This window comes from Petromyzon marinus, unplaced genomic scaffold, assembly GCF_048934315.1.
Source record: "Petromyzon marinus isolate PM22_M1 ecotype Great Lakes invasive population unplaced genomic scaffold, UKy_Petmar_22M1.pri1.0 PM_G_Scaffold_32, whole genome shotgun sequence".
Classification (NCBI taxonomy): Eukaryota; Metazoa; Chordata; class Hyperoartia; order Petromyzontiformes; family Petromyzontidae; genus Petromyzon; species Petromyzon marinus.
In genome coordinates, this window is record NW_027422895.1 from 1699140 (window position 1) to 1770910 (window position 71771).

Here is a 71771-nt window from a genome sequence, read left to right on the forward strand (position 1 = left end):
TTACAAAAACGAGTCTTGGCGAACATGGGACCAAATGGTATTTGAGAAATATAAGTCGAAAGTATAAAGAGGTGCTCCCGACCACCTTTGTCTCTCCCGAAGAGCGCGAGAGAGGAATTTCACGCCAGGGCAAACAGATCGTTATCGCGGGCACCATCTGCCACACACGGGACTTAGTAGTGGCCCCCACCCCACCCTGCACACGGGCAGCAAAAGAGCGAGCGAGCTTTAAGTTAAACTGTCACACATTTATAAACACACAAAGTGACGAAAATTAATAAACTAAGTAAGAGCCAAGGTAACGGGGTGGATTAGGCTGGTAGAATGTGGAGTCGAAATGATATTTGCAAAGTATAGAGAGATGGGAAGATCCCGGCCACCTTTGTCTTTCCCTGCAGCACGTGATAAAATGCATACGCTCGGAAGAGCATCTTCACTTGGAAATAAATCAAATACTATGAATCACAAGCAGGATCATAACTGTGTATGATAAGATACCAACTGTGATGTGAAATGTTAAACTTAAAACAAAATCTTAACCATTTCTTTGTGCGTCGAAAACGTGTACGAAAAGGGGGGGGAACCCGCCCCTCTCTCTGTGTGGATGGAGTAGACAACCAGACGCCTTCAAGATGAATCGAAGTGTCTGTTGTCTTGATGTTTATGGCTTGAGGAAAGACCCGAACAGAACCGTGTCATAAATGACACACACACAAACATACACACTGACACACGAACCCCCCCCACCACCGACACACGAACTCCCCCACCGACATACGATCAGGTCAAAGATAGCTCCGCCTCGTGAGGGGGAGCCGAGAAGGAGAGAGATTTTTGGCATAAAAAGGAGCCGTTTCAGCATTGAAATCAGCTCATCAGCCCTCGGGGCCAGCTCAACAGAAGAAGACTCATCTCAACTCAGCTCAACAGAAGAAGACTCATCTCAACTCATCTCAGCAGAAGACCCGCTCAACTCATCTCAGCAGAAGACCAGCCATCACCGACGCCGGAGACGCCTCTACAACTCGCCGAATTGGCGAGTGTCGCCGATTGGCGTCCCGCTGCCGCTGTTAGCGGCCAGCGCAACCACGAGCGAATCGTGAGCCTGCAATCTACAACCGCCGACGACGGAGCACCAGCGTGCCAGCTGCTCGCAGACGCACTGCGCGCATTACCTACCGTCCGCGTACAACCGCGCCGCTGCGGGCGTGCTTCTAACGCCGTCTACCAGACGGTCATCGCAGCTACAACAGCGTATCTACTCATTCACCAACGTCCGTCGAGTCCGAACCAACTACTGAAAGAAGAATCAACTGATACGTATGATACACTGCCCCCCACTACACGACAAACCAGACGTCTGCTTGACGCAAAGAATCGATTCCGAACATTGGCCTACTCTTTCACCACTCATACCATTCAACACACACACACACACGGGTCATTAACAAAGCCTAAAATCTCAAGCCATTGAACCATCCGTGATTGTGGAAACATCGCAACGACCGAGTGAATAATCCATCGTTTTTAAGAGTGTTCATAATTTTCCTCTGTAATATTGTGCTGGGGCTGTACTTATAACCGCATAAATTACCAACTGACCCATTAACAAGGATTAATTCTTGGCACCTCACCACGGAGCGCCGCTCGCGGGGGTGAAGAGCGTGCTCAACCGGTTCCCTGTCAGGGATCTGGCCACAATTAATTAAAAGATTGGCCCGAGATAAGGATCTAAAAAGGAAACATCGCCACCCATTGAGTCGCGTTGAGAAGTCGATTAGAAATACTTGAGTCGTTCGTTAATATTTTTCTTTCTACATAATCTTGCTGGTATCCACGAATGAAATAACGAATTCAAAAGCATATTTGTGCCTCCAAGAATAATACTGGTTGGAGTGCCCTTTCAACGAGTAGCGTTGCATAATAATCAGTCATCCTATTGTTAACAGCATGACAATAATTGCATTAAGGGCCGCGCATGATCAATGACCGAATGCTGTGTTGTGTGACAATTCAAGTAACGAAGCATTGCGGCCATCGAGTGGTGTTGATAAGGTAATTAGAAGTATTTCAGTCGAACGCTTTAAATTCATAATCGTTATGAATCAATGAACGAACATCAACGTGGTACTGTGCTGACGATTTAAAGCATAATAACTTCGCATATCAGAATGTATTAAGGATTGGATACGAATCAAAGACCAAGTGCCGTGTTGTGTAACAATTCAAGTATACGAGTTTGCATATTATAAAGTTAAGGTTTGATAGAATAGTTCGCATGTTTTTAATCTCTCTCTCAACAACCGATCGATTGCGTTACGCGTCGGGAATTAACCACAGGTGCCGCTATCGAGGTGAAACAACGCAATCGTGATGTTATCATGTTAACGCTGTGTTGAAATTCCAAATCCCGAGATTGAGTTTTCATATTATCCAAAAATTAAAGTTAGCTAGAAATAAAATGCATTAAAGCAGAAGGTTTGTGTGTGATTCTTCCTGAAATCCTGCATAATATTGTTCTGCGTATGAGATCTGAATCCTGGGGACCTATCATAAGCACACTATCACCACACATAATCCATAACACACATAATTCATAATGTTCAATCGAGAGTAATCGTATCCTTATGCGTCACTGCATACGATTAATTGCGTTATTCCAATTCATAACACAATCCTTGTCACCGAGGCTCGACCTTATAATCCATAACGACCTGCATTATCATAACCACGCCCACTCGCATAAATTAAAACGATTATCTCTCGAATCAGTAGAATTTATTCGCATAATTACACCAATTAACATAATTTCGGATAAATTATGCAAATTTCAAATTTCATTTAATTTTCATTATTTTCATCAATTTTCATAACACCTATATATACAACAATGCCCGGCCAGAAAAATTGCAACCGCAACAACCCAATGGTCTTATGAACACCCAGGTGCAATAAACGCTCATGCGCCGCCCATACGGCCTTGCATCGCAAGGCGGATGGCACGACGATTTTATGTTGACACGAGTCAGCATCCCAATGCATCAACAAGCCGTGCTTCATGACAAATGAATTAAATTTGCCCTGTCTTGGAGTTGCATTATTCGCGTGGCGACGCAACCTCAATAACGACATGTCCTTGCTCTGGTGCCGACCCCATTCGGCCAAAGTTAGCCCCAGCAAATCGTCACTGGCCATTGGATCTGCATGATCCAACATCGGCGCTGAGGCGGCGGGAAGTGCGGCTGACACCGTTGTGAGAGGCGCGACCTGCGCAGGCAGTGGCGGCTTACAACGGCCCGAGCCCAAAAAACACGCACATTTTTGAGCCAGCGGGAGGCAAGACAACGCATCGGCATTCGTGTGTTGTGCACCCCTACGGTAAGTGATATTGAAATCGTAGTCCTGAAGGACTTTCGAGCCACCGAGAAAGCTGCCCGGACGGTTGTTCAACTCGCAGAGCGTACTGTAAAGCCGAATGATCAGATCGCACGGTAAAATGCTGACCATACAGGTACGGCCTGTATTGCTGAATAAAAAAAACAATGGCCAGCAGCTCACGTCTGGTCACACAGTATCTTTGTTCAGCAAGAGACAAGACTCTGCTACCATAGGCAACAACCCTTTCAATGCCATCAACTTTTTGGGACAGAACACCCCACTTCTGACACCAGTTGTAGTGTTGTAAGGACGAGCAGACTTCTTTAGGAGGCACACTCTGTTTATTGTATTATTTCCTTATACAACGCTTAACACACACAGAGGGATATTCGGTCCCCTCACCCGATACCCTAGGGAGGTACAGCCTCCGGACCTGGCGGGACTCACACATCTACCGCTAACCTCCTTGATACCTAAGGAGGTACAACCTCCTGACTTGGCGGGACTCACACGTCTACCGCTATCCTAGTCCTCCGGCTAGGACCTAGGGGAGGCTATCTGACCCACCGCTGGCCCGGTTGGTCCTGACCACTGGGTATGCCGAGCCTTAGCCCTTAGAAGGGCTGAAAGGCTGGTCCAGGGTCCTAGCTAGGCTTCAGCCCGGTCTTCTATCTTCGTGCAGGGAGAGAACTCCCCGAGGTCCGTTGGGTCACCTGTCTTATACTCCTTCGTGGCCAGGTAGAACCAATCATACATTCACACGTGGAACCGTCTGATTGGCTCGTACCAAACCCTGGCCACGATCCGTTTCACCTTGACTGACCCCAACCGTTGTACCCAGGGGTAATGCTGCACTGCCCTGGTGGCAATGCAGGTTACGCAACAGAGCGTAGTTAACACCTCTAAACATACATGGAAGCCATCTAGCACTGCTAAAGTGAGAACAATTAAATGTAATCTTTGGGGCCATCCCTTGACATGATGAGGCTGTCTCTTACAACTGCTGTTAACTTGTGTCCTAACAGACGAGGATGATGATGACAATGATGACGATGATTTTGATGAGTACGAGTGGGAAGATTGAGCTGGCGAGGCTGCTACCTACCCATGTCTCTCCGGACCCCTCCGCCTCTCCACGTTCCAGGATAACGTTAAATGTTATCCGTGCCCCTCTCACCTTCAAACCAAGATTCATCTCTCACCGGCTTAGCCTGTCTTTACCCTCATGCCTCCACCTGAGTGACACCAGCATGGGCATCGTGTGTCCACCATTGATGTGAGCACCACCAGGGCCTCTAGACCTGCATCAGAAACTTGCCCACGACAGGCCCCCTTAATCCTAGAGAAAGAAAAATAGAGATCAACGTTTTTCAAAAGTTAAGCGTTTTAGCGCAACGTGTGGTTGAGCCTTTCAGCTGCACACACTACTTGAGCATTTAACACTTTTTTTCGTTGGGGGTTCTTATCAGTATCGATTTCTCATGTAATTAAACATTCATTGAATCTAATATAAAATAATATATTTATTTGAATGTGTATGAAATGGGCTCAAGACCACTGCAACATTCACTGCAATGTTATAATTGTTTTAAATTGCGGCAATTCATCTAATCACGAGGTGTAACTAGTGGCACCATTGTTACACCTATATCAGAGAGCCACCTTGCATTTTTCGTTTCACTTAATTTTGATTCGACCAACTCTGAGAGTGAAATATAAGTAGCACATGTTAGATGACTGACACGCATTGAACTGCTCTAATGGAGCACAGGAATGTGCTGGTTAAGTGTGACCTCTTGAAGAGATGCCAGAAGATATTCTCGTGGTGTTTCTTGTGGCATCTTTCCTAATTAAGACATCGATCTGTTGCCAGTAGGAATTTCCCTGCCTTGTGTATTGGCTTCGATATTCCAATTCGGAGCATTAGTTATGCATGCAGAAAAATAGTAAAATAAAAAATACAACTGCACATTAAACATGTGCTCAGACACATTTGGCTAATCAGGGTGGAGTCTAAGGTGAAACTGGCTGTTTCCAACTGGAAAATTAATTAAGCAACTGCACTCTTTGTTTGACTGTAACCATTTCTGCGTAAAAAAAACAAATTGCATTGTCTAAGCGTATCAGCTTTCCCTGTTCCTTGGCTGTTTGCTCTGAGTCTGGCTTTTTTGTGCCTTTGCCCAAGGCCTTGCCATCTGCATGTCTCCATCACACCCGCGTTTTGAATGAGAGCTACACTTTTCCTTGCTATTGAAAAGGTCACCTGCATTATAACTTAATTTTGGTCTTGCTCTGGATCTAAATAATATAATTCCTAAGTTCTGTAACCAAGTAGGTTTGGTAAACAGGACTTATTGGCTACACAACTTCTGATGTGTTCTCTTTACATTTTGTATCTTGCTGATTGAGTATTCTGAGCCAAACTTGACGGGTCACCAAATGCTCAAATGTGGGTTTGGTGGTCCTTATCTCTGTTAGCACCTCCGAGCTAGTTGTGGAAACTCCATATTCCATTGGTGGGGCCATTCCTGTCTATAGCACCATCACAATTGAGCTTCTAGTAAGTGGAACTTGGTCAACTATGTATTTGGAGTCAAGCACTCTTATCCCCTGGCCAGTTAATGTTAAACATGATGGCATTCTGTGACACAAGATGTGTTCTTTTGATGATCAAAGCAGCCCCTTAATGCTTAGAGTTATTTGGTTTTAAAACTTTTGACTGTGACATTTTAAGCAAAGGTGTCCGACAAATAGCTAAAGTATGCCACACGATGAGTGTGGAAATTAACTGAAACATTCACAAATAAGATTGTTGTTTTGATTTAAAGCTGTCGTGACTGCAGGGATTCATATTCTTGTTTCCCTTCTGCGAGACTTTACCGGAAGAACCAAGAATATGAATCCCTGCGTTCACGAAAGCTTTAAATCAAAATGTATAAATAGTGTTATTCTTCTTGATTTGAAGCGTTCGTGACTGCAGGAATCCATACTCTTTGGTTCTTTTGGTAAAGTCATCAAGTAGTAGTTACAAAATAAAATAAATCACGACGTTTCGGGTGCAACACAACAAGCGACCGTCATTTTATTTGATACCTACGTGACTTTACCGAAATAACCAAAGAGTACGGTGTTATGTTGATTGCGTGCACAGTATAATAATAATAATACGCGAGTCTAGTGTCCTGTTTGTCAGTTAAGTTTATTTACATTTGAGCCGTGACATTGCCCCAACCATACAATCTACTGTCTTGTTTAAACAGAGTTGGCGTCGTTCCTAGTTCCGATTGCATCACGTGGCTGTTATGGTTAAATTAAGGACATTTGTTTGATCCCATGTATACGGAATTTAAGTTGTTGCATCTTCACTGGTGAGATGGAGTTGTCTTCTAATCGGAAAGTTAAAGATGTATGCTGGACTTGTTATTCTTGAAATGTTGGTATTTTTTTTCATTTGAACGAAGCTCAATTTTTATGAGAGGTTTATTTTTTTCTCAATTAAGCCAACTTGCAGATATCCAGAATGTGAAAACTGCATGGCAATAAATTACACTTCTAATGCTGCTGTGTGTAAATAGTTATTTGTGAAGCTAGTTCATTTTAACCACAGCTTGCAATATTCACAAGCAATAAGTCATTGTGCACCACTGCCAATGCAGTATCACCAAATATTTGCTTTAGGATTTTTTATCGACCACTTCAGCCCAATTTTAAAAGTGTAGTGACGCAGTTCGGAGACAGTAGTAATTGGAGGCACCTTGATTCCACACACAATGGGGACCACACGCACCCTACGTGGGTGTACACTGTGTATATATCTCAAACAGAACCGTCCATCGTCAGCGGCACTATCTAGCTAGAACAGTTGGCAGGCTGTCTTAGCTAGCGGCATCTGGCGATGGTGAAGACGGCTGCGACGATGGTGGCGAGACGACAGCACGGCGAGGGAAGCCGCTTCCGGCGACAGCCCCGAGCTCTCGCCCGGGGCTCCCTCTTATCCCCCCGCCGTGGCCTTGCTCCGTCCTGGCCACGCCCCCCCTTCTGGAAGCTAAGAGCAGTTCAGAATCAGAATCAGAAAGGGTTTTATTCGCCATGTAAGTTCACACCGACACGGAATTTACTTTGGCAGGATGGTGCATACATTCAACATATAGGAATCTAAAATCTTAAATAAGTTTTAAACAAGTCTTACTATAATAAGGGTTAAAAGTCTAACACCAAGGGGCTGAAGTATATAAAATTGAATAAATATCGAATATAAAATAGCTTTAAGATATAATTTAAAAATAAAAAATACAAATAGGTTAACATAGTTAATATCGGCAAGGTGTCATTATGTAGATAAAATGTTAAAAACAGTGTAAGCCCTTGGCCTTGTTTAACAGGCCAGCAGCAGATGGGAAGAAACTGTTTTTATGGCGTGAGGTTTTGGTCCTGATGGACCGAAGCCTTCTGCCGGAGGGGAGTAGCTGAAACAGAGAGTGTCCAGGGTGGGAGAAATCGGCCATAATCTTCCTCGCTCGCCTCATGGACCTTGTCGTGTGCAGGTCCTCGAGGGTTGGTAGATTGCAGGCAATTACCTTCTCAGCAGTGTGGATGATACGCTGCAGTCTGCTCTTGTCCTTGGCAGTGGCAGCAGCGTACCAGACGGTTATGGAGGAGGTGAGGATGGATTCAATGATCGCTGTATAGAATTGCACCATCATTGTCTTTGGCAGGTTGAATTTCTTCAGCTGCCGTAGAAAGTACATCCTCTGTTGAGCTTTCTTGGTGAGGGAGCTGATGTTCAGTTCCCACTTGAGGTCCCGGGAGAGAATAGTGCCCAGGAAGCGGAAGGACTCTACAATTTTGACTGGGGAGTCTAACAGGGTGATGGGGGTGAGTGGGGCTGTATTCTTCCTGAAGTCCACAACCATCTCAACTGTCTTTAGAGCATTTAGCTCTAAGTTGTTCTGGCTACACCAGGTCACCAGATTGTCAGCTTCCCACCTATAGTCAGACTCATCCCCACCAGAGATCAGCCCAATGAGGGTGGTGTCATCCGCAAACTTCAATAGTTTGACGGACAGATGATTGGAGGTGCAGCTGTTGGTATACAGGGAGAAGAGCAGAGGGGAAAGGACGCAGCCCTGAGGAGTTCCGGTGCTGATGGACCTGGAGTCAGAGACTTGTGTTCCCAGCTTAACGCACTGCTTCCTGTCAGACAGGAAGTCTGTGATCCATTTACAGGTGGTGTAGGGCACGTTCAGCTGGAAGAGCTTGTCCTGAAGCAGGGCAGGGATGATGGTGTTGAAGGCAGAGCTGAAGTCCACAAACAGGATCCTGGCGTAGGATGCTGGGGCATCCAGATGCTGTAGGGTGAAGTGGAGGGCCATGTTAACTGCGTCGTCCACAGACCTGTTGGCTCTGTAGGCAAACTGAAGGGGGTCCAGGAGAGGGTCTGTGATGGCTTTGAGGTGTGCCAGGACCAGGCGCTCAAAAGACTTCATTACCACAGATGTAAGGGCGACCGGTCTGTAATCATTTAGTCCTGTTGGCCTTAGCTTTTTGGGCACAGGGATGATGGTGGAGGACTTGAGACAGGCTGGTACATGGCATGTCTCCAGGGAGGTGTTAAAGATGTTGGTGAACACCGGAGACAGCTGGTCAGCGCAGTGCCTGAGGGTGGCTGGAGAGACAGAGTCCGGCCCGGCTGCTTTGCGTGGATTCTGCCTCTTGAAAAGTCTATTAACTTCTCCCTCCTGAAAGGAGATAGTCGTCTCTGTAGTATTGGTGGGGGATGGGGCCTCTTGGGTTGGAAGGGGTGGTTCAGGACAGTCCAATTGTCTTTCAAATCACAGTAAAACTCGTTCAGGTCGTTGGCTAGGCGGGAGTCGTTAGTGGTGTGGGGGGCTCTGGGTTTGTAGTTGGTGATCTGCCTGAGCCCTCTCCAGACAGAAGCAGCGTCGTTTGTAGAGAACTGGTGTTTTAGTCTCTCTGAGTACAGTCGTTTAGCCTCTCTCACCGCTTTGCTAAACCTGTTCTTCGACTCCTTGAATCTGTCTCTATCTCCACTCCTAAACGCTTCCTCCTTCTCCAACCTCAACCTTCTGAGCTTTGCTGAGAACCAGGGCTTATTGTTGTTAAAGTTCACCCTGGTACGTGTTGGGATACAGCAGTCCTCACAGAAGCTGATGTAGGACGTCACAGCCTCTGTGAGTTCATCCAGACTATTGGTAGCAGTCGTGAACATATCCCAGTCAGTACAGTCTAAGCACGCCCGCAAATCTTCCACAGCCTCACTGGTCCACTGTTTAGATGTCCTCACAGCAGGTTTACAGAGTTTTAGTTTCTGCCTGTATGCAGGAATCAGGTGGACCATGGCATGGTCAGAGTGTCCTAGTGCTGCTCGGGGGACGGCGTGGTAGGCTCTACTGACTGTAGTGTAGCAGTGATCCAGAGTGTTCCCTTCTCTGGTTGGGCATTTAATGAATTGTATGTATTTGGGGAGTTCGTGGCTGAGATTACCTTTGTTAAAGTCGCCAAGTACGATAACCAACGAATCTGGATTTGCTCGCTCCACACTCAGAATCTGATCGGCGAGCATGCGTTGGGCCTCTTTAACCTGAGGACAAGGCGGCAAATAAACTCCGACCAAAATGAGCGACGCGAACTCGCGAGGCGAGTAAAACGGTTTACAGGTTATAAAAATGGATTCAAGGAGTGGAGAACAATGTTGCAGAATCACTGTGACATCTACACACCAGCCACTATTAATGTAAAAACAAATACCACCGCCTTTCGTCTTGCCGGAGAGTGCTATGTCACGATCCGATCTTACAAGATGGAATCCTGCTAGTTGTAGCGAAGTGTCCGGAATCAAATCACACAGCCATGTTTCCGTGAAGCACAAAGAAGCTGAAAGAAAGTCTTTGTTTTTTACCATCAGTAGCTGAAGTTCATCCATTTTGTTGTACAGTGAACGTACGTTGGAGAGGAAAAAGCTCGGAAGCACTGTTCGGATCCCGCGTCTGCGTAGCCGTACTAGAGCCCCCGACCGTTTACCCCTTGGGCGGCGTTTCTCTGCTTGAGCAAAGCCTAGCGCGGCATTGACTAGAATGCCTACTAATTCTGCCGCTGGAAGCAGAAAAGTAGGAATTAAATCCACAGGAGTTGTTTCCCTGATATTTAAAAGTTCGTCTCTTGTTAGAGAACTCCGAAAATCTTGGCAAAACACTGAATTGACAGACAAAACAAGACAAAACAGGGCGCACCGACCGGCTGAGGCTACTATCATCGGCGCCATCTTCGCACCAGCACGGGTGTGCTGAACAGCAGGACTCTCTCACCAGCACTGGTGTGTTGAACAGTAGGCCCCTCTCACCAGCATGGGAGTGGTGAACAGCAGGCCCCTCTCACCAACACGGGTGTGATGAACAGTAGGCCTCTCTCACTAGCATGGGAGTGAACAGCAGGCCTCTCTCACCAGCACGGGTGTGTTGAACAGCAGGCCCCTCTCACCAGCACGGGTGTGCTGAACAGTAGGCCCCTCTCACCAGCACGGGTGTGCTGAACAGCAGGCCCCTCTCACCAGCACGGGTGTGTTGAACAGCAGGCCCCTCTCACCAGCACAGGTGTGTTGCACAGCAGGCCCCTCTCACCAGCACGGGTGTGTTGAACAGCAGGCCCCTCTCACCAGCACGGGTGTGCTGAACAGTAGGCCCCTCAACACGGGTGTGCTGAACAGCAGGCCTCTCTCACCAGCACGGGTGTGCTGAACAGCAGGCCCCTCAACAGCAGGCCCCTCTCACCAGCACGGGTGTGCTGAACAGCAGGCCCCTCAACACGGGTGTGCTGAACAGCAGGCCTCTCTCACCAGCACGGGTGTGCTGAACAGCAGGCCCCTCTCACCAACACGGATGTGATGAACAGCAGGCCCCTCTCACCAGCACGGGTGTGCTGAACAGCAGGCCCCTCAACAGCAGGCCTCTCTCACCAGCGCAGGTGTGCTGAACAGCAGGCCTCTCAACAGCAGGCCTCTCTCACCAGCAAGGGTGTGCTGAACAGCAGGCCCCTCAACACGGGTGTACTGAACAGCAGGCCTCTCTCACCAGCACGGGTGTGATGAACAGCAGGCCTCTCAACAGCAGGCCTCTCTCACCAGCACGGGTGTGATGAACAGCAGGCCTCTCTCACCAGCACGAGTGTGTTGAACAGCAAGCCCCTCTCAAGACAAAACTGGACAAAACAGGGCGCACCAACCGGCCGAGGCTGCCATCATCGGCGCCATGAACTCTGTCCTAGTGGTCTTCCCCCCATGTGTACTGTCGCCTGCTGACGTATGTACTGCCGTACACTGTATTTATCACTTTCAGTCAGCAGACGGCGCTATTACGCTACATTTGGAATGTGCTAACCCAGCGGCCCCCAACCGTATTTGTGGCGTCCATTACATTAAGACGGGCAAAGTGCGTGTAATTTGGAGACGGACAAAGGCATCTCGGGGATCACAGATAGCTTGGTGGTGATGGCTATGCTGTACGTAGCCTCTAATCCAGCACCGCAGAGGCAGTGAGGGTGGCTGGACCGCACACGTTTTGCGAAAATCCCTTCCCATGGACGTCGAGGAGGTGCCACTCCCCGGCACGCCGGAAGAAGGCAGTACAGCAAAGTGCAGACTAAATATTGTAGGTCCCTTCTGTATGCATGTATGTTGAACTTCTTTTGCATGGTACGGAGCCAATTGTGCTAATTGGAGGTATCAACACTCATTAACTTAATTTGCAGAGGACTGCAGAGCTTGGCTAATTGTTGGTGTTGGCTCACAGCCTGTATGCCTGAGGTTCCTCAGCGATGGTGAGATGCAATTTGCAATGAATGATGACGCGATATGAAACTAAACATGAGTATTATCAATAGGTGATGTTTTAGTGCGTTAAACGGTGGCTGGATCACACGCACTCAGAGGTTCTGATTTGTAATCATGTTGAAAAGCGTAGATGAAGGCGCTATTTTAGTCAGTATTGGCGATGTAATGCGGGTTAAAGCTTGCGCACCAATTGGAGGCTTTGGAAGATAAGCCTATAGAGGTGTTTCACGATAACATGCCATGTCACTTTCATGCAGTAGAGAAGCAGCAGCTCGCCTGCGTTTAAGTGACTCTGTACAATGGTGAGCACAATGCTTGATAAGTAGGGACGTGCTCACCCAGCCATGGATAGAACTAAATAATGAAGCAATTCTGCTGGAGCTTTTCTTTTGTTGGCGGCAGGTTACCTATCTGTAATACCCAATTCTGACGTGGCATTGTGCTTGCCACTCACCCCTTCATGTGCCATGCCGGCCTGTTAAGGCTATATGGGGGATCTTTGTATTTGTGGAGAGAGTGAAGAGTTTTCCATACCTGGGCAGTGTGCTCATGACCAGCTCCGGTTTGACAACAGAGGTCTCATTCCGAGTCAGTCAAGCGGCATTAACTGTCCATCAGTTGCGTAAAGCTACCTGGTCTGTCACTCCCTATGAAGCTTCGGATCTTCTCGGCCAGTCATGCCCTCCCTTCTCTACTCTTGCAAAATGTAAACCCCCCTAAAGGAAAATCTTCCCTGGTTAGAAACATTTAGGCTGGCCTGCCTACGATCCATCCTAGGTTTAACCAGGCTGGATTGTGTGAGGAGCTCACAGATCTTTGAAAGATCTGGACAAAATCCCATCGGTGAGCTCCTCTGGCAGGCAAGGTTGCATTAGTTGGGTCATGTAGCCCACATGCCTAAACAGCTTTTGTTCGGCCAGATAGAGGGGGCTAAATGAGCATGGCACGAGCTAGAGAAGAGATGGAGTGATGTGGTACAAGAGGATGTGGAGCTGAGTGGACTGGTACCAGTGGTGTCTAGATCGGCCTAATTGGAGGAGGCTCGTGAATGCTGCTGCTGGGCAGTTGGAGGCAGCTGCCCTCCAGCAACAACGTGCAGAGCGCCGGGTGGCTGAAGCACAGCAAGTTGGCACAGTACAGGGCACAGGTGGTGCATCGGCCATTCATTTCAGTCAGTGGACCCCTGGCACCTGGGTCTGCCCCATAACCTCCTACCAGCGGGCCTTCGACACTTCACGTGGTCTCAACATGCACATAGCCTGGCACAAGCGACGTGGTGAGGTCACCGCCACTTAGTGGCGAATGGCGGTTGTTGTGTCGACCTGCATGGGTGGTCTGTGTAATGTAAAGGAAGGGTTGTTGGCGGCCGCAAAGTCCTAAACTTTTTAATGAAAAACAAATGGAACAGGTTCCCTCCTGTGAACAGCACTTACTCCAACACAGCATCGAGAAACAACGCGCACCACGGTAACTCCCGGGTCGGCCGCAGCGAGATTCTAAACGGCACCACCCCTCTGTGCCGTCACGAGCGCCGCCACCACCGGCCTGTCCCCCATCCCCCGAACGCCAACGACGACACCCGGCAACCTACCCGCCAGAAAAAAATTCACGGTGCTCAAGCGGTAAATGTCGTGGGTTTACTCTCCAGCACGCAAAGCGGCGGGATCGAAAGCGGTCGCTCATCGGCCACGGTTTATAGCAGCAGCTGTCAGAGTCGGGATCGAACCCACGACCTCCTGTAGACCGGGCGAGGTAGTTAACATCTCATAGCCACTGTGGTGATAATGATGATGAGAGAGTGAGAGAGACGCAAGCTCCAAATATACGGCAGCAGCTGTCAGAATTGGGATCGCACCTACAACCTCCTGTAGGGCTGCACGGATTCCTCCAGTACAGACAAAAGTTTCTGATGGATGTGAAAGTGACGTAACCCTGTGAGCCCCACCCGGCACGGCCAATGGGAGACGTTTGTCACTTGAACGGAGTGCGGTCGTTTAGTTACTGCCGCTGGTGGTGATCACCAAGCGGGACGTCAAACTCCACTGTCAACGTTGTGGGTTTGCTCTCCCAGAACACAATTGGTGTGCGCTAAAGTAGTAATGAATTGAAACTATTAAACTCAACAATTTTTTTTTCATTTTACCAGGCGAGGACCCACCGGCCCACGCAGCTATTTTCATAAGCGACCTGGCCATCACAAACGATAGCTCAATGACGCGGCGTTATCGTCGTCGTCGTGCGTGAGAATCTCCAGCGAGCGGCTCTCCGAACACAACTGACGGGGGCGACGAGGCGCGCGCTCGCACGCGTGGACCCCGTGACGCTTGTGCACGACGTGGTTTTTTTTGTATGTTTGTCGCTGTAACGTTTTTACCCCGGGGCCCCCGACCAGAAGTCTGTGGGAAAAGAGCTTTACAGCTTGTCGGATTCCTACCTCCAGCGTAAATAAATATTTCCGATTCGGATTCCGTTTGCGCTCAGGAGGCAATCGACTGGCGGTAACGACGAGAGGCTCCTGCCAAGCGCCACAGGGAGTAAGCAGATGACCTGCGGGCAGCGTTAAGACCACAGGAATCTGATGCGCGGTGAGGCCAGTGGGTGAGGTCCTTTCTGCGTCGTTTTTTTTCCCCACGAGTTTTTTTTTTGGGGAACCATGCGACCGCATTGGAGGGCGGGAGGCGGGCGCGAAGGGAAGGAAGGACTCTCGCGTTGTTACCGGGGGGGAGGTCACTTCCTGGCTCCGGTCACCGCGGCTTTGGCGGGGAAGGGGAAGCGGAGGAAGCCATCGGAGTGCGGCGACCTGCCCGGGGGGCTGCCGTTGAAAAACAACGGCCTTGGCGCAAACTCCGTCTCCCCGGGGCGGCAGCGCGGAGGCGTTGTCATCATCCAGCTCCACGCGTTTCGCTCCGCGCCTTGCGACGTTCGCGGGGTTGACGTCTCTGCTACAGGGGGGGGGGGGGGGTGGGGGAAAAAAATGACATTACGTACAAAACGTCACCGTATGAACCTATCCCCATTTTCCCTGCTTGGTCGGTTCCTAACAAAGTTCAAATATATCATTATCAGAGTTGTTTCTTTTTGTTTGCATTTTTGACTGCTTGTGTTGTGGTTATTGCAAACATGATCCCTTGTATAAAGGTGTCAGTTTTTGTGCCAGCCAAAAGGGTAAAAACCTATTCCTATATCTTGTTACTGGCAAAGGAGGTCTCATAATGTAAAGGCTTACCCCGAGCCCTCAATACTCCCTGATGGTGCGCTGTTTTTGAGTTGTACGCCTTTTGGCGTCTTCTGGTCCAACACCAGTGGAGACTAGGCTCTAAGAAAAGCCGTCTCGGGTGTGGACCAATCAAATTCAAGGACAGTGCATATTATTATCAGAGTTGTCTCTTTTGTTTGCATTTTGACTGCTTGTGTTGTGGTTATTGCAAACATGATGCCTTGAATAAAGGTGTCAGTTTTTGTGCCAGCTAAAAGGGTAAAAACCTATTACTAAAGTTCAAACGGCCCTACCGAATCTCACTATGAATGGCGAGGACGCCGCGCCGTTCGGAGCCTCCTCCTCCTCAGCGCGTCTCCCCTCGTCGATAGTGGAGGATCGCAGGCGGAGGCGATCGTACGAGACCTGCAGTTTCTTCTGCTCCCGGTCCCTCTCCAGCAGTTTCTCGGCAGCCTCGTTGTACCTCTTCTTGAACTTGGCCAGCTCGCTCTTGGCAAGCGAGAACTGCCGCTTCAGAGTGGCGACCTCCGTGACCTTGTTCTGGATTTCCTGCTTGAAGCGGTCCTCAGACTGCACCCCGAGCCTCTTTGATTTCGCGGCCAAGTGTTCCTGATACAGTCTCTCCCGGTGCATCTGCGAGATGGAAAATTTGATGAAATGTATTTTTAATCGGTTAAAGAGCCGTACGCGCAAGGGGACTTACGTGTAGAAGAATAACTCGGTTAATGATGCCTCTGGGAACGACGAAGCTCCAAAAAAATATCGAAAGAATGAAAACAAATATTCATAATTTTCTATTTAAAGCTTTCGTGACTGCAGGGATTCATCTTCTGGGTTCTTTCGGTAAGGTCACGTAGAATGGAGATAAAATAATAATAACAGAATTTGTTCTGTAATAACAAAAAAATAACAGAATAAATTCTGTTATTTTTATTATGTTATCTCCATTCTACGTGACTTTGCTGAAAGAACCCAGAAGAAAAATATTCATAAATCACGCAAATTAATTCAAGAGTGACATCTTAAACGCTGTACATGTTCTAAGTAGTGCCGCCGATAATAGACGGACTAAATATTAACTGCGTCATTCCAATGGTGCTCACTAAATAAAGAAGTGCCTCCAAGTCTTTTTGTCTCCGAGTTAGTCACTACTTATGTTTGGAGTTTGCACGTTCTCCCAGTGGCCGTGTGGATTTTCTCCAGGTCCTCTGGTTTTTCCCTCCCAATGTTTAGAAACGACATCTAACGCGTTTTAGAGTATTTGACTGCTGTAAATTTACACGTGATGATAACAGCCGCTTGGGTTGGGCTATCATTCGTGATGGCCAGGTCGCTTCTGCAAAAAAAAGAGGTTACGTAGCTCAGTGGGACTTTATCCGCTAAAATATAAAACATTTCAGTTTGTTACTTTTTAAAAATATTTTTTATTTTTAAAAAGTCACCGATCCGTCGCCGATACCTGAAAGATCCAGAATGAAAGCGCCCGCGAACATATCTCCTGGATGACGTCCGGCCCTAGGCCCGCCAGCACCATGGACTTGTGCTCCTCGGGGGGGTTCAAGCAGACCCGCACCACGTCCAGGATGCCGCGCGGCAAGGCGCCGCACGCCGGGCAGGCGGCCGCCCCCATCTTGAACTCGCGTTCGCCGTCCTCGTCGCAAAAGAGGTGCGAGCAGGAGGTGACCCAGGCGAAGTCGCCAACAATGCGCCGGCACTTCCTCAAGTTGCACAGCAGAATTTCTTCGTGCGCCGACATTTCCTCCCCGCCTGACCACTGGCCCCGGGGGGGCCGCCAGTTCTTCTGTTCCCAGTCGCCGCCGTTCTGGTTGAGGGAAACGAATCGCGGGTGAAACACGTTTTCGCATGGAGCGCGCGAAATGCGTTCGCGTTTTTTTTTGCGAGCTCCTGCCGTTTACTGACCGGCTGAGAGCTCCAGAGAGAGCGCCGGGGTGCGTGCTCGTTCGTTAAGGGCGGCGAGAGATCTTGGTCAGCGTAATGACGGAAGCAAGTGAGGTAAAGTACGATGGCGAAGCAAACAGAAATCAGTTGGGAGAGCGACGGTTTTAGAGGCTAAATTGCTGAGCAGGGGGAGTGTTCTGACCTGCGGTTTGGTGAGTGGGTGGATGAGTTTGTGGGTGAGTGAGCGAACTTGTAAGTGGCTGATGGGCTGGGTGTATGCACGTTGAACTTATTTCACACCGTACAGAGCGAACCGTGCTAATCGGAGGTACGGGTAGAGGACAAGAAACTAAACACAAAGACCAGTGCAAAAGAAATTAGTTTTCAATCTAGATGATTTTAAAATGCACAGTTTCAGTGGATTCCTAATAGCGGAAGGAAAATGGTTCCAGACGGACGCAGAAGCGCATCTGAAAGTGCGCAACGCTTGCCCAAAAACCTCTGCGAGGGTGAGTGTGTTGTGACCTGCAGGGTGGTGGGGTGAGTGGATGGGTTTCTGGGTGAGTGAACTTGTCAGTGGCTGACTGGTTCAGTGAGTGTCTTGTTGTGCCTGCAGTTTGGTGAGTGGGTGGGTGAGTTAGTGGGTGAGTGAGCCTGTGAGTGGCCGACTGGCTTTAGTGTGCTGTCGTGACCTGCAATGTGGTGAGTGGGTAAGTGGATGCGTGCGTGGGTGAGTGAGTGAACTTGTCAGTGGCTGGTTGGCTCAGTGAGTGTCTTGTTGTGCTTGCAGTTTGGTGAGTGGGTGCAAGTGAATTAGTGGGTGAGTGAGCCTGTCAGTGGCTGGCTGACTTAGCGTGCTGTCGTAACCTTCAATGTGATGAGTGGGTGGTTGGATGAGTGAGTTAGTGGGTGAGGGAGCTTGCCAGTGGCTGACTAGCTGCGCGAATGTGCTGCTGTGACCTGCAGTGTGGTGGGTGAGTGAGTTAATGGGTGAGTGAGCTTGTCAGTGGCTGACTGGCTGTGTTGAGTCCTCACCACTTGAGATTGGGACGAATTGGGGAGGCTTTCGTTCCAGAAGTCGATTGACAATGGCAGAGGATAATGACTGCATGCCACACTCAATGTGCCGTCTGTATTCATCCGTATTGTTAATGTATGAATACGCCTGTTGCTCAGGAAAGCCCCACTGAGTCTCAACTCTTCTTCAGGAGGGGTCCTGCCAAGTTTGCACAAGAGGGGGCGATGTTGCTGTGATCCCCCCACTGAGTCATTTCCAGGTAATCTGTTAGCTTTGGGATGTGGTTCTGGCAAGTACCAGTTCCACTGTGTTTGTGGGTTTAGCTATGGGAGGGAAACTCGGAGGAAACCAATGGAGATCACACACATGCCACTCTGTAGTACAGAGAGTGATCACACAAACCATTGCCGGACAGCTGGGATCACTCCGTGTACAGTGCTGTACAGTATCTAAATGTGTAGGGGCCATCCCTTTTGTGCGTACGCAAAAATCTGTCAAAACCTGACCCCGTACGCACGCGGACTTTTTAAACACCCCCCCCACCTGCCTACGTACATTCGCCTGACGCATCACCCCCCCCACCCCCTAGAATCCTGTAGAACGGCCGATATGTAATCCATGCAGAAACGATCAATTATTAATATTAACGTGTTTAAGCAAACAGATAGTCCACCGCCGGCTGCATTATTATCGAGGCTTCAACCCCCCCCCCCCCCCCCATTTCCTATGCGTACATTGTGAGTAGACCCCCCCATATGCAAGCGTACGCATTTTGGGTATCCCCCTCCATGACAACGAACTAAATGGATGGCCCCGTATCGGGAAAAATCGGAGGACCCTGAGACAAATCCACGCAATCAACATGGGGAGAGAGACGCAGACTCCAAATATACAGCAGCAGGAGCAAGCGTGGTCAGGGCCTGGGCGCGAACCGACGATCTCCTGTAGGCCAGGCGAGGATGTTAACATCTAGTCACCGTGATGATAACAGGCGAGGTAGGTAACATCTCCTAGTCACCGTGATGATAACAGGCGAGGTAGTTAACATCTCCTAGTCACCTTGATGACAACAGGCGAGGTAGTTAACATCTCCTAGTCACCGTGATGATAACAGGCGAGGTAGTTAACATCTCCTAGTCACCGTGATGACAACAGGCGAGGTAGATAACATCTCCTAGTCACCATGATGATAACAGGCGAGGTAGTTAACATCTCCTAGTCACCGTGATGACAACAGGCGAGGTAGTTAACATCTCCTAGTCACCTTGATGACAACAGGCGAGGTAGTTAACATCTCCTAGTCACCGTGATGATAACAGGCGAGGTAGTTAACATCTCCTAGTCACCGTGATTATGACAGGTGAGGTAGTTAACATCTCCTAGTCACCGTGATGATGACAGGCGAGGTAGTTAACATCTCCTAGTCACCGTGATGATAACAGGCGAGGTAGTTAACATCTCTTAGTCACCGTGATTATGACAGGCGAGGTAGTTAACATCTCCTAGTCACCGTGATGATAACAGGCGTGGTAGTTAACATATCTTAGTCACCGTGATGATAACGGGCGAGGTAGTTAACATCTCCTAGTCACCGTGATGACAACAGGCGAGGTAGTTAACATCTCCTAGTCACCGTGATGATGACAGGCGAGGTAGTTAACATCTCCTAGTCACCGTGATGATGACAGGCGAGGTAGTTAACATCTCCTAGTCACCGTGATGATGACAGGCGAGGTAGTTAACATCTCCTAGTCACCGTGATGATAACAGGCGAGGTAGTTAACATCTCCTAGCACATTCCAAACCCTGCACAGCAATCGAATCGCTGGGGATGGGAGGGGGGGTGTAAAACGTCGTATTTCCAAGCAAAGTAAAATGTTGTGGACCCCATGAGGCTGATGAAAGTTTCGCCCTCACGAAAGCGATGCTGGGTCGTGGCTCACAGGGCGATACCAAATAAAAAATAAAATAAATGAATTAAATCCATCGCCTCACAACTTTTTGAGGGTTTCCCGCGCTTTTTTTATTGTTTGTGTTTAGTGAGACACCACGTCTGAGGGTAACCCTCAGACGTGGTGTCTCATCACTACTATGAGGCGACTTTTACTGGTAGGAAGGAAGATTGTAAACTGAGTGTACCAGCCTGCAATAGATTAATGTGTCCGTCCGTCCGTCCCCTTTCAATACTCTAACGAAGTGAAATCTCGTGTGACTGTCATCCTTTATTTAACCACGTGAGTGACGTCATTGAGAGTCACTCTCTTGTCACTGTCATCCTTTGTTTAACCACGTGAGTGACGTCATTGAGAGTCACTCTCTTGTCACTGACATCCTTTATACTGGTAGTAGCGAAGATTGTAAACTGAGTGTACCAGCCTGCAATAGATTAATGTGTCCGTCCATCCGTCCCCTTTCAATACTTTAACGAAGTGAAATCTCGTGCTGTTGGGGTGTAAAATCAGCAATAGACAGCGCAGAGACTTGACAAAATTCCAATGTTCCTACCAGCCCACCATGCAGGGACCTGTTAACCCCTCCCCCCCAGCGTGTAATATTGTTTTTGTAGTTTATAAACACTCGTATTCCCGCACTTTTTATCGCTTGTTTCGTGACCTTCAAGGGGTGAGAAAAAATTAAGAACAAAAAACCCCCCTCAGACGTAGCAACTCCGAAGTCTTAAAAAAAAAGACGTGTAAAATTGTATTTATAATCAAACTACTCGGCAACGTAAAATAACAGCCCTCTGCTTGATATGAACCCCGAAGTGTTTAATGTGAGATATAGAAAAAAATATATAGTTTTGTGTTGTTTTTACCTCACAGCAATCCACACGCTCGGTGACGTCACCCTGCAGCTGCGCTCGAGAGTGGTTGCGGGCGACCGTGTGACGTCACGGACCCCCCCCGCACCCCTCCCCTTCCGCGTGACGTCACCCCTCGCGCTCGTGACCTGAACAAGGCAGTTGTTTCGATTTAAAGCTTTCGTGACTGCAAGGATTGATCTTCTTTGGTTCTTTCGGTAAAGTCACCACCACGTAGAATGAGAATAAAATAATAAATTGATAAAATAACACAATAAAATACTCACGACGTTTCGGCCACAACACAAGCGGCCTTCATCAGGTGAAGGGACAAGACTGTCTGGAGGACAGCGCTGGAGCGAACACAGCCAAGCTCAGACCGCGACCTTTAAGCTGTGTGAGAAGAAACAGAGCGCCTTGACAAAGGAATTAGCATAGAATTGAGCATTGAAATAGCTGAGTGATTAGCTAAATTCAATGCTAATTCCTTTGTCAAGGGGTGCCTCTGCAGATGTGTATGCTTTAACTTTAACATAGCCATTTCTGTGACCAGTCACAAGCTAATCACTCAGCTATTTAAATGCTAAATTATATGCTAATTTCTTTGTCAAGGCGCTTTGTTTCTTCTCACACAGCTTAAAGGTCGTGATCTGAGCGTGGCTGTGTTTGCTCCAGCGCTGTCCTCCAGACAGTCTCGTCCCTTCACCTGATGAAGGCCGCTTGTGTTGTGGCCAAAACGTCGTGAGAATTTTATTGTGTTATTTTATTTTATCAAGCCTGTGTGTGTGAGAGATTGTCAGTCTGTGTGAGTGTGAGATTGTCAGACTGTGTGTGTGTGAGATTGTCTGCCTGTGTGTGTGAGATTGTCAGTCTGTGTGAGTGTGAGATTGTCAGCCTGTGTGTGTGAGAGATTGTCAGTCTGTGTGTGTGAGAGATTGTCAGTCTGTGTGTGTGAGAGATTGTCAGTCTGTGTGAGTGTGAGATTGTCAGTCTGTGTGTGTGTGAGATTGTCTGCCTGTGTGTGTGGGTGAGATTGTCTGCCTGTGTGTGTGTTTGAGATTGTCAGTCTGTGTGTGTGTGTTAGATTGTCAGCCTGTGTGTGGGTGAGATTGTCTGCCTGTGTGTGTGTGTGTGAGATTGTCAGTCTGTGTGTGTGTGTGTGAGATTGTCAGCATGTGTGTGTGTGAGATTGTCAGTGTGTGTGTGAGATTGTCAGTCTGTGTGTGTGAGATTGTCTGCCTGTGTGTGTGTGAAATTGTCTGCCTGTGTGTGTGAGATTGTCTGCCTGTGTGTGTGGGTGAGATTGTCTGCCTGTGTGTGTGTTTGAGATTGTCAGTGTGTGTGTGTGAGATTGTCAGTCTGTGTGAGTGTGAGATTGTCAGTCTGTGTGTGTGTGTGAGATTGTCAGCCTGTGTGTGTGGGTGAGATTGTCTGCCTGTGTGTGTGTTTGAGATTGTCAGTGTGTGTGTGTGTGTGAGATCATCTGTCTGTGTGTGTGTGAGAGATTGTCAGTCTGTGTGTGTGTGTGTTAGATTGTCAGCCTGTGTGTGGGTGAGATTGTCTGCCTGTGTGTGTGTGAGATTGTCAGTGTGTGTGTGTGAGATTGTCTGCCTGTGTGTGTGTGTGAGATTGTCAGTCTGTGTGTGTGTGAGATTGTCAGCATGTGTGTGTGTGTGAGATTGTCAGTGTGTGTGTGTGTGAGATTGTCAGTCTGTGTGTGTGAGATTGTCTGCCTGTGTGTGTGAGATTATCAGTCTGTGTGTGTGAGATTGTCTGCCTGTGTGTGTGAGATTGTCAGTCTGTGTGTGTGAGATTATCAGTCTGTGTGTGTGTGAGATTGTCTGCCTGTGTGTGTGTGTGAGATTGTCTGCCTGTGTGTGTGAGATTGTCTGCCTGTGTGTGTGGGTGAGATTGTCTGCCTGTGTGTGTGTTAGATTGTCAGTCTGTGTGTTTGTGTGAGATTGTCTGCCTGTGTGTGTGTGAGGTTGTCAGTGTGTGTGTGTGAGATTGTCTGCCTGTGTGTGTGTGAGATTGTCAGTGTGTGTGAGTGTGAGGTTGTCAGTTTGTGAGTGTGAGGTTGTCAGTGTGTGAGTGTGAGGTTGTCAGTATGTGAGTGTGAGGTTGTCAGTGTGTGAGTGTGAGGTTGTCAGTGTGTGAGTGTGAGATTGTCAGTGTGTGTGAGTGTGAGGTTGTCAGTGTGTGAGTGTGAGGTTGTCAGTGTGTGAGTGTGAGGTCAGTGTGTGAGTGTGAGATTGTCAGTGTGTGTGAGTGTGAGGTTGTCAGTGTGTGAGTGTGAGGTTGTCAGTGTGTGAGTGTGAGGTTGTCAGTGTGTGTGAGTGTGAGGTTGTCAGTGTGTGAGTGTGAGGTTGTCACAGTGTGTGTGAGGTTGTCACAGTGTGAGGTTGTCAGTGTGTGTGAGTGTGAGGTTGTCACAGTGTGTGTGTGTGAGGTTGTCACAGTGTGTGCGAGTGTGAGGTTGTCACAGTGTGTGTGAGTGTGAGGTTGTCAGTATGAGTGTGTGAGGTTGTCAGTGTGTGTGAGTGTGAGGTTGTCACTGTGTGTGTGTGAGTGTAAGGTTGTCAGTGTGAGTGTGAGGTTGTCCCAGTGTGTGTATGAGTGTGAGGTTGTCACTGACCCTGGTGAATCTTCGTCGTTGTCAAGGCCGCAGGCTTCACCTCCCTCACGACTCTCAAAATGGCGGCGAGCGAGGAGGGGGAGGAGCCAGAAAACTTCGCGTCACGTGGGAGGGGAGAAACTGAAACCTGATTGGCTCCAAGGCGGAGAGATTTTTATTTTTTTTACGGGAAAACTTTATTGTTTTTAACCGTACGATGAATTTACAAAACTCACCATCAACAATAAACACTCGCGTTGGCATTGGCGCGGTCTGAATAAATAAACACAAATTTTTATTGGTTATGTAAATATTTACAAAACGCGGTAATATCACCCAAATGATATTCTGTAGTTAAGATTCTTTCCCGACTCGATCCATCAGAATCGATCTGCGGCTTAATCCTCAAATCGATTCTCTCCATTCTTTCAATGCATTAACAAACGATTCTTAGATTCTATCGTCGATTCCAGCACACCTTTAGCTAAACAGTGTCTGAATCTGATCTCCTGTTGATGCCCCCACACCTGAAGATGACTGCTTTGTGTTGAGACTGGCACGTCGAGGTTTTTTATTCATTATTTTTAATTTATTAATTTTGAAACCCCCCGTTGACTTTACCGAAAGACTCAAAGAAAATGAATTCCTGCAGTCACGACAGCTTTTAAGTCAAGATTCAAACAAACCTCTATCATGGTTATATTTGGTTGTCAGATGGCTTCTCACATTTAGTTGGCACGCGTCAAACGAGAAATTGACAAGAATGCAGCAGGGACGTGGCCAGACTCCACCGAGAGACTTGCAAGACATCCATTCTGGTCAGCACCCACGGTGGCTAGGAGATGTTGACGACCTCGCCCGGTCTACAAGGAGGTCGTGGGTTCGATCCACGACCCTGACACTGCCTGCTGTTGCTACTGCTACTGCTGCTGTATATTTGGAGTTTGCGTGTTCCTCTCTCTGAGCGATATCACGGTACGCGAGCACTGGCCACCACCGAAAATCGCCACGTATGCCCGTACACGCCGCACAGTACTGTACACAGTTGCACGGGTGCGCGATCGCAACGCAGTCACACTGGTATGCGAGCGCTACGCGCTATTGTAAACAATCGTGCGGGTACGTAAACACCACACACTTCGTCCCGAGGTGAACAGCCGCGCATACACGTAGACACCCAGCACACTCTGCCCTCCACTTCACGCTCCCAAAAGACCACACAACACAGTTTAATCCCCCCACTAGCGAATTTGATTTACCTGAGCAACTCGTTTAACTACGCGTGTGTGTGTACGTCAGTGGCTGCCAGCCTACCCTCCCGGGGATTCTAGGCTGAACCTACTGTCTATCGCTCCGCTCTCTACTCCCGATTAACTGACTCCGGACTCACTTCTCTTACACACGCTTACTTCCCTTAAGCTGCGCTGAACGTTGTAGAAGGAGGTGATGGTAGGTCGGCCTCGTCGAGAGTGGAGCCTGGCTGCGTTGGAGTTCGTCACACGGACGTCCCGAACGGCTGACTCTGTTGCTCCGTAGACCGCTAAGATTTTGAAGAACTCACCTTGCTACCTGAATCCCCCTTCCTTTATCCCACCTACAACAAAGGAATTCCGCCGTTTCGCTCCCTTGGCCTCCCGTCCAATCAGGGGCTCGGATTTTCCCGCCCTTTCGATACCCGGATCCCAGCTCGGGTGACGTCGCCGCAGTGATCTCTCCGACGTCCGCTCTCTGTTCTCCCGCTACCAGTCCACTGACCCGTGCTTGTGCGTGTGTGGCTCCACTCGTGGTGGCTCGATGGCCCTTGCCGTGACCATGCAACTTTAATATTAGGTCGCGGCGCCGCAGTGCATGTCAGCTACAGGGGGAAGATCGCCCAATTTCCCGGCCGCAGGAAACCATGAAGTTCGATCCCATTAGGGACTTCTGGAAAAAAACCTATCGGCCGGGTGACCTCTCCTCTCGGCTCTACGTGGGGCGTGTGTGCGTTCATGTGGGGGGGGGGGGGAAAGGGGGGGGTTGCGAGGGTGCGCCGCGTCGGCATCCCCCGGTGGCGGCTTCACGGCGGCGGGCATGGCCTCGGCAGAGCGGCTCTGCTGCGGCGGCCTCGCGACTGTGCAGTGGGCAAAACGCGGACGTCTGAGAAGGCACCGGCCCCGGGAGAGTGGCGGGAAATCCAAGGCATCGGTGACAGTGTCGCGCCGGTGGGTACGGCTCCGCTGTGGCGGCACCACAGCTATACCAAATAAATGAAACTATGAAATGAAAACTATGCACTATAGACTCAGCACCAGATCTTATTTATTCACGATGTACTTACAAAAAAAATCCGCAGACTACCTACTGGATCTCCTCTCTTGTTTCAAAGAACAAATTTGACCTCAGGTCTTCGCTCAGCTACCAGCTTCACATTCCCTATTGCCGTACAAAAACCGGAGGAAGGGCCTTTGCTATTGATGCCCCCAGGGTCTGGAATGCTATTGCCAATAAACTGCAACTTGAATCACTACCTATGAGATCTTCACTCAAAACTGCTCTAGAGGAGTTGTACAACCCTAGCTGCCACTGCTATTCAGTGGCCTAAAATATGGCTCTAGATTTTGGTGTTATAATTTATTTACGTAGTTTATTGTAAAAAATGTGGTCACAGTCCCTATGATCACTGTTACATTGCATTTATGGCTTTTATTTTGGTGATTTCGAAAACGTTTTTTTGTTTTGGCCATTTTTTTGTTTATTGTAGTACGGAGTTAGACTGATGACCTTAATCTTAGTTGTCTTGTGGTTGTTGTTATTGTTTGACTTGCATCCCACTGGGATTTTTGCACACAGCGTTGGTGTATGGTGCTATTTCAGGAATATTTTGATTGTTTTTTCCTGGATTTTCTGTTTGCACAGTCACATAATCACTTTAAGATGTTTTCTTGTTCATGTTTTTGTTTGTTGAGGTTGCACCCGATTCAAGAGCCGAATGGCTCACAGGGCTATACCAAATAAATAAACTATGAACTACACCATAGACTCAACACTGCACCATAGACTCAGCACTGCACCATAGACTCAGCACTGCACCATAGACTCAACACTGCATCATAGACTCAACACTGCACCATAGACTCAGCACTGCCCCATAGACTCAGCACTGCACCATAGACTCAACACTGCATCATAGACTCAACACTGCACCATAGACTCAACACTGCCACCCATAGACTCAACACTGCACCATAGACTCAACACTGCACCATAGACTCAACACTGCCACCCATAGACTCAACACTGCACCATAGACTCAACACTGCCACCCATAGACTCAACACTGCACCATAGACTCAACACTGCACCATAGACTCAACACTGCCACCCATAGACTCAACACTGCACCTGCAAATCATCTGAAAATCACGGACTGGACGTTGGAGGGCATTATTTACCTCACAAGTGGAGAGACCTCGCACTCCGGGCCGATCGTCGTCAACTTATCAACTTATCAACACAACTCCATGGCCACTGCCTTCACCCCCGGCCCCCCTAAAATGGCGGCGGGCGAGGGGGAGGAGCCGAAAAGTTTTGGCGGGAAAAAAAACTTCGCGTCACGTGGGAGGGGAGACACCCAACCAGTGTGAGTCCAAGGCAGAGGCGACTTTGAGGAAATATTTTAAAGTATCGAATTGCAGAAAAAAACTCAACAATAAAACTCCCGTTGGCATTCGCGGAGATGTAAATTTAAAAAAAATTGCTTTATTGTTGAAGTACATTAAATAAACGCGGAAATATCAGAAGTAAATTTCAATACAAAATTTACTCAAACGTGATTCCGTAGTTTCGAATCCTTCCCGACTCCAGAATCGATCAAACGGCTTGATCACCAAATCGATTCTCTCCAGTCTGGGTATCCAATAACAAACGATGTATCGATTCGAGCATCGATTTTCAACGCCCCCTTTGATTTACAGTGGTTGAATCGTGTTGAGCTATGATTAAGAATCGAATCGGCTACAACGTGGTCTGCGTGGCTGAGCCAATAGAAGCGCACGCTGCTGGAAGGCGCCGTCCAATCGGAGGAGGCGATGGTGGCTCCAGGTGCACCTAGCATGGCACCAGCTCTGCTGCTTGGACCAATTGGTGAGCTTCAAGATGCTCCCCCTTACTCGGTCTCGTCGCGACTGCGGCTCTAGGTGCACTGAGCCTGGCACCAGCTCCACTGCTACATCACTACAGTAGCTGCACTGCGCCTGGCACCAGCTCCACTGCTACATCACTACAGTAGCTGCACTGCGCCTGGCACCAGCTCCTCTGATTCTTCACTACAGTAGCTGCACTGCGCCTGGCACCAGCTCCTCTGATACATCACTACAGTAGCTGCACTGCGCCTGGTACCAGCTCCACTGATTCTTCACTACAGTAGCTGCACTGCGCCTGGCACCAGCTCCTCTGATACATCACTACAGCCAATCAGTGAGGGTTGTCACGTCAACAGAACGTGCCAATTCGTGACTAGTACAGCACACCGATGATGGTGTGGCTTTGATCTCCAACACACCGGTGTGCTGTACTAGTACACTACACTATACACTACACCAAGGCCGTAATCTTCCTCTATATACAGTATATAAAAGGGAAATTTTTGATTGTGCCTGTTCAAAATGTTTAGCGTACTTCCCGACATGCACCAAACTTTATATTTGCCATGTGGGTACTTTCCAGACTGTACACCATGCAATAATTATAAAAATACACTTTTTTTGGGGGGGGGGGGGGGTGGGCGCAATAATGCATTTATTTTGCACGGTAAGTGAGCTGTCATGTGACAGATGTGACCCTATGCGGAAGCGTAACAGAGTATGCCTGCTGATGTCCCCCCACACCCTCCGCGGGTAAAGTGAAATACAAATGTGTTGCAGGTCTAAGTAGTAGTGTAGCGGTAAGCGCTACGAACCCGGCGACCCGAGTTCGATTCCCGCTCACGGCCAACCCCGTTGACGATTATTTGAACCGGTCCTGGGCCTCTTCTAGGTCGACTCAGCCCCAAACGAGTAACTGTTGTGGTGTGAACATCGCCACTGGGGAGACAAAGACGGCCGGGCGTGCTGAATCCAAGTCCCAGGCGAAGCTGGGTAGTACAGCTAGTTATAATATATTGGGGGGCACACATCCCCCCCCGATATTCAAATGTGCTCAAAATGTCCCCCCCAATATATTGCTATAAAAAATGTTTTAAAAGTAATAATTGCTATGCAATTTGCTAAATCTTGGCCACAACATCTGGACTTGTCTTCATATAAATCAATGCATAGATTTCTGTTTATATGATTGTGGTTATGGTTGTACTTTATTAATCCCTAATCTCAAACATTACATACAATGAAGCAAGAAATGGTAAAAAAGTAAAAACAGAGCAATGGAATACACTATTAGACATTATTGTAAATAAAAAGTCTATCCCATGTGTTGGTGAATTTTTAATATTTTAGGCAGGAAATGGCAGGAAATAATTTTTCAAATTGAGATATTTTTCTGGGGGGCGGGGGGGAGGGACCCCCAGACCCCTTGGAAGATCTGGTCCCCCCCAATGTTGACTCCATGGCTACGGCCTTGCACTACACTATACACTACACGATACCTTACCTCTAAAAGTCATTTTTTGTCTGTGTGTCTGCGTGTCTGTCTGCGTGTCTGTCTGCGTGGGTACCTTGTGACGTTTTTCACTTACAAACTGTGGGGTTTACGCATCGAAAAAGTACACAGATACCACGCCGTATGCCCTGGGACGAAAAATTGCTCTTCGTATTTCACGTCTGTCAAGTTTAAAGTAGTTAAGTGAACAATTTATTCCGTTTTATAAGCACGGAGTGGTGCCAGAGCACGCATCTGCGCATGTGCGAGAAAGTCGGCTCCGCGGTGGTGATTGCCCCTAGCAACGCACACACGCCATCGGGTTGGCGGAATTCTCGTTCGTGTTAAAAATGCAACAAAAATACCCAACGCTGAGGTCAATTCTTCAGTGTGATGTCTTCTCCCCAATTGTGCACTTACTACTATAGGGTCGGTAGATGCTACGATTATAGTGCTTGGATAATATTATTGTTGAGCGGGCGGGGGGATGGTGGGGGAGGGGGGTAGCAGCCCACCCCCAGCCTGCAAAGGTGCCACATCAGCCGGCTGGGCAATCTAGGAGAAACCGGGGACACTGCACCAGGACTGGGCCTCACCACTACACTCTGTGAAATTAGTACTATTATAGAGTCGATATATACTATTGTAGTGGGTATAAAACATGCGGAGACTTCTCTCTTCTGGAGGCAGCACGTAACAATAACACAAAGGGGTACGGCCCCTTCCGATAATTATGGAGAGATTCCTCCGGCTAGCCTACCTAACATTGGCTATGCTCTAGCACTGCCTCACCTACAAACAAAATGAGGGTACCCCCATGGGTTCTCCCTTATCACCAGTGATAGGCAATGTTTTCATGGAGAAATTTGAATCAGATGCCATCCAGACTTCCACTCTCAGACCTTCCCTGTGGAAGAGATATGTGGATGACACTTTCGTCATTTGGCCACATGGCCTCCCAGCTTTGAACCTTTTCCTACACCACATCAATTCCAGACATCCCGCCATCAAATTCACCATGGAAGTGGAGAAAGATGGCAAGCTACCATTCTTGGATGTTCTGTTTGAGAGGAGACCTGATGGCTCACTAGGGCATTCTGTCTACAGGAAACCCACCCACACAGATTCCTACTTGAAACCTGAATCCCACCACCACCCAGCTCAAAATAATTATCTCATCAAAACGTTATACCACAGGGCACATTGCATTTTGGACCAACACCACCTGACCAGTGAATTAAAACATATACACCTGGCCCTCAAGAGAAACGGATACTCTGACTGTACCATCCGCCAAGCTCTTTCTCCCTCCATACAGAAACATCCACTTGATACTCTGGTCAAAACCATCACACTACCATATATAGCAGGCATTACTAAAAAGATCTCCTAAATTCTAAACAAACACAAGATCCTGGTCCGGTTCAATACAGTACACAAAATCCGTGACCTGATCCCATCCGTGAAGGATGTCGTTCCTGACTTACAGTACCCCGGGGTTTACAAACTGAGCTGCACCTGTGGTGACTACTATATCGGGGAGACGAAACGACATGTCTCTGACCGAATTCGCGAGCACAAATCAGATTCGAAACACGGCAGAACGAATTCTTCTGCCGTAGCTGATCACTGTTACAACGCTGTGGATGATCACGATATAGTTTTCTCCGATACCAAGGTTCTCTGCAAACTCACGGGTTTTTATCAGATTTGTCCACGAGGCAATTCAGATTTACAAACACAGACACAATTTCAACCGAGAGAATGGTTTCAAATTAAGCAATCATTGGAAAGATGTTCTAAATCAAACCAAACATTAAACTAATTTTCAATGGTACAGTATATTTATTCAAGTAGTGGTATTCCAAACTTTCACAGCAGCTTATTTCCCTTCACACCAACATTATGTAAACTCCCCTCCACCGTGCCGGTCCAGTACATCATTGTATGCTAATTCCTTTGTCAAGGCGTTTTTTGTTTCCTCCCACACAGCTTAAAAGACGCGACCTGGGCTTGCTGTCTTCACTCCAACGCTGTCCTCTGGACAGTCCAATCCCTTCACCTGATGAAGGCCACTTGTGTTGTGGCCGAAACGTCGTGATTTTTTGTTATTTTATTTTTTACCTACGTGACTTTACCGAATAGAGCCAAAGAGTATGCTCTAGCCTCTTCACTGGTTAAGCTTTTGGTTCAGCCCTTTGGGCTCTTCGCTTCGGGTCTTCAAGGTTACAGCTCCAGGGTGGCTCTTGAGTTATTAAGATGTTATTAACCAAGTAAAATTTACCTGTTCAAAGTTGCTCCATCTTATTTGCCGGGTATTAGTCTATTTTACCTAGCAGTGTGGCTATTTTGCTTTGGATGTCATCATCTATCTTGGCAGAAATTATGTTGCCCTCATTACTCTCAGCGTCTCTGCTGTACTTGCAGCGTTCGCACTCCTCGCACCATTCACCCCCCCTAGCCTCCCCCTCTCTGACTTATTTAACTGCCCTAACCCTGGTCTCTCTCACACTTCAGTGAAAAATTCCTTGCTGTGGTTGTCACACCTGATGATGATTGCTTGTGTTGCAATCGTAACGTCGTGATTTATTTATTTCATTAATTTTTTTTCACCTACGTGACTTTACAGAAAGAACCAAAGAGTATGGCTCTTGAGTCTTCAGGTGAACGACGACTGCCGTACCCGTTCAGCGGACTGTCTTTTATACCGGATTCTGCCTCACCCGCCCCTGGCCACTCCTCCCTTCTGGAACCGTCTTCCTGGGGGTCTGGGGGTTTGTACTTGTGGTCCCGAGCTGCCTTAGGATTACCTTAGCTCAACGGCCAGACTCATCACCCTTAGACTCCCTTCTGCTCCCTGTTGACTCGAGGCCGTTATTACACGCTACAAGTAGTGGCAATCACGTACAGCGCTCAACGATGCCGCTACATTATAGCAGCCCAGCCCCAGCCTGCCAAGGCGCCAACTACACTATTATAGAGTCGGTATATACGACTATAGAGAGATACTACTGTAGAGTAGGTAGATACTACTGCAGAATATTTAGTTACTTCTACTGTAGAGTGGGCAGTGGGGGGGGGGGGGGGGGTATAGCAGCCCAGCCGCAGCCTGCTAAGGCACCACCTCGGCCAGCTGGGCAATCTAGGCAAGGCCGGGGGCTCTCCACGGGACTAGGCCTCACAACGACACTTTGTATACTTACTAGATACTATTATAGAGTCGGTAGATACGATTATAGAGTCAGTAGATACTACTGTAGAGTCGGTAGATACTACTGTAAAGTCGGGAGATACTACTGCAGAGTCGGTAGATGCTACTGTAGAGTCAGTAGATACTGCTATCGAGTGTGCAGATACTATACTCTTTGGGTCTTTTGGTAAAGTCACGTAGATAGAAAATAATAAAAACCATGACGTTTCGATCGCAAACGTCTTCAGGTGAAAAAAATACAGCAGGAGAAATATAGCGAGAGAGCTGCTGCATCAAGAGGTTATATAGGTTTGAGATGGGTGCAACCCAAGGGTAAGTGGGCAGGGCTAGAGATGGAATTTGCATGTAAATGTAAGATCGGAGAGCCTGATATACCTCACGACTACGGTGCTAAAGAGGCGCACGATTGTATTGCAGAAGATTAGCATGTCAATCTGTTAATGTAACCCCACGAATAGGGTGCTGAAGAGGCGGCTATTGTATTGCTAGAAATTATAGATTAGCATGTCAATGTGAGATGGCTCCCGCAGTAGCGGCTGTGTTAATGAGAAGATTGGCAAGTCAGTGTCAGAGAACCGGGCACAAAAGCCACCTCGTGCCCTGTTCTCTAACATGCCAATCTTCTCATTAGATATTGCTATAGAGTCAGCAGTTACTGCTATAGTTAGTTGATACTACTTTAGAGTCAATAGATATGACTATAGATTCAGTAGATACTACTATAGTCATTAGAAACTACTGTAGAGTTAGTATATACTATAGAGTTGGTTGATACTACTATAGTCAGCAGATACTATTGAGTCAGTAGAAACTACTGTCCTCAGTAGGTACCACTACGGTCAGTAAAGACTGCTATAGTCAGTAGATACTACTATACAGTCAGTAGATACTACTATGGTCAGTGGATACTACTATAGAGTCAGTAGATACTCATTGTTTTTTTCGGTAAAGTCACGTATGTAGAAATACAATAAAATTATATTAAAACAAAAAAATCACGACGTTTCAATCACAATGCAAGCGATCTTCATCAGGTGTCAAGAACAAATCACGGAGGTAAATACAACAAAAAGATGAGAGATGAGAATTCAACAAACCTGAAAAAACATTATGTGAAGCACATCCAGTCAGGCCAACAACACAGACACTTCCTGGCAGACCACGAATTTCAGAAGAGTGTTAAATTTCATGTTCAACCTTTGGATTGCACATACCAGCATAGATAGAATGAAAAATACGAGGTACACGGTCAGTAGAAATACATATACAAGTCCAGCAAGAGGTAAGGAGGGAGGAAAGACGGACAGGGAGGCAGAGAGAGAGGGGGGGCCGGAGGGATGAACAGAAGCTTAAATAGGAAATACGGTTGGAGGGGGGGAGGGGCCAGAGTGAGAGCGGCAGCTCAAACACGCACATCTTACACATACAAAACGGCAGCTCAAAAAAGGACCACCTCTTGTAAATACAAAATGGCAGCTCAAAAAATGACCACCTCTTGTAAATACAAAACGGCAGTTCAAAAAAGGGCACATCTTACACGTAATTACAACGGTAACTTCCCCGTAGAAGTGTGATAATAAAGTATTAAAGCTTTCGTGACTGCATAAAATTACTCATTGGTTTTTTCGGTAAAGTCACGTATGTAGAAACACAATAAAATTATATTAAAACAAACAATCATGACGTTTCGATCACAATACTAGCGATCTTCATCAGGTGTCAAGAACAAATCATGGAGGTAAATACAACAAAAAGATGAGAGACGAGAATTCAACAAACCTGAAAAAAACATTATGTGATGCACATCCAGTCAGGCCAACAACACAGTTAAACACTTCCTGGCGGACCACGAATTTCAGAAGAGTGTTAAATTTCGTGTTCAACCTTTGGATTGCACATACCAGCATAGATAGAATGAAAAATACGAGGTACACAGTAGAAATACATATACAAGTCCAGCAAGAGGTAAGGAGAGAGGAAAGACGGACAGGGAGGAAGAGAGAGGGGGGGGGGGGCCCGGAGGGATGAACAGAAGCTTAAATAGGAAATACGGTTGGAGGGGGGGAGGGGCCAGAGTGAGAGCGGCAGCTCAAACATGCACATCTTACACATACAAAACGGCAGCTCAAAAAAGGACCACCTCTTGTAAATACAAAACGGCAGCTCAAAAAATGACCACTTCTTGTGAATACAAAACGGCAGCTCAAAAAAGGGCACATCTTACACATAATTACAACGGTAACTTCCCCGTAGAAGTGTGATAATAAAGTATGAAAGCTTTTGTGACTGCATAAAATTACTCATTGGTTTTTTCGGTAAAGTCACGTATGAGTAATTTTATGCAGTTACGAAAGCTTTAATACTTCAGTAGATACTACTATAGAGGAGATACTACTGTAGCATTAGTAGTTACTACTATAGTCAGTGGATACTCCTACCATCAGTAGTTACTACTATTGAGTCAGTAGATATCACTGTTGAATTAGTAGATCCTCCTACAGTCAGTAAATACCTCTACAATCAATATATACTATAGATTCAGTAGATACTACTATAATCATTAGATACTACTTACAGTCACTATTTACTACCATAGAGTTGGTTGATACTACTATTGAGACAGTAGATACTACTGTAGAGGTAGTAGATACTACTACTATGGTCAGTAAATACTTCTACAGTCAGTAGATACTATTATACGGTCAGTTGATACTACTGCAGTCAATAGATACTACTATAGTCTGGATACTACTATAGAGTCATTTGATACTCCTGCAGAGTCAGTAGATACTACTATAATCGGTAGATACTTCCGTAGATTCGGTAGATACTACTATAGAGTCAGTAGATAATACTACAGTCAGATGCCACTACAGTCAGTATATACTGCTGCAGAGTCAGTAGATACTGCTTTAGAGTCAGTAGATACTGCTATAGAGTTAGTAGTTACTACTATAGCGTCAGTTACTACTGGAGAGTCAGATACTGCTGTAATGGTTCGACAGAGGCGTGCACACTCTTGTGGAGGCAACACTTATTTATTTAACACAACTGCAACACAACTGCAACACACCCTACACATGAGGTGGTGACCACCGCCTACTCTCGCTAACACTCGGGTTCTACTTGGCGTGGCCAAGCCAGGAGGGCTTCTGCTTGGCCACGATGACTGGAGGCTTCTTCCTTCAGATTCTTCATGAGACGTCTTCATCCCAGGCATGAACAGCTCAGCTCTCTGTGCTGAGCCGGCTTATAAGCCCCCCTGGCGTGGCTGGCCACACCCTAGCCACGCCCTCCTCGAACCCACAAGAAGGCTCCACTCCCTGACCACGTAACCCCCAGGGTCCCCCAGGGCCCCTGGCCCCCACCTGGATCTGGTCACGTGTCCAGCCGGGGTCACTCAGAGTGCCACTACTACACACCGCACCAGGTACTCATTTGAGGCCGAATCGACCTAGGGGAGGCCCAGGACTGGTTCAGATCATCGTCACTGGTGTTGGCTATGAGCGGGAATCGTACCGGGGTCGCCGGGTGCATAGCGCAGCGTGCTAACCGCAACACTACCACTCCCCCATGCACGACACTATACACTACACTATATGCCACACTATACACTGCTATGCACTACACTATACACTACACTATAAACTATACACTACACCATACACTCCACACTAGTGCTGTACTTCGTAATGAATTAGCACGTTCTGTTCACGTGGCACTAAACCTTAGTAAATGGCTGTGTCGGGTGGTGGCGGGTTTATCGACAGCGCAACATTTATATATTTACGCCATCTAACCCAAACAAACAAACCTCTATTATGGATCTGTTTGGTTGTCTACGTTCATTGTCGTTGTTTTTCTTTGCTTTCCCCCTGCCAGATGGCTTCTGACATTCAATTGGCGTTCGTCAAGCAAGAAATAGATGAGAATGCAGGGCTTGGGACGTGGCTAGATTTCATGGAGAGACTGCAAGACATTGATGCTGGTGAGCACGGTGGCACCACGGTGGATAGCAGACGTTGACTACCTCGCCTGGTATACAGGAGGTCGTGGGTTCGATCCCGACCCTGACACTGCCTGCTGTATATTTGGAGTTTGCTTGTATCTCTCTCATCAGCATCACGGTGGCTAGGAGATGTTGACTACATCGCCTGGTATACAGGAGGTCGTGGGTTCGATCCCAACACACACACCTCTCTGTGCCTGTGTGTCTCTCTCTCTGTCTCTGTGTCATCTCTCTCTGCTTATGTGTCTGTCTATGTGTCTCTGGTTCTGTGTTTTATCTTTCTCTTAAATTTGGCAATCTTTGGAAGAACGTGATCAACCAGGTAGGGTGTTGACTGTTATGTTGGCCGACTGTGTGTGTTGTATTGCATTATATTTCTAAGTTTACTAGGTTTGTTTTCTCTTTCATTTGTACCTGATGATTATTGCTTGTGTTGCAATCGAAACGTCGCATGCAATTATTTAATTAATTATTTCCTCTTTATACGTGACTTTACCGAAAGAACCAAAGAGTACATTTTGATTTAAAGCTTTCGTGACTGCAGGGATTCATCTTCTTGGTTCTTTTGGTGACTTTACCGAAAGAACCAAAGAGTAATTCCTGCAGTCACAAAAGCGCCAAATCAAGTTTGTTCAATAACAATTACTGCGATAAATAAATAATCCATTAAAAATAACTGTGTTCTTTAATTACCTTTGATGATGATGATGATGACGATTTGAAGACGATGGAGGTGGTGGTGGTGATGGCTGGGCCATGTAGGCCACCTGTCCAGCCACCACAGCTTGTTCGGGGGCTAAATGGGCACGGCATAAGCTAGAGAAGAGATGGAGTGATGTGGTACAGGAGGACGTGGAGCTGAGTGGACTTGCCGTTGGGGGAATTGGCACGCATCTAGTAACTTGCAAATTTGCGAAACTCAACGAATCCAGCGTTGGTGCGTAGCGTAGGTTTACTGTAATCAAACCTTTAGTTTAACACCTAGCCGGCTTTCGCAACCGACATCATCCATAATTTATATATTTTTGTTAATTGGATTGCGTAAATATAAATGTGTCGTTAAACCTGCCACCACCCGACATAGCAAATCAGGAAGCACCAGTGTATAGTGTACTAATGGGAAGTACCCGGCATTGCCTGGGGGGAAAATATATTTCGAAACTTGTCTTCTCTTAAAAACATAACATACACAAATACTAAGCTGTTGTGGAAGCCCGGTGTTCCATTTGTCTGTCCATTTGTCCGTCAACAAAATTATTAGAGGCTTGCAGAAGTCCTGAATCAAAAAGTAACAAAGTGGGGGGTAAATAGTTGATCTAAAAGGTTTCCGAAAATTGTCGACCCCCCCTAAAATAATGTTTTTACCCACCATAGGCAAATATACCTACACACCCTATATACAATAAAGTGAGTAGTATCTATTGATTCTATAGTAGCATCTATTGACTCTATAGTTGTATCTCGAAACTCTTTAGTAGTATCTATTGACTGTACAGTAGTATCTACTGAGTATAGTAGCATCTACTGACTGTATTGTAGTATCTATTGACTGTAGTAGTATCTACTGACTGTAGTAGTATCAACTGCCCGTAATAGTATTTACTGACTCTAGAGTCGTATATAGCAACTCTATAGGAGTAGAAACTTGATTTGGAGCTTTCATGACTGCAGGAATTACTCTTTGGTTCTTTCGGTAAATTCACATAGAAAGAAAAATAAATTAAATAATAGCATAGTATCTACTGATTATGGTAACTACTAACTATAGTATTATCTGCTGACTCTACAGTAGTATCTGCTGACTCTATAGCAGTATATGCAAACTCTATAGACGTATCTACTGACTCTGCAGCAGTATATTTTGACTGTAGTGGTATCTACTGGCTGTAGTATGTCTACTGACTCTATAGTAGTATCTAATAACTGTACAGTAGTATATACTGACTATAGTAGTATCTACTAACTCTATAGGAGTATCTACCGACTTGATAGCAGTAGAAACTGACTATAGTAGTATCTACTGACTGTAGTAGTATCTTCTGACTCTGTAATATAATCCATCGACTCTATAGCAGTATCTGCTATCACTACAGTAGTATATACTGACCATAGTAGTATCTAACTCTATAGTAGTATCTACCGACTCTATAGCAGTATATACCAACTCTATATTAGTATCTACCGACTCTATAGTAGTATCTACCGACTCAATAATCGTATATACCGACTCTATAAAAGTATATATCGACTCTAGCAGTATCTACTAACTATACAAAGTGCCGTGGTGAGGCCTAGTCCCGTGGAGAGCCGCCGGCCTCGCCTAGATTGCCCAGCCGGCCAAGGTGGCACCTTTGCAGGCTGGGGCTGGGCTGCTACCCCTCCCCCACCATCCCCCCACCCGCTCTACAGTAGTTGTATCTAAGGACTATAGTAGTAAGTGCACACATTGGGGTGCACTTACTACTGTGTTGGGTGGTGGCGGGTTTAACAACGTGATCTAACCCGAACCTTAAGCCCAAACCTTAAGCCCAACGCTGACGGGAAGCCACGTACGGGCACAATGCGCCCAGACAACGCTCCCACCACACCGCTCACCCCGCCCGTCCATACCTTTGCAGGAGACAAGAAGACTGCGAGCGCCCCTGGCGACAAGCGGCACGCGTGCGGGCAGTGCGGCAAGTGCTTCATGGGTGAGACGTCGTACGTGTGCCTTGAGTGCGGCAAGGGCTTCGCGCAGGCCTGCAACTTGAACTTGCAAGTGAGGACGCACACGGGCGAGAGGCCGTACGTGTGCATGGAGTGCGGGAAGAGTTTTCCCAGGTGCTCCAACATGAAGAAGCATGCCAGGACGCACACGGGCGAGAAGCCGTACGTGTGTGATGAGTGCGGGCAGGGGTTCACGCAGGCGCACAGCTTGCACCCGCACGCAAGGGCGCACATGAGCGAGAGGCCGTACGTGTGCGCCGTGTGCGGCAAGAGTTTTGCTTTTCGTCGCCACCTTCTGCGGCATTCGGTGACTCACAGGGAGGGGCCAGCCGTATGAGGAGTCCAGGGAGGGGGTCTTTTTTCCGAACACCGTTTTGTGGCGCACGCTGGGACGCACTCACGCGGCCGTGAGCGGCCGTGGGCTCGGGGGGCGTCGGGAATTATATCAAGAAAAAACTCTCCGTGTGCACGGAGACTACGATGGGAAGTACCTCGAGGAGTCTTAAGGAAATGAGACGTTTCGAAATACACCGCGAAAGTGCAGTGTATTCTACACTATACACTACACTACTATACACTACACTACTATACACTACACTATACGCTACACTCCTATACACTACACTACTATACACTACACTATACACGACACTATAGACTACACTATACACTACACCACACACTGCTATACACTATTAGTATATGAAATATACTAGTAACTAATTGGCGCGTTGTTTACGTGACAAACCTTACTGGCTGTGTCGGGTGGTGGAGGGTTACAACACATTTATACTTAATGCGATCTAACCCAAAATACTTTATGATTAATAAACACGCTGTCCCGACATTCACTGCAATCAATCTAATTTTAAGGAAACGTTTCCCAACACAGCTGTAGGTGTGGGTGATGATGACACTGCATCGACACTGCTCTTCAAGGTCCCCGTAGTTTGTTCGCGTAAGACTTTACCTTTAACACCGCCGGAGCTAAAACATCGAATGGCATTAAGTCGGGCGAACGGGCGGACTTTCCGCTATATCAGAAACTGGGGATTTTAACCTGAAACAAGTGCCAATTGATATATTCACAAACTAAAACTCGTAAGTCTAATGTATTTATAGAGATAAAATGTATGTCAGCATCACGAATAACAATTAAACTATTCAACTATAATAAGGGTTTTTTGGGTTAGATTTATACGTGATCTAACCCTTAAAAAACCTGTATTGTGGATGATATTGGTCACGAAAGCCTACGTGTTAAACTAAACTATTCAACTTCTTTGTATATTCATGTCGGACACCCTGTATATCTTATACCCCCACACACACACACACACATGTTCCTATTGAGTTGTTTTGTTCACATTAACATTGAGTCAGGATAATAATTTCTTACTGGTCAAGCTCGTAAGTGAGCAAGCTTTGGTTTCCCGCGCTTTAAAAACGACGCCTGTTATGAATAAAAAGCCTTTATTACCCTCTCCGGCAGTAATACTGGAGGTGTTGAGATATTCACACACCCAACAGACACACACCTCGTGCAGGGCATCATGGAGCGTCCACGTTATAACCACGCGCGTCACGCTTGTGGCAAAAAACGTGGAAACAAAGATGCTTTGAAAACAATGTGCGGCGTTGTCCTTAGACAGCCGATTATCCGACACCCAGACACGGCAATCCTTCATTGCCCTGTCTCTGCACCGGTGTTAGGAGACCAGAAACAACACCGGTGTTAGGAGACCAGAAAACAACACCTTTTCAAGGGCGAGCAGTCCAAGGGCAATGCAAATATCAGATCGTTAACATGGCTCAGGCTGAGCAGTCATATAATGTAATAATAGGGTTTTTCCCCTTTTTTTCTGGCAACAAAACTGAAACCTTTTTGCAAGGATTCATGTCTGCATTAACCACAATACCTGCAGTCAAAATGCAAACAAAAAACATACTATGATAATATATGCATTGTCCTTGAAACTGATTGGTCCACACCAAGGGACGGCTATCTTTTGAGCCTCGACCCAACTGGTGCTCGACCACATGACGCCAGAAGGCGTACAGCTCAAAGACAATGCACTATCAAAGTAATGAGGGCTTGGGGTGAGCATCTACATCATTAGACCTCTTTGCCAGTACCAAAATGTAATAGTGTTTTTCCCCTTTTTTTCTGGCAACAAAACTGAAACCTTTTTGCAAGGATCATGTCTGCATTAACCACAATACCTGCAGTCAAAATGCAAACAAAAAACATACTATGATAATATATGCATTGTCCTTGAAACTGATTGGTCCACACCAAGGGACGGCTTTCTTTTGAGCCTCGACCCAATTGGTGCTCGACCACATAACACCAGAAGGCGTACAGCTCAAAGACAATGCACTATCAAAATAATGAGTGCATTGTCTTTGAGCTGTATGCCTTCTTGCGTCATATGGTCGAGCACCAATTGGGTCGAGGCTCGAAAGAAAGCCGTCCCTTGGTGTGGACCAATCAGTTTCAAGGACAATGCATATATTATCATAGTATGTTTTTTGTTTGCATTTTGACTGCAGGTATTGTGGTTAATGCAGACATGAATCCTTGCAAAAAGGTTTCAGTTTTGTTGCCAGAAAAAAAAGGGAAAAACCCTATTACATTTTGGTACTGGCAAAGAGGTCTAATGATGTAGATGCTCACCCAAGCCCTCATTACTTTGATAGTGCATTGTCTTTGAGCTGTACGCCTTCTGGCGTCATGTGGTCGAGCACCAGTTGGGTCGAGGCTCAAAAGATAGCCGTCCCTTGGTGTGGACCAATCAGTTTCAAGGACAATGCATATATTATCATAGTATGTTTTTTGTTTGCATTTTGACTGCAGGTATTGTGGTTAATGCAGACATGAATCCTTGCAAAAAGGTTTCAGTTTTGTTGCCAGAAAAAAAGGGGAAAACCCTATTATTACATTTTGGTACTGGCAAAGGAGGTCTAATTATAGTCATATAATGTTGAACACGTAGGCTTTCGCGACCGATACCCATCAGGCTTTTTTGGGTTCGATCGCGTAAATATAAATGGGTCGTTAAACCCACCAATAATAGGTGGTGCATTTTCTGAGATTAACCAAAATTCATTGAAGCGTTAATGCCTACATCAACCCCCCTCTGGTCTTCGCATCGGATAGGCCCACAATGATAACACCATCACTCACCCAGGTTTAAAACCTCCTCAGTGTGCCGGGAAAGGTCCTGGCAAGGATTATTCAACATCGCCTTGCCAGGCACGCTGAGGAGAGGTTTGCGGAGCCCCAATGCAGTTTCAGGAAAGGGCGGTCCTGCACAGATGCCATATTTTCTATCCGTCTGCTACAGCAGAGGTATAGGGAATTCCAAGAAGACCTACATCTCTGCTTTATTGACCTGGTCAAGGCCTATGATACCATCAGTAGGCCTGGGGTCTTGGTTGTTCTTTGTGCTTTCGAAGTCCCTGGCCCTCTGCTCACGATCATTAAGGACCTTCATGATGGTGAGCGGGCCTGTTCAGTGTTGTATATGTGGGTGTTATGAAAATTGATGAAAATAATGAAAATTAAATTAAATTTGAATTTGCATAATTTACCCGAAGTTATGTTAATTCGTGTAATTATGCGCATAAATTATGCTGATTGGAGAGATAATCATATTACTTTATGCGAGTGGGTGTGGTTATGATAATGCAGGTCGTTATGATAATTAGGTCCAGCCTCTGTGACGAGGATTGTGTTATGAATTGGAATAACGCAATTAATCGTATGCAGTTTCGTAGGTGTTATGAGCATGAATGAGAGAGAGTCGGTTCGACTCTGCTATTTAATTCCGTATTATCGATAAGGATACGATTACTCTCGATTGAACATTATGAATTATGTGTTATGGATTATGTGTGGTGATAGGTCCCCTCAAGGTTCATAATCTCATTCGCAGAACAATTTTACGCAGAATTTCAGGAAGAATCACACACAACCTTTATGCTTTAATCAATTATATTTTCTAGCTAAACTTTAATTTTTGAATAAGATGAGAACTCTCAAATATCGGGATTTCAACACAGCATTAACATGGTACACATCACGATTGCGTTGTTTCACTTCGATAACGGCACCTGTGGTTAATTCCCGACGCGTAACGCAATCAATCGGTTGTTGAGAGATTAAAACATGCAACTATTCTATCAAAACCTTAACCTTATAATATGTAAATTCGTGTTTAAACATTGCCCACACAGTACCACATCCATTAATTGACCTTCAAGTCAATTCTTATCACATTGTTAACAGTAGGACGATTAGTTATTATGCAACTCAATGACAGCAGTATTTTTCGTTATGAATTGATTTTTAATGCACCACCTTGGAGTGGCAATCCTTCTTGATTATCCCGATATGCGTATCATGTGTCTTCTTTATGACTGGTTCAAATCTTTGCGTAAAGTAGACGCCGAGGTTAGCATCTCTTGTGTCCAAAATGTGTTTCCTGTGTGTTGCGGCGTGGTGGGGGAGTGAGGGGGAGAGTGTGGGGGAGGGGGGGGCATACGAACGGCTTTGTCACAGTTTCTGTCCACCGCTGGCTGGATTAGTCAGCACGACGCTTGCCGTCGTCGCACGATGATGGGTGTCGAGTGCGGGCCCGCTGCCCTCTCAGCGCTGGTGCTGATGGCGTGCGCTCTCTCTCCTTGAAGATGCGCGAACGCGCCCATGCTGGTTCGCTGACAGCCGTTCTCTCCACTGCTGGATGAGCTGCACCGGCGCGCGCTCTTTCTGTGGAGCTGCTGACACTTTGTTGGCGGCTGGCCAAGCTTTTTCTTCTGTTGAGTGAGTTGAGTCGCACTGCGTGTTTTTCAGCAACGCGCGCGACGTTTCGCCCCCAGGTGCTGAGGTCTTCTTCAGGAAATGAACGTGAAACATTTTCAGCACAAACTCAACGATACAGCGAAAACCTACACAGCGGTGTCAACTCCGAGGTCTTTTAAACAGCCTCCTGCCCTTTGGGAAATATGATCTATCTACTTTGCTGGCTACATCCGACGATTTGACAAATGAAGGGACAACCTTAATTGTCGCTTTTTTTGCCTATTTTACAAGCAAAACATCGAATTCGGCAAATGACACTGGCGTGCACAATGGCCCGCCCTTGTAAATTTATGTTACAAAGACTTTAATGCCAGTTGCAAATTTCCTAAAGAAATTACTGGGTGGTTTGTGAAATTGATCGGTCAACTCCACGCAAAACTGTTCCGGTGGTGAGCAAACTGACTGTTCAACCTGACCACAGAGCTATGTTAACCTGAGGAGGCTGCCCTTACTCGGTGCTTAATTTAGGCCTGGTTTTACCGAGTTTTTTTTTTCCAGTGGGTGCAGAACATTGATGCGGCTGGCTCCTACTCCGTGGATCCCGCCATACAACTCCTCCATTGCTTGAATGTTTTGGGTTTAGCAGAAATGCCTTTTGCCCAGCCATGCAAAGGCACGGTAATGAGAATTAATGAGGATTGAGACAGGGCCTGCGTTCATGTGTGCTGGGACTGCTAACCTGTGCTATATCCTGGGGGAATCCCAGTGTTATGACAGCCCGTGAATTATGGCGTGTCCTATAATGCGACCTGATGTTTGTATGGCCAGGACATATTAAATGCCTTGAAAACAGCTGATTCACAGATGCATTCTGCAGCGGTGTGCCAGTGATCGTGATTCTTATCTAAAAGTAAAAAAAAAACGTAATCAAGCCTCAACATATTTGTCATTAACATTGCTTTTGAAAGAAAAAGTATATAATTGGTGATGTTTTTGGGCAATGTCCATTCTTTATAATACGTAAACAGAGAGGCCACACAGAGAGAGAGTGAATCAGGGATGGAGACTACACTTGACACCATCGGGCCGAATGAGAATCAAATTTTAAAAAATCGTAAAACAATGTGGGAAGACTGTCATCCAACAGTCGAGTGACAAAGGGGTGTACATTATTTTTTCGTTAATAATGTATCGGCTTCACCGTGTCTCTTAATGATGACTGGTTTATTGTTTGTGGCCTCTGTTTTATATGACACAGTCCATACAAACCATTACGCTTAATTGTAAATCGTGTTTGCGTAGAAAGGAGGTTGCCTTTAGCAGAAAATCAGTCTCTTTCTCGAAGTAGATGTGGCATTTTCTTGTTATAACACTTAGATAAAAACTAAAATCTCCATCTCAATAAGATGAAAATTAAGATTATAGTCATTTACATTCAAAATGTGAACAAGGTGTCCACTATTGATATATAACGATGGAGAACCATTAATGATGTGAAATGCGAAAAAAATGCTTGAATATTTTTTACAACACTGACCTTTCACCGTGCGATGATAAAGTCAGTCGGTGATTAACAGAAAAAGTGGTGGTGGTGGCGGCAGGTTGTCTCATTGGGACATTGCTTTGCCTTTGCCCAAGCACCGGATCGGCTACTACTTGACATCTTGGGTTTGACTCTGACTGGCCAGATGAGATTAAAGTAAGTTGCCAAGGCTCGCAAGTTTGTTATTTCAGTTCTGTTACCAATGACTACAAAATCTAATTATGAAAAAAATATCTTACCCATTTTAGTCTAAATGCAACCCATCGAGCTGCCCATTTCTGCCCATGAATAGAAGATCAAGGACTTAACAAACTGTGAATGTAGTGAGGTGCAAACAATATCACTGATGACTGCCCCAATACAACAATTGTATTCTGGTGGAACAAGCAGACTCCACACAGCTACCACCTCGGATGGAATGTCATGGCTTACAACGCTAAACATACATTTGTAGTCCTGTTGCTTTATTCTAACGCGATATGAAAGAAGAATCCTGTGTATATGAACAGAGTCCATGTGAACCACTTGCTCATCTGCAAAGTGTCAAATTGCTCTCAGACAGATCCCTCAAATGTGTCAAAGGATGTTTGTGTCACTTATGGACAATATTATGACATGAAATTTGATTTTAATGATGCAAGGCTGCAATAAACAAATAATGATTTGATACTTTTATGAAAATTAGGAAATTAATATTTTTTTACAAATGGCAAAAATTTAAAGGACAATGTACCAATTTACATTAAAAAAACTACAATTAATAAAAAGTCTGCCAGGGTAGCATTGACCCCCCGTCCCTCTCGTCATCGCACCTGATTGGCTCACAAGTGATGACATCACATCTATCCCCACCTCTATTTAAGACCGAAACAGGAGGAGGATTCCACCAACAACTCTCTGTTGTCACGTAAACAAAACGTGCCAATTAGTTACTGGTTCAGCACACCCGGTGTGTTGGAGAGTAAATCCGCAACGACGTTTACAAATTTGAGTACCGTGACGTATCATCGGTAATTATATCAGCATCATAAGGCAACGGCCAGAGTTGTGGAGAAATCCTCCCGCCTCGGTCTTAAATAGAGGGGATAAATGTGATGGAGTCACTTGCGAGCCAATCACGTGCGAAGGTCATAAGGGGGGCATGGTGGAGGGTTAATGCGTGCATATAAATTACAATGGGTATCCATTACCGATTGAGTTATTCATAGGGTAATCAACACACATTATCTACAATACAGGTTTTTTAACTTAGATAAAATTAGCACGTTCTGTTAACGTGACAAACCTTATAATTGGCCGTATCGGGTGGCGGCGGGTTTAACGACACCACATTTATATTTACGCGAACTAACCCAAACAACAAAAACACCTGTGCTATCGATGATATTGGTCATGAAAGCCTCCCAACGCGTTAAACTAACGCACATCATGCCACGCACACCACGCCTGTATGACCAAACGAGCCCCTTCGTGCCGGGAGACGGCAGATGACCACCGCACCCGGTACGGACCGTGTGCGCGCAAGACGATGTGTATGTGCGTGGGTCGATGTATGTAAATCGATGTGTGCGTGTGTGCGTCCATGTGTATAAGTCGATGTGTTTGTGCGCACCGGGCGAACGACCCCTGCCCGCTATAGGGCTTTGCCTGGTAGGGTGGGGGATGGTTTAGTTTGTTGTATTTGTCTGAGTTTAGGCGATTCGTTTGCCTTTCTTTGGACTTTGCACTCCTATCGTGTTAGTTGTAAACTGTTCGTTGCCGTTACGTTCTTACCCCCCGTGCCCCGACTGGGCATCATGCGAAAAAGAGCTTTGCAGCTCAATATATTCCTCCAGTATAGATAAATATTCTGATTCTGACCTCCCTCAGGTGTTTGACCAAAACTATTAACCAACATTTAAACGATTTTATGATGCCAGGTGTTAGGACCATTGAGTTGCTTTTTAGCTCTTCTTCAGAAGTGACCACCTGGCTATCACAAACGATAGCTCAACGAAGTGGCTTATCGCGTGGTAATTTAAATTCAGCCAAATACTCTAAACGCGTGTTTCTAAATGTGTAAGGAAAAAACCGGAGGACCGGCAGACAAAATCCACGTGACCATGGGGACAGAGGCACGGAAATTCCAAATATACATCAGGTGTCAGGGTCAGAATGGAACCCACTACCTCCTGTCTTCCAGGCGAGGTAGTCAACATCTCCTAGCCACCATGGCGCTTGCCCCCCAAGTGCCACCCCTCTCCCCACTACACGAGGGCAGACTACAGCGCCGGGGAAGGCCTCCACCCACTTCTACGTAACAGCAGCAGCACAAACCGTACCGGAATAGTAGAAGCCTGCGTACGCCAGCTCATGCGGGGACACATTGGCGGTATGCGGCCATCTAGCGAAGGATCTGAGTCGCGCCCCGAACGAACGCATCTCTGGACTCAGCGCGGAGCTGGCGGCAACGGGGCCTGCGGGAAAAAAGGCACCACCCAGGGACAAACGCAACGACGACAATGGTGACGATGACGACTACAACGACAGCATCAATGGCGACGACGAAGCAATGAGCTCATCGAATTTCCCCGCCCTTTGGAACGGCTCCCCAGGAAGCCGTGAGGGCATTATAATCATTTTTTTTAAACGACATCTTCAAAACAAAACCTTTTTAGACTGGCCTTTTGATTAGGGCTTTTAGTTCGTCACGTAACTTTTGTTTACGTATTAACAAGGAATCATGTCTGCATTAACCACAATACTCAGAATGAAAAAAATACACTGATAATATATGCATTGTCCTTGAAACTGATTGGCCCACGCCAGAGGGGAAAAAACCTATTCTTATATTTTGTTTCTGGCAAAGCAGGTCTCATGATGTAGATAACCTTACTCTTGTTTGAATTATGTCGGTCGCTGTTCATTTGTCTTGTAAAGCACTTTCACACACGAATCGCGGTGTGTAAGTAAAGTTTGATTTGTTTCATCGATTGTTAACATTAATTCTAGATTTGAAGCTTTTGTGACTGCAAGGATTTATACTCTTTGGTTTTTTCGGTAAAGTCACGTAGATAAAATAAAATAAATGAAAACCACTAAATTAAATCACGACGTTCGGAGGCAACACAAGCTTCCGTCTTCAGGTGGAACAGACACAGCAAAATTAGCTGTATCAAGTGAACAGCTCTGGGACACACGAGATTATATATTCCAAGTCAAACTTTAGCTGGCTTATAATTATTCAGCCATTTCCGTTTCTACCAGAATTGTACTCGCTCTCGTGCAGCACGCCATCACCCTCCCCCTGAACCCCCTGCAGCATAACAAAAGGCGGCTTAACTTAGCCCCCTTCCTGGCTCCTCCCCCTCGTTAACCTCTAAATAATCTCGTGTGTCCTAGAGCTGTTCACTTGATACAGCTAATTTTGCTGTCTGTTCCACCTCAAGACGAAAGCTTGTGTTGTCTCCGAAACGTCGTGATTTAATTTAGTTTTCATTTATTTTATTTTACCTACGTGATTTTTCCGAAAAAACCAAAGAAGTGTGTTAACATCAAGTCATATTTTTTTTAACACGTAGGCTTTCGCGTCCAATATCATCCATAAGAGGCTTTTATTTTTGAACGAGGTCATCTGGAATCAACGGTATAAGCACAGGGTGATCCAGTTATGAATACCCCACCAAATAGTATGGGGGTGGGGGAAATTATAGAGAAAATAACATCACAGTAGAATCTTGATTTGAATTACAGTAGACTCTGGATTATTGGTTTGTTCAATTTGCAGATGAACCGCACACCTGAAATTTTGACGGAGATTAAAAACTTGTGGATATTCAAATAATCTAAAAACAGTTTATACAACATTGGTAATTCTTGGAAATTTTTATTACAAGTCACGCGGTGCTTAAACCGAACAAATATGTTGCCCCGGTTAATCCGAAATCCACGTGATCGCCTTTACAGCACAGCAGTTGCAATGTCTTTACAACAGTGGGCAGAGTTTAATTGATTTTGTTGTCGTGGCTCTGCTGTCAAATGAGCCGACTCTTCTGCGCGGAAGCAGGAAAGTCTTATCACAGGAACATGGTTATAGGCACAAAGCATTGAAGAATTGAGACTCATCCACAAGGGCGCAGTGGTAGCTAGGAGATGTTAACGACCTCACCTGGTATGCAGGAGGTCATGGGCTCGATCCCAACCCTGACACCTGCTGCTGCCTATTTGGAGTTTGCGTGTCTCTCTCTCTCTCTCTCCCCCCATGGTCGCGTGGATTTTTCTCCGGGACCTCCGGTTTCTCCCCTACACATTTAGAATACAGGTCACGTGTAAAGGTATTCGGCAAATATAAATGTCCACGCGACGATGGTGAGCCCACTTCGTTGAGCTATGTCGCTGCTTTGTGTGATGGAGAGGGTCGGCATCTGAAACAAATAGCTATGTCATCGCAGCTCAGTTGGGCCCTCACCAGGTTAAGAATAATTGTTTAGCACAGGGTGCTTAAAAAAAATGTTCACACTTATTTGGGACAATTGTTTTTAATTGAACAAAAATATGACCACAAATGTATGCCAATAGAGTCACAAAGTCAGAGAGTCTCCACTTGTTCGCCATCGTTTTCGAAACATGCCTGGAATCCTCTCCAGATGGTACCCAGAGCCCGGAGGCACATTCCTTTGTGGCATTGTTGCAAATTTTCAGAAGCACCCTGCATTAGTTTTAGGAAGGACCCAGCCTTGCCCCAAACGAGCGTCAGGACGTTACCGGCGCCCTCGCTGGCGTCACCCACCGTGAAAGCGCAGGCAGGGAAGTGCCTGGCGTGCTCCCGAGCGGGGTCGTCTCCCGCCTCCCAGTGATGCATCGTCCCGCCGCAGTGGAAACAGGCCACCAGGTCGCTGGGTCCCATGCGGTAGAGTCCGGCCCGCGCCAAGCCCGCGGGCCATACGGGGGACGACTCAGGCCACCCCTCGGAGAACAACAGCAGCCTGGCCGCTTCGGCGTGCATCTCCGAGGCCAACGGTCGCGGGATCCAGTCGAAGTGGGACGTCGGAGGAGCGGAGCGTCTCCCCGCCAACGCTCTGCGAAAGGCCCGATTGTCTACGATGTGCGACATCGACCGGGCGAGAAAATACGGGGCAATTTGGGGGAAAAGAAGTCGTCGTGCGAATGCTTTTGCAATGGACAAGTCCGCCCGGGCTCTCTTGTTAAAGATCACTCGAGAAACGTCGTGCCTTCTCCTTTCCGACGTAAAAGAGATCCCGGGGCTCGCAGCTCGTAGCTCGATGGGTAGTTTAAAAACCGGCGATGGGAAATGGCACGACTCCTGTTGTCACCCTTGACAGCTCCTGAATACGGGAAAAAAATGTTGGGCGGCAAGCATCATTAAAAGCGGACACCTTTTAGTGACTTGAAATGTTTGGTTAAAACAATTAATCCATAACAGAGGTTTTTTGGGGGTTAGATCGCGTAAATATATTAATGTTAAACCCGCCACCAACCTCTATTATGGATGATATTTATCGCCAAAGCCTACGTGTTAAAAATTAAACAGTTCAGTCTGTCACTTCTGACAAACGTCTGCACAGCAATAAACGGGGGCACGCACAGTCTGGAAGGTCCTGTACCAAACGGAGTTTCGAGGGTTATCTGGTGTGAGAAAAACCAACACTACCCATAGACTCAACACTGCACCATAGACTCAGCACTGCCCATAGACTGAACACTGCCCATAGACTCAACACTGCACCAGACTCAACACTGCACCATAGACTCAGCACTGCACCATAGATTCAACACTGCACCATAGATTCAACACTGCACCATAGATTCAACACTGCCCCATAGATTCAACACTGCACCATAGACTCAACACTGCCCATAGACTCAGCACTGCACCATAGACTCAACACTACACATAGACTCAGCACTGCACCATAGACTCAACACTACACCATAGACTCAACACTGCACAATAGACTCAACACTGCACCTGCAAATCATCTGCAAATCACGGACTGGATGTTAGAGGACATTCTTTACCTCACGTTTTCTCTCAAAAGTGGTGACCTCACACTCCTAGCGGGTCGTCGTCCTCGTTAATTGATCAACAAAAATCAATTTTCCGGCGTCTGCACCCCCCTCTCGAATTAAAAAATGGCGGTGGGTGAAGGGGAGGAGCCAAAACTAATTGGCGGGAAAAAAACTTCGCGTCACGTGGGAAGGGAGACGCCAAATCTGATTGGCTCTGAGGCGGAGCGACTTTGAGGAAAACTTTTTTTTAAAGTACGAAATTACAAAACTCAACATCAACAATAAAACTCGCGTTGGCATTCGCGCGTTGTAAATAAATGTAAAAAAATAAAAGTTTTATTGTTGACGTACCATATTTAAATAAAATGTTTTTTTACTCAAACGCGATTCCGTTGTTTCGTTTCCTTCTCGTCCTGAATCGTGTCGAGCTATGATTACGAAACGCGAATCGTGGTCCGCGTTTGCTGAGCCAATAGGAGCACAACGCTGCTGAAGGCAGGGTCCAATAGGAGAAGGCGATGGTGGGAGGTGGCCGGGTGCCGCTTGGACCAATCAGTGAGTAGGACGTTCAATGTTTCCCGCTCTTTCGGGTTTTTTTTTAAATCACAAAACAATATTTAAACCCCGGGGTAAAAGTTATGGAGAGCATTGTTTCGATAAGTGTGTAGTCGGCAAAGTTTGCACGTAAATTATATTTAAACAGAGGAGCAATAACAATAATATAACTCCACCAATATTATCCCAATGGTAATCGATTCCATCAGCTATAATCACTACCACCATCTCGATTCCCGCTTTATCCCCCCCCCATTGAAAATCGATTCCACGAGCTTCATTCACCAACAATCGATTCCCATGTTATCAACAACGGGAATCGACTCCATCTAAAACGTCGGAAGCCGCAACGGGAATCGACTCCATTTAAAACTTCGGAAGCCGCAACGGGAATCGACTCCATCTGAACGTCGGAAGCCGCAACGGGAATCGACTCCATCTGATCTTCGGAAGCCGCAACGGGAATCGACTCCATGTTATTTTTTAACAATAATGTCTAAGAGTGTTATTCTATTACAACGTTGCTTTTCTTCATAACCACAATCATATAAACAGAAATCTATGCATTGTTACATGAAGACAAGTCCACATATTGTGGCCAAGGTTTATAAAATTGTTATTTTTATTTACATAGCACAGCAATTATTATTGTTTAAATATTTTGAATAGCAATATATTGGAGGGGCATTTTGAGCAATATTTTTTTTTGGGGGAAATCTATTTTTATTCTTCTACAAGCCGCCACAACATGTACACTTAGCCAGCTCTTACAATGAACAATACTTCAATGGTACACGTTGAAACTTAAGCCTAAGGTGTTTCTCCCCTCTGAGAAACACTTTCAAGGTCCCTCTTGTCATTTCAATATATCGTTGATACAGAATAAATAAACTCCGCCCATCTCATTCCACCAATGGATGAAGGCTTCCCCAACTCCATGGCGGTAATGGGGAGGAGGTTGTTTGACCATACTTCACCACTGCGGGTCATGTACAAAGCTTCATTTCAGCCAGATCTGTCCCCAAGTCGGCTGGGCACGCCGCATCCGCCACTCTTGTCACCCACAGCTGTGACCACGAGCCACGAGCCTACTCCAGTCCACCAGAGACACAGAGAATATTCTTCAGCGAGATGCTCTTTGGTCCTTTCAGGTTAAAGTCATCGCGTGGTAGGTACAAAATAAAATAAATCACGACGTTTCGGGCGCAACACAAGCTAAATTTTTATTTAAAGCTTTCGTGAGTGCAGTAATTTATATTCAATATATAAAAAATATATAAAACGTCGTGAGAATTTTTATTGTTTTATATATTTATTATTGTATTGTTTCCCTTCAACTTGACTTTACCGAAAGAGCTAAGAATATAAGGGACAAGTCCTTAGTAACAACTCCTTACGAACAACTCCCTACTTACTAACAACTCCCTACTAACAACTCCTTACATACTAACAACTCCCTACTTACTAACAACTCCCTACTAACAACTCTTATCATTTTTCATTGCTGAAGGGGTTGCCCCTCCTACCTGAAAATCCTGGCTCCACCTCTGAGTGTGTGACAGGGTCAAGTTTGTATTTGCAGTAAAGTCTAACTCTATTGAGCACGGAGGTTATATAAAAACAGTAGTTTATTTTTGTTTTCCTCTGCTACTCTTTCTAAGAATGTAGTCGGGAAGTTATCACAGCACACGTGCAGCTGAAGTCGGAACTGTTCATCCCAGCATTCAAGGACATCTGTGCCTGGCTTCACACCTCTAAGTTGTGATTGAACATTAATTTAGGCATTTCTGCATAACAAAAATAGTATTATTTTCCAAACCCCTTTGCTATGTCACCTGAATTTAGCTTTCATAAATATTCATTTTGAAGCCAGACAGCCGAAATTGTGTGCTCGGAGTTTTGGGTTAACATTCATTTTGAAGATACGAGCGCTTCCAGGCACGTTTATGACATTTGCCCTCATTGCGTGCCATAACAGCTCGTGTGATGAATTTGGGACACTTTTTCACTATAACATGAATATATGAATAAGTATAGACGTGTTCGTCACGTGTGACTGTATATATGCATTCCTCTGTGCATCGATACTGACATGTAGATGGTGTGGATATTATTTTTTTCTCTCTGCAGCTGTCGCTTCCTCTGCAGAATTTTACTGATGGAGCAAAGGCACTCGGTGCAGCTCGGTGCAAAAAGGCATCAATGCGACCGGTGTCCATACAGCACAAATCGTACTGAACATTTGACATTGCACCAGAGAACTCACACAGGGGAGAAACCCTTCAAGTGCAGTGTGTGTGGGAAGGCGTTTTCACGTTCATCTACTCTTGTAACACACCAGAGAACACACACGGGAGAGAAAACCTTCAAGTGCAGTGTGTGTGGGAAGGCGTTTTCACAGTCACCAAATCTTCAAAGACACCAGAGAAGACACACGGGAGAGAAACCCTTCAAGTGCGGGGTGTGTGGAAAGGCGTTTGCACAGTCACCACATCTTCATGTACACCAGAGAACTCACACAGGAGATAAACCCTTCAAGTGCAGTGTGTGTGGGAAGGCCTTTTCAGTTTCATCTGCTCTTGTAACACACCAGAGAACACACACGGGAGAGAAACCCTTCAAGTGCAGTGTATGTGGGAAGGCGTTTGCACATTCATCTACTCTTGTAAAACACCAGAGAACACACACGGGAGAGAAAACCTTCAAGTGCAGTGTGTGTGGGAAGGCGTTTTCACAGTCACCAAATCTTCAAAGACACCAGAGAACACACACGGGAGAAAAACCCTTCAAGTGCGGGGTGTGTGGGAAGGCGTTTGCACAGTCACCACATCTTCATGTACACCAGAGAACTCACACAGGAGATAAACCCTTCAAGTGCAGTGTGTGTGGGAAGGCGTTTTCAGTTTCATCTGCTCTTGTAACACACCAGAGAACACACACGGGAGAGAAACCCTTCAAGTGCAGTGTATGTGGGAAGGCGTTTGCACATTCATCTACTCTTGTAAAACACCAGAGAACACACACGGGAGAAAAACCCTTCAAGTGCGGGGTGTGTGGGAAGGCATTTGCACAGTCACCACATCTTCATGTACACCAGAGAACTCATACAGGAGATAAACCCTTCAAGTGCAGTGTGTGTGGGAAGGCGTTTTCAGTTTCATCTGCTCTTGTAACACACCAGAGAACACACACGGGAGAGAAACCCTTCAAGTGCAGCGTGTGTGGGAAGGTGTTTGCACATTCATCTTCTCTTGTAACACCCCAGAGAACACACACAGGAGAGAAACCCTTCAAGTGCAGTGTGTGTGGGAAGGCGTTTTCACAGTCATCAACTCTTCATGGACACCAGACAACACATAAGCATCAGAAGATCAACAAGGAGTGGAGTCTGAAATCAGCTTGTGAAAGTCAAAGTGCCGCAATGAGCCCATCCCTCATGAAACAAGAACCGGAAGAAAATCCCAGCTTGGACACTTTTAAAGATATCGAGGTGAAATATGAAGAGGTGAAGGTGAAATGTGAAGAAGTGATGGTGAAGAGTGAAGAAGTGATGGTGAAGAGCGAAGAAGTGAAGGTGAAATGTGAAGATGAAGATTCAACTCCACAATGGGACCTTCACATCGATGGAGGCTCATGCCCGAACCGCTCCTGGGCCTCCCTTTCGCCAACCCGTGTGCTCAAACATGCGCCCCCCCGTCTCGAGAGAAGGGGCTGGCAATTTCAAATGAACATCGTCCAGACAAATCGCAGCGGCGTACGCAGCCGCTGCAAGAAAACCTGACAGTTTTTTCAGCTCTCCTTTAACGAACACGTGGAAGTTATCGAACAGTGACATTTTATCTTTCCAAACATCGCCAGGCCCCTCGGTGGACATCGACGGCGAATCGCCCCGCCAGCCGTCCCGAGTTCTCGCCGCCGTCCGTCGTCGGCCTCGGCCTGGCGGAGAATCTCGGCGCCGCGGGCGCCCTCCTCGACTCCGGCTCTCCCTGCCGCGGCGCCGAGTCGCCCTCTGGCCTCCGCTCGAGCCGGCGCCCCGAGCGCGAGCCGGGGCCGCCCCTCCCAGCCGGCGCTCGCATCGGACGGCGGCGCTCGCACGCGCGAGAGACGAGAGATGCCCCGTTTACCGTGCGAGCGGTGAATGGGGCACACTTAGCTTGGCGCGAGCGCCGGAGGCCACTGCGCTAGTAGTCCGGCTTCGGCCGTGCCCTCCCCGCGGTCGAGCACGCGGCCCGAGGTCCGGCCGCCGGCCTCGCGTTTCTGTTTGTCGTCGTTCAATTTCCGCTCGGCACGTGCGCCGGTCCGGTTCCCGTTCACTTTAAGATATTTTCATGTTTTTTTTTTATGTTCGTTGCGGTTGTACCCGATTAACAAAAATAAATGAAACTAAAACAAAATCAATCGTGCGCTGCGCATGGTGCTGGTTAGAGCCCTGCGAGTCTCGATATGAGGGGGCGGCGGTGGTGGTGGTTCTGTAACCGCGAGCGTGGTTCGCTCACCGAGCGTGGTTCCATTACGACGCGAGGGCCTCTAGCACCACGGTCCAATCGGTGTCGGCGCGCGGCTCACGTCGACGTGGTGACGTCGCCACGGGCAGCTCCATCGCCGTGGTTTTACGTTGCCGCGGTTACGTCGCACCGCCGTGGCGGCTACGTCACCGCGAGCGGTTCCGCCTGGCTCTGTGACGGCAAGCGGTTCTGCCTGGCTCTGTGACGGCAAGCAGTTCCGCCCGGCTCTGTGACGGCAAGCGGTTCTGCCTGGCTCTGTGACGGCAAGCAGTTCCGCCCGGCTCTGTGACGGCAAGCGGCTCCGTCTCCGCGGGGCGCGGTTGCTGCCACGGCCGGCTCACCGCCCCACCCACCGCTCCGCCCCCACCCCCCCCCCCGCCATGCCCCCTGGCACGGCAGCTCTGCTGAGCCGGCGCCCAGTGCTGAACCCAAATAGGCACTTAAATAAATGTTGTACTCGGCAAGTTAACAGCTACAGAGGCCAAGCTCAAATCAACATGGTTATTATTATTTTAATATATATAAAGCTTATATTTCCACAGCGCTGAAAACGGGGCAGGAGGCCTCATTGCTTGCTGCCCCAACTCCACCGCCTAAAAGTGATTAGTCGTGATTAGAGTCGTGATTAGAGTCGTGATTAGTCGTGATTAGTCGTGATTATAGTCGTGATTAGTCGTGATTAGTTGAACCATTCAAAACGCAGGCGGTGGCACACCGCAAGGTTGCACATCACCGCCTGCTGGCAACCACGTCTGTCGGTAGAGCCCCGACACCCCCCCCTCCCACCCCCCGGCTGACGTGATTGGTTGGTACAGTCCCATAAACTCATTATCCATGCGACTATACTGGCAGGGGCGGGGGTGGGGTAAGAGGAGAGACGTCATTGTCTCGGCCAACGATGGTTCATGAGGCTGGAGTTGTGGAGTACGTGTGTGTGTGTTTGGAAGTAACCTGTACAGAGAACTCAGGTGAGACCCGTTGTTCTTGTGATACAGGTCAAAGGGTACTTTTGTGTTTCACGAAGCGTCTGCCTCTGGAGCAACTCATCGTCTTTGAAATAGGAAGCACGCTCGGATCATTCATCAGTTACAAGGCATACCACTTACAAGCTACACGTATAGGAGGAGGTACATTCTCTACAACACAAATTGTAGTTTTGTCTTGCGTGTTGACGTAGATTTTGTCTAACTAGGGCTAGAAATAGTCCTTGCTGATTCACGTCTGGATGTTCGTTACCTATCGATTGAAGCAAACCCCACTGCTGTTGTTGAGACGCTGTGCACCATTTAAGCCACCCGGCGCTCCGCTCGTTGTTGTGAGCATCGCTCCTCCGCCCTCCGTTGGAGGGCGACCGCCTCCAACTGCCCAATAGCGTCCTTCACGAGCCTCCTCCACAGAGGCCGATCTTGACACCGCTGGTACCAGTCATCGGCAAGTCCACTCAGCTCCACGTCCTCCTGTACCACATCACTCCATCTCTTCTGTAGCCCGTGCCGCGCCCGCTTTGCCCCCTCAATCCGGCCGAACAAAAGCTGTTTCGGCATGCGGTGGCTGGGCATGCGGGCTACATGACCCAGCCATCGCAGCCTTGCCCGCCGGAGCTCACCGATGGGATCTTGCCCAGATCTTTCAAGGATTTGTGAGCTCCTCACACAATCCAGTCTGGTTAAACCCAGGATGGATCGTAGGCAGGCCAGCCTAAATGTTTCTAACCGGCGAAGATGTTCCATTAGGGGGGTCCACGTTTCGCAAGCGTAGAGAAGGGAGGGAATGACCGTGGCCGAGAAGAGGAGAGACGTCATTGTCTCGGCCAACGATGGTTCATGAGGCTGGAGTTGTGGAGTACGTGTGTGTGTGTTTGGAAGTAACCTGTACAGAGAACTCAGGTGAGACCCGTTGTTCTTGTGATACAGGTCAAAGGGTACTTTTGTGTTTCACGAAGCGTCTGCCTCTGGAGCAACTCATCGTCTTTGAAATAGGAAGCACGCTCGGATCATTCATCAGTTACAAGGCATACCACTTACAAGCTACACGTATAGGAGGAGGTACATTCTCTACAACACAAATTGTAGTTTTGTCTTGCGTGTTGACGTAGATTTTGTCTAACTAGGGCTAGAAATAGTCCTTGCTGATTCACGTCTGGATGTTCGTTACCTATCGATTGAAGCAAACCCCACTGCTGTTGTTGAGACGCTGTGCACCATTTAAGCCACCCGGCGCTCCGCTCGTTGTTGTGAGCATCGCTCCTCCGCCCTCCGTTGGAGGGCGACCGCCTCCAACTGCCCAATAGCGTCCTTCACGAGCCTCCTCCACAGAGGCCGATCTTGACACCGCTGGTACCAGTCATCGGCAAGTCCACTCAGCTCCACGTCCTCCTGTACCACATCACTCCATCTCTTCTCTAGCCCGTGCCGCGCCCGCTTTGCCCCCTCAATCCGGCCGAACAAAAGCTGTTTCGGCATGCGGTGGCTGGGCATGCGGGCTACATGACCCAGCCATCGCAGCCTTGCCCGCCGGAGCTCACCGATGGGATCTTGCCCAGATCTTTCAAGGATTTGTGAGCTCCTCACACAATCCAGTCTGGTTAAACCCAGGATGGATCGTAGGCAGGCCAGCCTAAATGTTTCTAACCGGCGAAGATGTTCCATTAGGGGGGTCCACGTTTCGCAAGCGTAGAGAAGGGAGGGAATGACCGTGGCCGAGAAGATCTGAAGCTTAGTGCGGAGCGACAGACCAGGTAGCTACCACACAGCGTTACGCAACTGATGAAATATATTGCCGCTCGACTGATTCGGAGTGAGACCTCTGCTGTAAAACTGGAGCCAGTCATAAGCACACTGCCCAGGTGTGGGAAACTCTCCACTCTCTCCACAACTGCCCCATCACCGATCGGGAGTTGTGGGGGTGGAGTGTCCGATGGTACAAAATACCCAGGCAGGTGCTTAGTTTTGGTGGGGCTGATGGTAAGGCCCCACCTCTTAGTGGCACGCTCCAGTCTCAGCAGCAGCGTCTCCAACTGCTCCTCTGAATGAGCAGCTATTACCATATCATCAGCATACATAACGTGGTTGAGCAATAAGGAGCCATCCCTTGACCGCACCCGGGCGTCGATCAGCCTCCCATTATATCTGTACCATACGGAGATTCCCCCGGTACAGCTATTGAAGGCTTCACGAACTACGTGGTCAAAATAGATGTTAAATAATGTGGGAGGCAGAGGACATCCCTGTCGCACCCCAAGGTGTACAGGGAATGGCTCTGACTCCCGGCCACGTAGTTTTACCCGGGCCCGCTCACCATCATGAAGGTCCTTAATGATCGTGAGCAGAGGGTCAGGTACTCCAAAAACACGAAGAACGACCCAAAGCCCAGGCTTACTGATGGTATCACAGGCCTTGACAAGGTCAATAAGGCAAAGATTTAGGTCTTGTTGGAATTCCCTACACCTCTGCTGTAGCAGACGGACAGAAAATATGGCATCTGTGCAGGACCGCCCTATCCTGAAACCGCATTGGGGCTCTGCAAGCCTCTCCTCAGCGTGCCTGGCAAGGCGATGCTGAATAATCCTTGCCAGGACCTTTCCCGGCACACTGAGGAGTGAGATGCCCCTGTAGTTGTTACAGTCTGTGCGGTCCCCCTTCTTATAAAGTGGGACCACCAGGGCATCCTCCCAATCCTGCGGAACCCGTCCAGTGGTCCAGACTGTTGTTATGATGTCATATAGGGCAGTCTGTGCACAAACGCCACCCTCCCTCAGCATTTCACTTGGGAGATCATCTCTGCCCGCTGCCTTTCCTGGTCTCAGACTCCGGATCGCCTTCAGTACTTCCTCAACAGATGGCACCTCAGCCAGCCACTCACAGGGGGTGACTTCTTCCAATATTTGAGGCACCGCAGCCTCAGCAGGGTCATCCTCACTTTGTGCCACGATGTTTTCCTGGCTGAGGGATTTTCCCTCCCCCAGGACCTCACAGAAATGCTCAGCAAATCTGCAAACCAGTTCCTGGGGGTCGGAGATTGGATCACCGTTTTTTCCCCTAATGATGGTAATAGGTGTGGCGCTGCAGGTTACTTTTTTGATGGAGTTAAATAGAGATTTGTGATCACGGGCCACTGAGGCAGACTCCATCTCCTCAGCAACCCGCGACCACCACCCATCCTTGCAGCGCCTCACGGCTCTCCGAACCTCCGAGTGAAGGCTGCGGTAAGCCTCCTCATTCTCTGACGTGGGATTCTGTAGCCGATGGCAGTGGGCCTGTCGCTTTTTCTCAACCATCCTGAACACCTCCTCTGTCAGCCAGGGTCTCTGGGGAGGTCTGGACTTGTGTACCCAAAGAAGCCATTGCAGCTGCATGAGTCACAGTCCTAAACATCGCCCATTTACCCTCGACATCAGGAGGAGTCGGGGACGATGCCAATCCCAGCCGCAAGCGATGATGAAATTCTCGCTTGCAACTTTCATCAGATAACTGAGATCAGGCCACTTTAGGTCGGAATGGGGCCCTGGGTGTACACCCACCACCGGAGTGGAAGAATGGCAGGCACATCTTACAGATGACTAGTCGATGGTCAGAGGGCAGATCAGCTCCACGGTAGGTCCTGGTGTCAAGGACATGGGCTCGCATCCGCTGGTCCGTCACTATGTAGTCCAGCAGATGTTCTTGCTTGGACCCGGCATGCATCCATGATGTTGTGTCGATGCGCCGATGCCGGAACAGCGTGTTGGTAATTACAAGCCCATGGGCTGCACAAAAATCTAGCAGCCTCCTACCGTTGTTATTGAGCTGATCTGGCCCATGCCCTCCAATCACTCCAGACCAGGTGCCAGTATCATGACCAACTCGGGCATTGAAGTCACCCAACATGATGACTCTATCCCAAGGGGCCACTTTAGCCAGCACCTGTGACAGGAGGTCATAGAAGGAATCTGACTCATCGGCTTTGCCTGCATCCCTCCACGGATGTTCATCTTCGGTGGGGGCATAAGTAACCACGACCACCATTCCTCGCCTCCGGTTGATGGGAAGGCGAGCCCAAAGTAGCCTGGGGCTTACAGCTTCCCACACCTCACCGCCACGCTCCCACACCCCCTTCATTCTTTTGTTCAAAAGAAGAGCCACACCCTGTTGTTTGGCAGTCTGCTGCCCCGAGTAGAGGACTGTCCACCCCTCATGGTGGCAGGATCCAGAGCCGGTCCACCGGACCTCCTGAATGCCGCATAGATCCAGGCGGTACCGGTCCAGCTCCCGACAGAGGAGTGGCAGCCTCTCCTCCGCAGTGAGCGTTCGAACATTCCACGTGGCCACCCGTAGTGGCTTTTTGTTGTTTCTGGAGTAGCCCCGAGGGTAGGTATTCAATCTCCTGGCTCCGCCAATTGGGGTTTGGCCAGGAGACGTCATAGACGCCTGGCCCCCCGGGGCCTCCGGCACAAGCTTATTAGTTACATATTTCAGTTTAACTCGTGGTTTCGTGGTAATTAATTGAAGGTGCAGGGGTTACCAGCCCCTCGCACCCGTCCAGAGCCCTCGTTTAGCCCCTGTGGTGGTGACAGACGCCATGAGGAGAGGAGCCAATCAAAATTGGATCTCCCCCCACAGCACTGTCCACGATAGAGTTGCCCGTCCGGCACCGCGAGGAGGTAGGGGGTTGTTTTGCCGGACTACAGACACACAGACACACACACAGACACACACACACAGACACACACACAGACACACACACAACAACAACCGCCATTCGCCACTAAGTGGCGGTGACGTCACCACGACGCTTGTGCCAGGCTATGTGCACCCTGAGGCCACGTGAAGTGTCGAACGCCCGCTGGCAGGAGGTCACGGGGCAGACCCAGGTGCCACGGGTCGACTGACTGAGATGACTGGCTGATGCACCACCTGTGCCCCCTACTGTGCCAACCTGCTGTGCTTTAGCCACCCGGCGCTCCGCTCGCTGTTGTGAGCGTCGCTCCTCCGCCCTCCGTTGTTGTTGGAGGGCGACTGCCTCCAACTGCCCAGTAGCATCCTTCACGAGCCTCCTCCACAGAGGCCGATCTTGACACCGCTGGTACCAGTCATCGGCAAGTCCACTCAGCTCCACGTCCTCCTGTACCACATCACTCCATCTCTTCTCTAGCCCGTGCCGCGCCCGCTTAGCCCCCTCAATCCGGCCAAACAAAAGCTGTTTCGGCATGCGGTGGCTGGGCATGCGGGCTACATGACCCAGCCATCGCAGCCTTGCCTGCCGGAGGAGCTCACCGATGGGACCCTGTCCAGATCTTTCAAGGATTTGTGAGCTCCTCACACAATCCAGTCTGGTTAAACACAGGATGGATCGTAGGCAGGTCAGCCTAAATGTTTCTAACCGGCGAAGATGTTCCATTAGGGGGGTCCACGTTTCGCAAGCGTAGAGAAGGGAGGGAATGACCGTGGCCGAGAAGACCTGAAGCTTAGTGCGGAGCGACAGACCAGGTAGCTTCCACACAGCGTTACGCAACCGATGAAAAGATATTGCCGCTCGACTGATTCGGAGTGAGACCTCTGCTGTTAAACTGGAGCCAGTCATAAGCACACTGCCCAGGTATGGGAAACTCTCCACTCTCTCCACAACTGCCCCATCACCGATTGGGAGTTGTGGGGGCGGAGTGTCCGATGGTACAAAATACCCAGGCAGGTGCTTAGTTTTGGTGGGGCTGATGGTAAGGCCCCACCTCTTAGTGGCACGCTCCAGTCTCAGCAGCAGCGTCTCCAACTCCTCCTCTGACTGAGCAGCTATTACCAAGTCATCAGCATACATAACGTGGTTGAGCAATAGGGAGCCATCCCTTGACCGCACCCGGGCATCGATTAGCCTCCCATTATATCTGTACCATATGGAGATTCCCCCGGTACAGCTATTGAAGGCTTCACGAACTACGTGGTCAAAATAGATGTTAAATAATGTGGGAGCCAGAGGACATCCCTGTCGCACCCCAAGGTGTACAGGGAATGGCTCTGACTCCCGGCCACGTAGTTTTACCCGGGCCCGCTCACCATCATGAAGGTCCTTAATGATCGTGAGCAGAGGGTCAGGTACTCCAAAAGCACGAAGAACGACCCAGAGCCCAGGCCTACTGATGGTATCATAGGCCTTGACCAGGTCAATAAAGCAGAGATGTAGGTCTTGTTGGAATTCCCTACACCTCTGCTGTAGCAGACGGACAGAAAATATGGCATCTGTGCAGGACCGCCCTTTCCTGAAACCGCATTGGGGCTCCGCAAGCCTCTCCTCAGCGTGCCTGGCAAGGCGATGCTGAATAATCCTTGCCAGGACCTTTCCCGGCACACTGAGGAGTGAGATGCCCCTGTAGTTGTTACAGTCTGTGCGGTCCCCCTTCTTAAAAAGGGGGACCACCAGGGCATCCTTCCAATCCTGCGGAACCCGTCCAGTGGTCCAGACTGTTGTTATGATGTCATATAGGGCAGTCTGTGCACAAACGCCACCCTCCCTCAGCATTTCGCTTGGGAGATCATCTCTGCCCGCTGCCTTTCCTGGTCTCAGACTCCGGATCGCCTTCAATACTTCCTCAGCAGATGGCACCTCAGCCAGCCACTCACAGGGGGTGACTTCATCCAATATTTGAGGCACCGCAGCCTCAGCAGGGTCATCCTCACTTTGTGCCACGATGTTTTCCTGGCTGTGGGATTTTCCCTCCCCCAGGACCTCACAGAAATGCTCAGCAAATCTGCGAACCTGTTCCTGGGGGTCGGAAATTGGATCACCGTTTTTTCCCCTAATGATGGTAATAGGTGTGGCGCTGCAGGTTACTTTTTTGATGGAGTTAAATAGCGATTTGTGATCACGGGCCACTGAGGCAGACTCCATCTCCTCAGCAACCCGCGACCACCACCCATCCTTGCAGCGCCTCACGGCTCTCCGAACCTCCGAGCGAAGGCTGCGGTAAGCCTCCTCATTCTCTGACGTGGGATTCTGTAGCCGATGACAGTGGGCCTGTCGCTTTTTCTCAACCATCCTGAACAACTCCTCTGTCATCCAGGGTGTCTGGGGAGGTCTGGACCGCGTACCCAAAGCAGCCATTGCAGCTGCATGAGTCACAGTCCTAAACCTCGCCCATTTACCCTCGACATCAGGAGGAGTCGGGGACGATGCCAATCCCAGCCGCAAGCGATGATGAAATTCTCGCTTGCAACTTTCATCAGATAACTGAGACCAGGCCACTTTAGGTTGGAATGGGGTCCTGGGTGTACACCCACCACCGGAGTGGAAGAATGGCAGGCGCATCTTACAGATGACTAGTCGATGGTCAGAGGGCAGATCAGCTCCACGGTAGGTCCTGGTGTCAAGGACATGGGCTCGCATTCGCTGGTCCGTCACTATGTAGTCCAGCAGATGTTCTTGCTTGGACCCGGCATGCATCCATGATGTTGTGTGGATGCGCCGATGCCGGAACAGCGTGTTGGTAATTACAAGCCCATGGGCTGCACAAAAATCTAGCAGCCTCCTACCGTTGTTATTGAGCTGATCTGGCCCATGCCCTCCAATCACTCCAGACCAGGTGCCAGTATCATGACCAACTCGGGCATTGAAGTCACCCAGCATGATGACTCTATCCCGAGGGGCCACTTTAGCCAGCACCTGTGACAGGAGGTCATAGAAGGCATCTGACTCATCGGCTTTGCCTGCATCCCTCCACGGATGTTCATCTTCGGTGGGGGCATAAGTAACCACGACCACCATTCCTCGCCTCCGGTTGATGGGAAGGCGAGCCCAAAGTAGCCTGGGGCTTACAGCTTCCCACACCTCACCGCCACGCTCCCACGCCCCCTTCATTCTTTTGTTCAAAAGAAGACCCACACCCTGTTGTTTGGCAGTCTGCTGCCCCGAGTAGAGGACTGTCCACCCCTCATGGTGGCAGGAGCCAGAGCCGGTCCACCGGACCTCCTGAATGCCGCATAGATCCAGGCGGTACCGGTCCAGCTCCCGACAGAGGAGTGGCAGCCTCTCCTCTGCAGTGAGCGTTCGAACATTCCACGTGGCCACCCGTAGTGGCTTTTCGTTGTTTCTGGAGTAGCCCCGAGGGTAGGTATTCAATCTCCTGGCTCCGCCAATTGGGGTTTGGCCAGGAGACGTCATAGACGCCTGGCCCCCCGGGGCCTCCGGCACAAGCTTAGTTGTTACATATTTCACTTTAATTCGTGGTTTTGTGGTAATTAATTGAAGGTGGAGGGGTTACCAGCCCCTCGCACCCGTCCAGAGCCCCCGTTTAGCCCCTGTGGTGGACACATATGCCATGAGGGGAGGAGCCAATCAAAATTGGAACTCCCCCCACAGCACTGTCCACGACAGAGTTGCCCGTCCGGCACCGCGAGGAGGTAGGGGGTTGTTTTGCCGGACACACACACAGACACACACATACACACACAGACACACACACAGACACACACACAGACACACACAGACACACACACACAGACACACACACAGACAACGCTAACCGCTACACTACAATGCGTGACGCTTCCACGTGCGCGGGTCACGTGACAGATTTGACGTCACAGCTCACTTGCCGTGCAAAAAATCTATACATTATTGAGCTCCCCCCCCCCCCCCCAACAAAAACACAAAAGTGTATTTGTATAATGTTTGTACGGTATACAGTCTGGAAAGTACCCACATGGCAAATTTCCAGTTTGTTGCATGTCAGGAAGTACGCTAAACATTTTGAACAGACAACACACACAATCACAACTTTGCCTTTCATATATATTTGGAGATGCAGTGAAAAACGTTCCCAAAATTCATCGCGCGGTTTCAGTTTTTTGATTTTCAGTTTGATTTATTTTGGTTATAGTCCCGTGAGCCATTCGGCTCTTGAATCGGGTGCAACCACAACAAGCAACAAAACAAAAACACGACCAAGAAAAACATCTTACAGTGACTATGTGTGACTGTGCAAACAGCACTGTCATGGCACGCAATGAGAGGGCAAATGTCATAAATATTCCTGTAAGCCCTCGCATCTTCAACATTAATCTTGCCACGGAAACGTTGTGGGGTTTTTTGCTTCATTGTAAAAAAAGAAAAATTATGTTATTTTTATTTAATTTTCTATCTACGTGACTTTACCGAAAGAACCAAGAATATTAATTCCTGCAGTCACCACAAGCCTCACCTTGTGTTGTTGTGGGCAGGTCGCTTCTGATAACAAGAGCGGTATAGCAGCTCAAGCGGGCTTGGCCTGCTAACAAAAGAACGAAAATAAAAACTGCGTGAATATTTACAATAAAACAAAGTTACAAAGTGGCGAGCCGGGTGAAGACAAATTAAACTTAAGCGAGATAATTAAAGTAAACGCAATCAGGCGAGGGCAGGAGGCAAGGCCCCGCGTGGCTAGGCCCCGCGTTGTAAAGTTCCAACCTGGACATCGATTTCCATGCTCGCTGCTACTCAACTGACATCCCTACGTGAGAGAGCGAGGCTCTACCTTGGTAAACAACAACAACAACCACCACCACAACCACCACCACCACAACGATGAGAATTTCTCACCTCGGATTTCAGTGCAAGCGCGCACACGGCAGCTTCCTGTTGCCTCGCGACAGTAGGAAGTAGTATGACGTCACTTCCCTCCCACGAGCGGCTGTGACTGATTCAATTATGTTAATGAGGCCGGCCCATATGTCGAGGGATGGGGGCGTGGGCGCTGAACCCGTCGCAATAAACTCGCGACAGCTTTAACGGACACATTATGTTAATGAGCCACCAGTCACTGGGCGTAGCTTTGCCCAAATAAAGATTGCCACTGGAACGATATCGGAAGTGACCCAAGCGGAGGTGACGTCACGCTCAAGAGCGCGGTGGACGGGGGTCGGGGTGAATACCTTGGTGACATAACGTCACTAGCGAGGTACACCTCCCCCTGGCGTTTCACGCCGATGAAGTAATGCAGAGTGGTGACGTCACAGAGTTGGAGTTGATTTAGATTCATTTTTCATTGCTCCCTCCCTTGGGTGTGTGAGCTCAGCAACAACGTGAACATTATTGTGTATACACTGTGTGTGTGTACACTGTGTGTGTACACTGTGTGTGTATACACTGTGTGTATACACCGTGTGTCGCTGTGTGTCGCTGTGTCACTGTGTGTGTAACTGTGTGTGTGCACTGTGTGTATATATACAGTGTGTGTACCCTGTGTACACTTTGTGTATATACAGTGTACCCTGTGTGTACACTGTGTATATACTGTATGTACACTGTGTGTACAGTGTGTGTGTACACTGTGTGTGTACAGTGTGTACACTGCGTGTGTACACTGTGTATACTGTGTGTACACTGTGTGTGTGTACACTGTGTATACTGTGTGTATACACTGTGTGTGTATACTCTGTGTGTGTACACTGTTTGTGTCCGCATTGAACCAAACCCCCGGCAAGGCCATCTACTTAGTGACGAGAGAAAATTCACATGAAATGTCCTTTTCAATGAAGTCTTCCAGATGTAAATTGATACAAGCTTTTAATGAAGAAATAAAATCATCTAATTCAAAACACAACACAATTCAAAGATGTTTCATTTTAAAACTTCAAAACGGAGCATGGGGTACTTGCGTGAATGCGTCCTTCGTGTGCAAATGTTGTGACTTTCCTGGCCTGAAGGCCGTCAATGTGATGGACTATTATTGGTGCACAGCGTCTCAACAACAGCAGTGGGGTTTGCTTCAACCGATAGGTACGAACATCCAGACGTGAATGAGCAAGGTGAATTTCTAGTCCCAGTTAGACAAAATCTACGTCAACACGTAAGACAAAACTACAATTCGTGTTGTAGAGAATGTACCTCCTCATATACGTGTAACTTTTAAGTGGTATGCCTTGTAACTGATGAATGATCCGAGCGTGCTCCCTATTTCAAAGACAATGAGTTTCTCCAGAGGCCGACGCTTCGTGAAACACAAAAGTACCCTTTGACCTGCATCACAAGAACAACGGGTCTCACCTGAGTTCTCTGTACAGGTTACTTCCAAACACACACACACACTTTGTCCTAACATCACTTAATCTAGATTTGACCCTCAGACAAAATGTTACATGCACACGCACAATCAGACAAGTATTCATTCTAAATTATTGACAGGCATTTTAACAAAATTGAATTACTGCAGTGAAATAGACTGCATCAGGTTACATCGTATTAACAAAAAGCTATTTTTAAAAAGATATGCGCCGTCTGCTTAACAGTGTATGTACAACGTACTATTGCCATTTGCATGCTGGCATCTCGGTCAAAATTGATAACATTCTAAACATTACCTACAAAGTCACGTAGAAGGGATATAATAAGATAATAAAATAATCAAATAAAAATTCTCACGACGTTTCGGCTTCTTGCGAACGTCGTGAGAATTTTATTTATGTTTAATTTTTATTATCTTATTATTTCCCTTCTACGTGACTTTACCGAAAGAACCAAGACGAAGAATCCCTGCATTCACGAAAGCTTTAAATAGAAAAATTACCTACAAACTCCACAACCAAGATGCCAAATCAACCAACACCCGCTACTGACAGGATCTTGTTCACATGCAGGCCGGTGCAGGGCCACCACCTTGTACCACACAGGGGCAGCTGCTACTTGGGGATGCTCTTCGAGTGTCTGAAACGGGATACAAAACTCCGAGTTGCTGAGGTAATCTTGATTTGAAGTTTGTGACTGCAGGGATCCATACTCCTTGGTTCTTTCGGTAAAGTCACGTAGGGGCGATTAAGCAGGCACCATATAAATGCAATTGATAAAATAGTGAATGCTGGGGAGCTTATTGGCTCTCGCTCCTGGTTAGAGATCAACCCAACCCACAGGTCCACAAAGACTGGCCGCTCTTACTCTGCAGGTTGAACCTAGGACCTGAGTGTTCAACTTCGCATTCTTTTCATTAAAGGCCTGTGACAAAGGTGCATCTATTGTAGCGACATCGTCTCTGGCTTACACATCTACCAGGTCTCCACTTGACTTTGTATTGTCTCGGAGAGTCCACCCGCACCTCCACTTCCACAAACTGCTGGGAGTTGCCTCACTCTGCCTCAGTCAGAATTCTCCTCCTGCTTCACGATGTAAAGGTCCCATTTTGCAGTTGAATCTTCATCTTCACATTTTACCTTCACTTCTTCGCTCATCACTTCTTCCCTCTTCATCATCACCTCTTCATATTTCACCTTGATAACTTTAAAAGTGTCCAAGCTGGGATTTTCTTCCGGTTCTTGTTTCATGAGGGATGGGCTCATTGCGGCACTTTGACTTTCACAAGCTGATTTCAGACGCCACTCCTTGTGGATCTTCTGATGCTTGTGTGTTCTCTGGTGTACTTGAAGATTTGATGAATTTGCAAATGCCTTCCCAGACACACTACACTTGAAGGGTTTCTCTCCCGTGTGTGTTCTCTGGTGTGTTTTAAGAGCAGATGAAACTGAAAAAGTCTTCCCACACACACTGCACTTGAAGGGTTTCTCGCCCGTGTGTGTTCTCTGGTGTCTTTGAAGATGAGATGAATCTGAAAATGCCTTCCCACACACACTGCACTTGAAGGGTTTCTCTCCCGTGTGTGTTCTCTGGTGTCTGTGAAGAGTAGATGAATCTGAAAATGCCTTCCCACACACACTACACTTGAAGGGTTTTTCTCCCGTGTGTGTTCTCTGGTGTGTTTTAAGAGCAGATGACTGTGAAAATGCCTTCCCACACACAGTGCACCTGAAGGGTTTCTCTCCCGTGTGTGTTCTCTGGTGGGTCTCAAGAACTAATGGCCATGCAAATGCTTTGTCACACACAGTGCACTTGAAGGGTTTCTCTCCTGTGTGAGTTCTCTGGTGCTGTGTCAAATTTCCAGTCCGATCCGTGCTGTATGCACGCCGGTCGCATTGTTGACTTGTCGTACCGAGCTGCTGAGCTGAGGGCCTTTGCTCCATCAGACCAGCCTCAGCTGCAGACAGAAAATAAGAATATCCACACCATCTACACGTCAGTATCGAGCCATGAAGGAATTAATATATACAGTCACACGTGACTTACACGTCTATATTCATTCATATATTCATGACTAGCTGTACTACCCGGCTTCGCCTGGGACTTGGATCCCACGTCCGGTCGCATTTGTCTCCCCAGTGGCGATGTTCACACCACAACAGTTACTCGTTTAAGGCTGAGTCGACCTAGGGGAGGCCCAGAAGCGGTTCAAATAATCATCACCGGTGGTGGCCGTGAACGGGAATCAAACTCGGGTCGCCGGGTTCGTAGCGTAGTGTAGCGCTAACCGCTACACTACAATGAGTTACGCTTCCACACACAGACACACACAGACACACACAGATACACACACACAGACACACACAGACACACACACACACACAGACACACACACACTGACACACACACACACAGACACAAACAGACACACACACACAGACACACACACACAGACACACACAGACAACGCTAACCACTGCACTACAATGCGTGACGCTTCCACATGCGAGGGTCACGTGACAGATTTGACGTCATAGCTCACTTGCCGTCCAAAAAATCTATACATTATTGAGCTCCCCCCCCCAAAAACAACACAAAAGTGTATTTGTATAATGTTTACACGGTGTCCAGTCTGGAAAGTACCCACATGGCAAATTTCCAGTTTGTTGCATGTCGGGAAGTACACTAAACATTTTGAACAGACAACACACACAATCACAACCTTGCATAATTTTATATATATGGAGGTATGCAGTAAGAGCCAATTTGTTAATCCATTGCCGGACGAGGGTCTCCCCACGCCGCCCCGGGTCGTGATTTGACCATACTTCACCACGCTCGTCCGTGTGGCGGCTTGGTGGAGGAGGGTAGCGCAGACGTGGGAGCGTAGTGACATTGTACTCTACAATGGATGTTGCCCCCACCGCTCCTATGCCGCTCACCAACGTTGCACAGTCCCGCAGCCGCCTAAAACAACAACAACAACAAAGTCCCATCACAAGGGAGAAACACACAAATAGAGATTCACTTCGAGTACAC

The 71771-nt window shown here is 47.8% G+C and overlaps 3 protein-coding genes and 1 long non-coding RNA gene across 6 annotated transcripts in view; 1 reads left to right on the plus strand and 3 right to left on the minus strand.

Annotated features, from left to right (window-relative positions):
- Positions 1-13592: 13592 nt before the first annotated feature.
- Positions 13593-23872, minus strand: LOC142915545 (E3 ubiquitin-protein ligase CCNB1IP1-like). Of its 2 annotated transcripts, none has more exons than XM_076061315.1 (5): positions 23793-23871; positions 21173-21306; positions 16900-17262; positions 15734-16073; positions 13593-15165 (listed from the first exon to the last, which is right to left on the minus strand). In XM_076061315.1, exons 3-5 carry the CDS (start codon positions 17194-17196, stop codon positions 14951-14953), a joined length of 852 nt encoding a protein of 283 aa, XP_075917430.1. In that variant the 5' UTR covers positions 17197-17262; positions 21173-21306; positions 23793-23871; the 3' UTR covers positions 13593-14950. The 2 variants fall into 2 exon arrangements, with proteins under 2 accessions (XP_075917430.1, XP_075917431.1); XM_076061316.1 differs by having other exon boundaries at positions 15086-15165; positions 15744-16073; positions 23793-23872.
- A 3927-nt stretch (positions 23873-27799) lies between these two features.
- Positions 27800-56406, plus strand: LOC142915513 (uncharacterized). Its single transcript, XM_076061269.1, has 8 exons — positions 27800-27893; positions 36478-36583; positions 39223-39641; positions 45417-45423; positions 48045-48257; positions 50596-50756; positions 54467-55602; positions 56118-56406. The coding sequence occupies exons 2-8, from the start codon at positions 36478-36480 to the stop codon at positions 56404-56406; spliced, it is 2331 nt and encodes a 776-aa protein (XP_075917384.1). The 5' UTR covers positions 27800-27893.
- LOC142915546 (uncharacterized) lies at positions 46105-51783 on the minus strand. Its single transcript, XR_012935986.1, has 4 exons — positions 51676-51783; positions 50426-50981; positions 49805-49938; positions 46105-48113 (listed from the first exon to the last, which is right to left on the minus strand). It is a non-coding gene; the product is annotated as an uncharacterized LOC142915546 (long non-coding RNA).
- An 11887-nt stretch (positions 56407-68293) lies between the features above and the next one.
- The window catches only part of LOC142915548 (uncharacterized), a 4367-nt gene continuing 889 nt past the window's right edge, over positions 68294-71771 (minus strand). The window contains exons 2-3 of one of the 2 annotated variants that reach the window (XM_076061318.1): positions 71566-71699; positions 68294-70689 (exon numbers count right to left, since the gene is read on the minus strand). In XM_076061318.1, the coding sequence (XP_075917433.1) occupies positions 69797-70675 (879 nt within the window). In that variant the 5' untranslated portion in view covers positions 70676-70689; positions 71566-71699 and the 3' untranslated portion in view covers positions 68294-69796. Of the gene's footprint in view, positions 70690-71560; positions 71700-71771 lie in introns of both variants that reach the window. The other variant, XM_076061319.1, reaches the window with a different exon arrangement.

Excerpts from the sequence above, each read along its gene's own strand:
- LOC142915545 (XM_076061315.1), bottom strand. The coding sequence starts at position 17,196 with ATGTCGGCGCACGAAGAAATTCTGCTGTGCAACTTGAGGAAGTGCCGG. Across the intron at positions 16,074-16,899 it reads TTTCATTCTGGATCTTTCAG|ATGCACCGGGAGAGACTGTA; the intron begins GTATCGGCGACG and ends TCCATCTCGCAG. Across the intron at positions 15,166-15,733 it reads GCCATTCATAGTGAGATTCG|CAGAGACGTCAACCCCGCGA; the intron begins GTAGGGCCGTTT and ends CCCCCCCTGTAG.
- LOC142915513 (XM_076061269.1), top strand. The coding sequence starts at position 36,478 with ATGGCTTCTGACATTCAATTGGCGTTCGTCAAGCAAGAAATAGATGAG. Across the intron at positions 36,584-39,222 it reads ACTGCAAGACATTGATGCTG|GAGACAAGAAGACTGCGAGC; the intron begins GTGAGCACGGTG and ends ATACCTTTGCAG. Across the intron at positions 55,603-56,117 it reads CATCAGAAGATCAACAAGGA|CCGTCCCGAGTTCTCGCCGC; the intron begins GTGGAGTCTGAA and ends TCGCCCCGCCAG.